This window comes from Amblyomma mixtum, chromosome 5 (genome assembly GCF_055824585.1).
Source record: "Amblyomma mixtum isolate Tamu chromosome 5, ASM5582458v1, whole genome shotgun sequence".
Lineage (NCBI taxonomy): Eukaryota > Metazoa > Arthropoda > Arachnida > Ixodida > Ixodidae > Amblyomma > Amblyomma mixtum.
In genome coordinates, this window is record NC_143016.1 from 154,809,778 (window position 1) to 154,881,866 (window position 72,089).

Below are 72,089 nucleotides of genomic sequence, written 5' to 3' on the forward strand. Positions count from 1 at the left end.
AGCAAGGCATGTATGTACAATTATATACAACTTATTTTTCACACATATTCCTTCAAGAAACACTCCACTAACAGTTCTTGGTGAAGGAAGCTTTGTGGACGGAGGAATAGAGGAAAATTCAGGAGGCACTTTAACTGTCTAAAGTGCGTAGAGGCAAAAGCGTTTGCCGCACCACTTTGCCTATGTGACACTGGTGACGTCACTACTGGATGTCGTCACACATAACTGATGACGAAGTAATGACAAATTACTAATTAATGACTAATTACTGATTAATCACTCAGCACTAATTGACTGCTAAGTAATGGCGCCTAAGCTTTGCCTTTAGGAGTGGACTATATCCTCGACTTGCTGCACCAATGCCTGGTTCTCAAAGATGAGGTCTGCGCAAGTATTTCGCGTGGTTGTCACAGCTGTGATAGTCGTTACGAGCGAGAGAAACGGGTTGTTCTCCCGCGTAAGTGGTAAGAAATTCCGGCTTGTCTTTATATCTACATAAAAGCCCCCAGCCACCCTGCCACCCTGGCAGGTGGCAGCGTTTCTGGCACAACGTTGTCAATGCCAAAGCATGTATCGCATGTCTGTCACTACCGCCACCATGTAGCTTAAAGCACGATTGAGGTGGCCACTGTTGGAAGAGGACAGTTATGCGCCTTTCCTCTGCTTCAGGTTTCCATCGGGGTGTGTGAGACAGGTACTGCGCATTTTCTTTCCTGAAAAGCCAATTTACAAATTTTACCCTCTGCTTTCCAAGCCCCCGCTCTATTGGTTTCGCAGCTTTGGGAGACAGATACTGCGCATTTCCTTGCCTAAAAAAATGCCGAAGACAGTTTGGAAATTCTAAAGTCTGCTTGGCGAAAGCTTTGTGGTCAACCCACTGCCGCTTCCCCGAATTGTTTGGCGCGGTATAGCGTCTCACTCACTCGACTGCAATGAGACGTCTGCCGAAGGAGCGGCGATGTGGCTGCCACCGCCGTCACGCGCGCGCTAGTTCTACCGCTACCATAGAGTAACATAATAGTAAAGGTAGAGAGAGGGTGCGGTAGATGGTCCTTGGTGATCACAAAATGAACAAGGGAGGGGAAAACCTCAGGTTGCTAGAGCCAACGTTTCGACAAGGGGACTTGTCTTCGTCTGGGCAAAGCGTTCATCATCGGCAGGGATTATATAGGGCCTTCGCTCCGAGGAGGAAGGCCCCGGGGGTGGGGAAGGAAAGTGGTGTGGGAGGGGATGCGTGTCAGGAAGGGGAGGGAGGTGAATCATCATTCGCTAGGCTGCAATAGTGCAACAACCTATATCCGGGGGGTGTGTAATGAACAAAAGGCTTTGAAGGGGCTGCGACGGGGGGGGGGGGGGGGGGGAGGCGCTGGGTGAACCTGCAAAACTCAGATAAAAGGATTAGTCAGCGTGGTACAGGGAAATGAGAAAAGAAAAAAAAAAGCGGACACTCGGGCCCTTTCGCGGCCGAGTTCGGCACTTCCCCGTTTCCGCCAGATGGCACTGAACGTGCAAATAAAAAAAGAAAGAGTATGGTCTTGGCTTATCTTGGCTTCCTTCTGCGGAGCGACTGATGCGCTCATTGTCACCCTGTCAGAATGCACGTAGTAGGTTCACTGCCGCTTGCCAAGCGCACGCGATGCGTGGCATAACGCCTTTGCGGCTTGTGGGTGACGTGTTCGCCGCGGCGTCCAGGCAAGCGATCAAAGCCAAACGCTTTTGACGAGCGTTGCACGTCGAAACCTGGATAATCGTTGCGTGCTCCGTAATCGTCACGCTGGTGGCCGGCTGCTCAGCTGGGCAATGTGACACCGCCTCCTCCGCGAGAGTGGAGAACGCACAAGACGCAATAAAAATAGAGCCTCCAAGATTCCTGTTATTGTCTATCATCTCTGAGGCCAGTGCGTTTCCCCGGGTCCGCTAGGTGCGCTGTGCACAAAAGTCGGCCGCTGGGGCCTACGGGAGGGTCCGCTCTTTACTTCTATATTACTCTATGCCGCTACTGTGTGACGTCACGGTAGCTATGCACAGCTACTGCCCCCCCACCGGCGCACCGGTTGCTAAAGACGGGAGGAGGTTGCGCTTTTATTTTCTGTTTTCCAAGCTTCCGCTCCATTGCTTTCTTAGCTTAAAGGGTGTCCACTGCTGGTTACAACGGATAACAGCGGTGGCGAAGCCGCTAAATGCAGAAACGGGTGCCTAAGAGCTGGGCTCTAAAATTCAGGGGTGTTCCGTGGACTCCCTGACAGCGCTACAACACGCTGCCGCTTTCCACTCCACAGGCGAGGAGCTTCCCGCTAGGGGTCCAGACGAAGAGAAAGCCCTTCGCAAGTGCTCCTGCCTCGACGCCTCATTTCAAGCGCGACATGTTGATTACTGCGGCGAGCTAACCAGACGCGGATCTGTAGGCGGTATGCGCACCTCATAAGTAACATCCAATCCTAAAACCAATTTGTCAGAGGTTCAGCAGCCCCCTTTCGGTAATGAAAGGCATGGCTCGGTCATATAGCACACGCTGCACTAATTTCACCAGGTTGATGATTAAAGAAATTGGTCTCATGCTCTAAGACAAACCGCAAGCTTTGCTTTTCTACCACTGGGACATCTCTTGAAACGCGCCAGTGATTTGGAATTCGTGCGGCTTTAATAGAGCATTTCGCAAGCGCCAATAAATCATTGGGGAATTAATCGGAAAGAACTTTAATCGTCGCAGATGTGACGCAGACAGAGTCAGGAGCCGCAGAAGGTATTCAGTCAAAAATTTGCGAGAGCTCAGAGAGACTGACGGAGCCATCGAACTGATTACCTACTCTAAGGGGGCGGGTAAGAACAGCCGTAAAACGATGCTGCAGGCCTCTTCCCTTTTCCTATAATAACTTAGGAGTGTGTCTAAGAGTCAAAACAGATGAGGAAATGTTGGTAGCCAGCTGAAACATTTCCTAGATCTCAGGAAACTAAACAAGGCTTTCTTGCTTCCTGATCGAGAACGATAGTCATAATGCTTTTCGAATATTTCTCCTTTACACGAGCGACTGTACGCCTAAAGGTGGCTGCGATACATTTGTGATCTTTCAGATTGCCGGGGCATTGATTAGGAATAAGTTTCTTCCGGGATTCCTTTCGCCACCTGTACCCCCTCGCACAGTCCGCGTTCTACCAAAGTCTCGGAGAAGGAGGAGGAGGAAAACTTTTATTCCTATTTACAGTGAGAGGTCGATGGGGCGAGCCGGAAGGGCCCGCCCCTTTCAAACACTAGGAGGGATCCCTAGTCCGGGATCCCTGTAGCTTCCGCAGCGGCCCGGGTTCTAGCTACCAATGCCTGTTGGGCATGGAGTTCGGAGCAGCCGCGCAGGGCAGCTTCCCAGTCCTCTCGAGTTGGGTGCAGGTGGGGTGGGTAGGCAGGATTGGAAGGGCATGCCCACACCATGTGGTAGGTGTCCGAAAACTCCTCCTCACAGTGTGGGCACGCGCCCGAGAAAGAAGAATTGAAGTGCTTAAGTACTGCCGGGCACAGTACAGTATTGGTATAGAGGCGGAGAAGAAAGCGCTCCTCCACCCTGGTGAGGCCTTTACAGGGAGGGGGATAGAGACCATGAAAATTGTGATAAAGAGAGGTGATCTCTTTAAAGGTGATGGCCGGATTGAAATTGAATTCCGGATCGGGCTGCGGATGAGGCGACGCCCGGTGAGTAAGCGCGCGGGCGGCAGCGTCGGCTGCCTCGTTCCCCTCAAGACCCGCATGAGCCGGAGCCCACACGATGGTACGATGGGCCGGAAACCCTGTGTATTCGCATGCGTGGAGAATTTTGAAAGCACGGTCTGGAATATACCCTTGCTCAATATTGCGGCAGGCGCCCCTGGAGTCCGTACTAATGACTCGGGACTCTGGATCTGCGGCGGCCAGTGCAATGGCGATCTCTTCCGCAAATGTAATGTTTGGGGCACGGAAAGTAAGGCCCTGAACTGTAGTGTTTTGGTGGATGACGGCCGCCGTGTACCAACCCCCATGGTGTGGGCCAGCCGCATCCACATAGAAGACACCTGGCTTATGGCCATATTGTTGAGAAAAAGCCTCCGCCCGCGCGAAACGGCGACCATCATGGGTGTCTGCAGTCATGTTCGTCGGAAGGGGTCGCACCTGGAGTGCAAAGCGCCAGGATTAAGGGATGCGGACCCGTTCTTCTGTATGTGTTGCGTAGGATATGTATAAGCGGGTCAGAAGGCGGCTCCCTGCAGGTGTTTTGCTTAGGCGCAAGTATTGATTGTTAAGATGAGCTTCTCGTAACTCCCCAAAGGTGTTGGTCATCCCCAGACAGAGGAGACGCTTGTTGGACGTCGTTATGGGGAGGTCGAGCGCTCTCTTATAAATCTTGCGGAGAACTACTTCTAAGACATTCTCATCGCATTTGCGTAGGTGGAGGTAGGGAGCCGAATATAAAATCCGGCTGGTCACGAATGCATTGGCCAGCCGCAGGGCATCTTTGCATCGTAGTCCCCCCCTTTTATTGGACACCCGGCGGAGCATCCGACCCACCTGGTCCCCCACCTTACGTAGCTTGTTTAGGGTAGTGTCTATCTTGTGCCTATGATGAATGAAAAGCCCCAGTACCCGGATCTCCTCGTGTTGAGGTATCGGTCCGCTAAGTAGGGAAAGGGCAATTTTGGTTGTGCACTTTGAGTTGGGGCGTATGTGCACAAATTCCGATTTGCTCGGGGAGCATTCAAGACCACAGCGACGAGCGTATTCGTCCACAATAGCTGCCGCTTGTTGCAGGTTGGTCTCGATGTCTCCAACCGATTGTTGTGTTGCCCAGAGGGTGATGTCCGCATACAGAGCGTGCTGCACACCGGCGACCTCTGCCAGCTGGGTAGGGAGCTTCATCATGGCCAGATTAAATAGTAATGACGAGAGGACAGCTCCCTGTGGGGTCCCTCGTGTGCCAAGTTGATATGGGCCATATTCTGTGTCTTGCAGCCGGATATAGGATTGGCGATCTGTAAGGAATTGTTTGATATAATTGAAAGTATTGCGCCCACAGTCTGTTTGCGACAAGTGGGATAGGATGATCTCGTGCGTCACGTTGTCGAAAGCCCCCCGCAGGTCAAGTGCGACGACTACTTTATCATTGCTGGGGTGCTCGACGGGGTCGAGAATCGCCTTGTGAAGTTGCAACTGGACATCTTGTGCGGACCGGTGTGGGCGGAAACCGTACATGGTGTCTGCGAAAATGTTTTGCTGTTCCAGGAAAGCCGACAATCTGTCGGGGACCATAGTCTCCATCAGCTTCCCCACACACGAAGTGAGGGAGATGAGCCGGAGGTGGTCGGTGTTAATGGCTTTACCTGGCTTGGGAATGAAAGTTACTAGTGCCGTTTTCCAATCTATGGGGAGTGGTGTGCCTCCAATCCAGATAGTGTTGAAGTAATGAGAGTTTCGTAGGCGGGATCTGGGAGGTTGGCAATAAGATTTACCGTCACCTTGTCCCGGCCTGGTGCTGTACCTCGCTTCATTTTAGCCAGGGCCGCTTTTAGGTCATGGAGCTGGAACGGTTGATCCAAATCCGCGTTCTCGGAACCTGCATACGAGTACGCCTGACCACGGGGATCCTGGTGTATACTAAAATATTTGTCCCGGAGCGCATCGGCCAGTTTGGCCGTGTCTCCAGTGAAGTTATGTATAGCCCTTTGAAGCTGTTTTTGTGTCTCAGTACGGGTTTGTGCCGGATCAATAAGGGCGCGGAAGAGGCGCCACGTACTCCGACTCGACATTTGCCGAGCTGCAGTGTTGCATCGGTGCACCCAATTGGAGTCGGCGAGTTGGGCCGCGTATTGTGCCGCCTGTTGGGTGATATCCGCGATGCGAATTTTGAGTTTCCGATTGTGTTTTTGACGACGCCAGCGGCGGACTAGGCTGTGTCGTGCCTCCCAGAGGTGGAGGAGGTGGTTATCCACCGCCGGGCTCGCCTCTGAGAGTTGAACATTTTGCTCGACTGATTTCAAGTGGGATACTAGGTGTTGGGACCACGTTGAGTATCCTTGGTCTATTATCGATTGAGGATTGGTGTAGCTGCTCCTAAATTTGGTCCAGTCGGTTAGTTTTGCATTGGCCTGTGGTCTTGTGAGTGGCTTGGTATGGATTGTAGTGGTAATTATGCAGTGGTCGCTACCGAGGGATTCCTCGGTGTTCCTCCAATCTGCATAGCGAATATTTTTCGTAAAGGTGAGGTCCGGACACGTATCGCGTGTAACGGAGTTACCTATACGAGTGGGTTGCGCGGGATCCGTGTGAAGAGTAAGGCCCAGTGTGGAAACAAGCTCCGCCAACTTGCGTCCGCGTTTCTCTTCACGTGTGTACCTCCATAAGGTGCTGGGAGCATTAAAGTCCCCAACGATTATGAGGAGATCCCGATTCGCGACCTTCAAAGCTCGGCTGAAGACATCTGCGAATGTAACATTTGGTAGCTTTGGGGGACAGTAAATGTTGAGTATGTGCAATGGGGGGTCCTGTTTGCGTAGCGGAAGGATCGTCACCATTACATAGGAGAAATTAGCGCTAAGATCCAGGTCAACCTGGGAGGCCGTGTAATTTTTATGTACGCAGAGGCAGCTCTGCGCATCCTGCTGGTACACCGTGTAACTGGCAAGGGTGGCACCATTTCCTGGCTCCAGAAGGGCCACCACAGCAGGTAATTCTGGGAAATTTGTAAGGAAAAGGCGTAGATCGGCTCGCTTTGTGCGTGCCTTGAATCCGCGACAGTTCCACTGTACAATTTGACTAGGGATCGAATTGCTTCGCGGATGCTTCCTATTTCTAGGGGCGCCCGCCATGATCAAGGGTAGAGTTGTGAGTTTGGAGAGAGGAGGCTTGAGAGCCAGTGGCTCCAAAGAGAGGAGCGTTCTCTATACTGGAGATGGCACAGGGGACCTATTCTTCTTCTCCGGCGATTCGACGCCTAGACGCTTTGAGCTGCCGGCCTGCGAAGGTTTTGAGCGGGCCAGCACGCTTGGGAGCGCGGGTGAGTTGAGCGAACTGAGCGGTTATGAGGTTTGGGATAGATGCCGCAAGGTGGCTAATTTTGTTGAGTGCCGCCGTAAGTGTGGCATTGATTTGCGTTTCGAATGCGGATATTCTGTTGTTAACTTGAGTTTCGAGCGCGCTCACTCTCGCCTCGAGTGCCGTGAGGGCATGCGCAGCCTGTCCTGAAGGGGTTGCGTCGCTTTCCATTGCCTCTGCTGCGGGTGAGGCAGAGGTGTGGTTGGGGGAATTTTGGCGGGCCTCCGCTATTGCGAGGCGCTTTTGAAAATTTGCAACCTGCTCGCGGAGAGCAGATATTTCTTTTTGTTCGACAGAGATTGGCCGTGGTTGGGATTGGGAAGGGGGAGGGAAGGGAGAAGCTGCCCTGCCCGCGCCGCTCACCTGGGAGTGTTGCTTGACAACGTTTGCCCACGTCTTGGAGCCGCCGTTCTGGGGAGGTCCGAGGGGCTTCGCTGCACCGGCTTGAGGCGGCGGTGGCGCAGCTGGAGGTTTCCCCTGGCTCCCGGTAGAGGAATTCACAGGCTGGTCCATGGCTTGGTCGGCAGCATTGGCCTTAAGCTTGTCCGGGCGACGCTTGCCACGCTTGCGTCGGTTCCGCTTCGATTTACGCCCGCGCTCGGCATGCGGGGGCTGGATAGCGCGATATTTAGCCGTACACGCAGGGCCCCCCGTGGCATGGGCCCCGCCGCACACTGAACACTTTGGGTTGCACTGGTGAGGGGCCCGCACCCCCTCAACGAGTAGAGCCTGCTGTCCGCACAGGCCACACCGATCCAGCCTCTGGCCGGGGCAGGCGTCCACGCGGTGGCCGACCACACCACAATGTCGGCAGGCAGGAATGGTTCGCTGGTAAGGCCTAACTTGTACAAGCTCTGAGTAGTAGTGCACGAAACGTGGCTTCTCTGTTCCGGCGAAAGTCAGTCTCGCTTTGTTGGATGTCCCAAATTTTCGCACTTCCATGATGGTGCCGTAGCGCCATTGGAGCCTAGTACGGAGCGAGTCCGTAGTTTCAGAGTTACGGACGGTAATGACGCCGTAGCAGACGTCCTTGCCGTCTTGGCGCAGGTGCCCCACAAGGGGGACCCTCCCGTCGGGTCCATTAAGTTCAAATTCGCCGATGATACGGTCGGCTAGCTCAGGTTTCGCAGTCTGAACAATAATGAGGTTTTGTTCTCTTACCGGTATTATGGTAAGGTCTGTTGCGGGTTGCGTGCCCAGGAGAGCCGCGAACGCCCGGCCGTAGCCGGTCTCCTGGAAAGTCTCGTACAACGAGACGCGGGTTCGGGGCTTGATGACGACGACGTAGTCGTCTGGAGCAGGCTTGGGAATAACAGGCGGTTTCCACTTCGTGAGCAGTCGGCGACTGCGGCCCGCCGCGCGCGGGGCGGGTGACTGCTGGTTTCCGGCGTGAACGCCGGCCGCGTCTACGGACGCCGGCTTTAAGGCTTGGTCTTGCGCTCGGCGCAGCACTGCGGCGTTCTACGCGGCGCTGCGAAATCTTGCCGAATCTGGGCCTCCGGTTGCCGCTGGGGTAACCGTTGCCGAAACTGGGCCTTCGGTTGCCGCTGGGTTAACCGTTGTCCAGTGCATGTTTTCGGGGTCGTAGCCTCGGCAGGAGATTTGCGTAGCAGCCATACTGGCGTCAGTGGCCAGAGGCCCCGATGTGCCGGGTACCGGTTCGGCCGTTAGGCCTAGCCGCGCCACCGGCCCGATCGGGCCATGTGTTGCCCGAAAAAGGGGTTTAACCGGGCCCACCTTGGAAAAAACTGGTGTCCAGATGTTCCCGACAGCTTTCGGTGCACGTTGGGGTTGATCTTGCTAGGGTCAGGCGGAAACTTCCGCTGCTCCGGCTGAAAATCGCCGGAGCCGACGAGCAGCACGTCTGACTCCCCGTGCGAACGCGCGCGTCTCCAAGTCTCGGAGAAGCGCCTTTACTTGTCCGCCGTACAAATTCCGATTGCCGCCGCACTCGTTCGGTCGCGGGGCACACGCGTAACGCCTTACACTCACCAGATAAATTCGGCACGGCTTTAGCTTCCGTGACGACCGGGCTTCTGAAACTTTAGTAATTGATGACGGACAAACTGAGGCCTCTGACTGAGGTCGTTAGATAAGTAATTTCCAAACTAATTGGAAAGTGATCACTATTTCTAGCACGGTCAGCAGGAGTCCAGGAGTAAACTGTTACCCCTGAGATGGCGAACATTAAATGTAATACTTACTGCGTTGGCCTACGAGAAATTTGGAGAAGCCGTGTTCCTACTGATTATGTTGCTTGCAGACACCCATTCCCATAAACAAGAACTGAACTGATCCGTTAAAAATTCCTAAGAGAAGTGAGGAGAATTCAGATCTTCGGCCAACAACACATGCGGTCTCCTGATGGTGACTAAATAATCCACAGGACGCGTCCCAGAACTCTAAATGCGTAATAAATATTACCAAATATTTTTGAATGAAATCCGGGTATGAGAAGGCCCGCAGCGTGAATTTCGCAGGGGACGTCCCTACGTCGAAAGCCTAAATTTACCATATGACAAAATTTGGATGAGGCTAACAACAGTAAGCCACCACCCCTCGATGGACGATCAAAAATGCAAATTCGGGTATTTTTCATATGAAATTTCGTTTCCTTAGATAACCACGTTTCTTGAAGTGCCATAATGTCGGATGAAACCTGATTAGAAAGACATTTTAAACCAGTGAAGGATCATACAGTCACACGGCAGTTACACAGTAACGCTCTAAGAGACCCTGTTCTTCCGAATGCGCTGCAGCAGCAACTGCCTTTTCGAAAATTTCATGTTGGTTAGGTACGGAGAATGAAAGGAACCACTAGAGGCGTACTGCCGGCGACAGAAGTCTCTGCACTGTATGCTCCTTAAATGAAGCGGATAGCTCCGTAATTATTCGCCCACTAAAGTCCACGCCTTCGAAAATAAAGGAACAGAAATTTGACCAAGCGTTCGGTCGAGCAATCGAGCAATCGGCTTCGCTTTTGTCTCCTGATCTGCACTGCACTGTCGATGAGAAAACTTGTGCAGTGCTGCAAGGCTGTGGCAGATGAAACACCATAGTCGTGTGATCATGCACACGTCCACTCAACACCGATGTACAGAAAAAGAAAGACTTAATTGCTTAACATTGATGAAGAAAATGATGTTGATGGATTTCAATGTCGCAAGGACAGCTTTGATCGAGGAGCACCATGGCATAAGGTATTTTCGTCTACTCAAGGTGGGGTCAAAGACCTATTTCGCAAGCATTTCACTCAGATAGTCGAGGAACAGACCAGGTGTTGCGACCTTCCGGCGCGACGGTCAGGGACGGGCTGACCCTACCGCCCATTAGTGTTTTGTGTGTGCCATCTCCCACTTGCCGTTTTCAGCCACATGTCCTTCTGGCCCGGGGAGCGCCTGGGGGGGCGTTTGGAGGCTCGCGCTCTGGTCTTCCGAAGTAATCAGTTATGAGCCGTGCCGGCTCACCCAAAGCGGAAGCTCTTTGTGTGAGCGCGGGCGCCGATGCCCCCTCAAAGGTGCCGCGGTTGGAAGGGGCTTTGGACAGCGTGGGGAGAGCGAGAGCCAGTTGTACTCCGGACGCCGAACGACGAGCAGCTAGCTTCGCTGACTGCTCGAGCGTTCCGGGAGATGTGTAGTTGCTTGCATTTGATTCTTGTATTTAACGTGTAAATAAATTCAACGAATTAAGTTTCAACGACTGGATCAAGTCTGATCATTTGTGATTAGGCTAACGAACAGCGGCAGCTACGCATAGTTACAACAAAAGTTCTGGTGCGAAACCCGGGAACGGATTTCTTCGATCGACCGGACCCCAACGACAACGACAAGATGGAGGTGCTGAAGAAGAAGAGGAAGGCTGTCAGAGCATCAGCGACGCGTCTCACTAAAGAAGCCGACGACATCTTGGCCGCCGAGACAGCACCCGACATCGAAAAGGTGAGCGTTCTTCTCGAGCGCTTACAATTGGTGCAACGGCAGCTCAACGATATGGACTCCGCGATCGAGCCACATATCAAAGATGACGACGCAGACGCTGAGTTTGAACAGGTCCTTGAGTATACGGACAAGATTGCCATTAGCATCTGCAGATTAAAACTCAAGACAAATCCTGAAAGCCGGAAGGGGTCAGCGACCACCTCTACGACATCCGCACATCACAAGATAAAACTTCCGAAATCGGAACTATCGAAATTCGACGGAAGAAGAAAAAATTGGCAGCCATTCTGGCAGCAGTTTGAGCCAGCTATTCATACGAATCCGGACCTCTCCCCTGTTGACCGCTTTAACTACCTAAAGTCGCTGCTTTCTGGAGAAGCTGAAGCCGCCATCGCCGGGCTTCAAGCTACAGCTGAATGCTATACCGATGCCATCGAAATCCTTAAGCAGCGATTCGGCGACCAAGCGGCCTTGATACAGGAACACATGCAGGGGCTCATCGATACCCGGGGTGTGATGTCTGCGGGAAAAGTACGTGAGTTACGGCGGATCTACGACGACGTGCAAGTGCGTATGCGAGGCTTGAGAGCATTAGGTGTTGGCGACGACAGTTACAACGCGATGCTCTATACCGTCCTGCTTCGTGCACTTCCAAGGGAGCTCGTCCTCGCCTATCACCGCGCGCACGCAGAGGACCAACATGCTCCGAGTACAACGTCAACGACAACGGCAGAAGATTGTGCCCGGTCCACGACATCCTCAGCAACAGCAACGGTCAGCCGGACACCACTCAAGTCTCTACTTCGGTTCTTCAGACTGGAGTTGGAGAGCCGCGAGAAAGCCTTCGAGCATCGACCTGACACTGCATCCGGTAAGCCAACGTCTCATTTTCACGGGCCAAAGGAAGAATCAAGAGGGAGCATTCGACCTTCCTCGGCCGCAGTTTTGCATAGCTCAGCATCAAACATCTCCTGCCCAATCTGCGGATCAAGCAATCATGGAGGGGAAGATTGCAATTCAGATCTGGATGTAAAGCAGAAGAAAGCAATTTTAACGTCCAAAGGCAGGTGCTTTCGCTGCACGAAACAAGGTCATAGACCAAAGAATTGCAGAGTGAGATTGATCTGTAAGAAATGCGCACTAAGACATGCGACCTCCATGTGCGATCCCGCCTTCATTAAGAACTCATCGAAAGGAGAGAGAGCTACCGAAAGAGCTGGAGGAGTCATCCTGCATGCTTCTAAAGCCGAGGAGAATCGCCCCAAACAAAATGTGCTAATGCCGACGGTGACCGCTTGGAACAAAGGGACTAGGGCAAAACGAATGTCTCGACTATTATTTGACAGCGGAAGCCAAAGAAGTTTCATTTCCGAAGATTGCTCGCGACAGCTCGGTTGCCGACTGCTAGGAACCGAAATACTCACTATTGGAGTTTTCGGAGGAGTACAGAAGCAGCGCACATACCGACGCGTCGAAGTGCGTCTATTCGGAAAAGGTGACCCCAAAACAGAATGTAAAATTGAGGCCTTGGAGGTACCGACTATATGCGACCAAGCCGTCCCTTGTCCCGACGAGCAGATCAGGAAGACTGCGCGAGCGCTCAATGCCACCGGGTGACGAATTTCAGCATCCCCACACTGCCCTGATCGATGTCCTGGTCGGTTCAGATCACTTCTGGGAATTTCTAACTGGCAGGATGGAGAAATTGGACGCTCGGCTAACGGCACTCGAAACAGTGTTTGGATGGGCAGTGCAGGGCAAAACTTCATTTTCCTGCCAGGAAGCGACTTGCGCTCATGCAGTCGTGTTAAGAGCGACGGTTTCGGATGAACAGGTAGAGCCTGTTTTGAACTGTTTCACTCCTGTCGAGCTTGAACAACAAACGGGAGTAAAAGCCACGAACCCCGTCTGCGGAGAAGAAAACGAACTCCTAGACTTTCATCGATTCAGCTCCGCAACTAAGGTAAACCGGGTGACAGGTTGGATTCTGTGGTTGGTAAATAACCTGCAAACAAAACAAAGGCATACGAGTCCCCTAACGGTTCTTGAATAGGAACGTGCACAACTTTATTGGCTGAAGCAGGCACATAAATCGACATTCGGTACCGAGCTGCAGCGCGTAGCCAAAGGAAACAGGACGCCGCCTGATTCAACCCTCAACGACTTCGTTTTACGGAGATGACAACGGGTTGCTACGGATACGCAATCACACCTGTTCAGCGCACAAGGACTACGACGAGCGGCACCCTGTCGTCCTACCGAAGCAGCACCGATACACTGTCTTGTTAGTGCATCAGGCTCACAAGAAGTTGTTGCATGCAGGAGTGCGGGACACGCACGTCCAACTGCGCGAAGGGTTTTGTATAGTGCGTGGCCGGCATTTGATGAAAAGTGTAGTGCGCTCCTGTGTTGTGTGCCGGCGGCTGAGTGCCACCCGCGTCGAATTGGACACGGACCAACTCCCCCCCGACAGAACTTCTCAAGCAAAGCCTTTCGAAGTCATCGGAGTGGATTTTGCGGGCCCACTCCTCGTGAAAGAGGGGTCAAGTGTAGTTAAATCCTACATTGTTCTCTTCACTTGTGCTGTGACGCGTGCTGTGCATTTAGAACTGGTGAAGGACATGAACACGAAGCCTGGGGACATTGTTTTGGTCCGCGAAAGCTTTCCTCGCCTCCTGTGGAAAAGCGGAGTCGTTGTAACGTGTGGTCCACGGACGCGACGGAAAGATAAGGTCTTGCGAAGTCTGGCTGCCGAAGGGCAAAGTGGTTAGACGGCCTGTACAGCTTTGTACCCGACTGAGCTGTCAGAAGCGTAGAATGAGTCGTTGACCCATTCGGCGGGGGAGTGTTGCGACCTTCCGGCGCGACGGTCAAGAGCGACCTTCCGGCGCGACGGTCAGGGACGGGCTGACCCTACCGCCCAATAGTGTTTTGTGTGTGCCATCTCCCACTTGCCGTTTTCAGCCACATGTCCTTCTGGCCCGGGGAGCGCCTGGGGGGGCGTTTGGAGGCTCGCGCTCTGGTCTTCCGAAGTAATCAGTTATGAGCCGTGCCGGCTCACCCAAAGCGGAAGCTCTTTGTGTGAGCGCGGGCGCCGATGCCCCCTCAAAGGTGCCGCGGTTGGAAGGGGCTTTGGACAGCGTGGGGAGAGCGAGAGCCAGTTGTACTCCGGACGCCGAACGACGAGCAGCTAGCTTCGCTGACTGCTCGAGCGTTCCGGGAGATGTGTAGTTGCTTGCATTTGATTCTTGTATTTAACATGTTAATAAATTCATCGAGTTAAGTTTCAACGACTGGATCAAGTCTGATCATTCAAGATTAGACCAACGAATAGCGGCAGCTACGCATAGTTACAACACCAGGGAAAGATGAGCCAATTTTATTACTGTTGGCTACCCGGCAGCACGGGGATCGAACCTCCCGCATGCGAGGCGGATGCACTAACCACTAGGCCGCCGATGCAGTTCTGGCTTGTCTAAGCTACGACTTATAGACAACATTTGGCAGAAGCAGCAATGTTTCTTTGTTTTCTTCTTATATTTGTTATATTTCTTCTACTCTATTTTTCTTTCGTTATTCTGTTCTTTTCTCTTCTTATTTACATTCTCCTTTCTCTAGTTGTTTGTGTTGCATTGGCTTGGCTCCTGCATTTTTTTAATTATTTTTTCTTCTTTCTCTTGGCATGACTTAACCTGTTCTTCTTCACTTCTTCCTTCTTGGGTTTTTTTTACTCGTTTTTCTCTTGTTTTTCATGCTTCGCTTAGCTTGTCTCTTGGATTGGCTTCCCTTCTCTTACGAATTTCGGCGACAACTACTGCTGCTATTATTGCTTTTGTTAGCTTCCAAAAGATGGCACAAGTCCCCACTTTGGGATCAGCCAAGAATCAGACAGGCAGAGGTTGCTAACGAGCTTCAGTTACACTACTTTCTTCCTTGCCTTTTTCTCCTTCTTCTTCCTTCTCTCTTTTGGATTCTAATTTCGGGTAGATTTTCCTTGGCTCTGACACTTCTAAATAAAAAGTAGTAAAACTGACTTCAGTTACATGTCCATAACGCCTACCACCGCGAGAAAAACAATGTTTTATGCGCCTTTAAACTTAAAGATTGTGCACCCCATGCAAAATAGAAGGCAGAAACAAAGACAGAGGCTATTGCAATGCGTATACGACGCGAATAACTGCCCAGCATGGCAATCCATGGAGCCCTTTATCAAATTCAGGTGAGTTGAGGTAATCTATTTACCATGCAGTAAAGGCGCTAGTCGGAGCCGCAACCACTCCTGTCAAAAACATTCCTAAATGAAAATATCGTAGTAATTCTCCACTTATTACATGCATTCTTAATGAATCGCCTGAAAACGATTCAGACAACTTAAAAGCACCTTTCCGAACATTCGCGAGGATTATGAACCTGTGGATAATTTGAAAGGACATGAGTCCATCAAGGATGTTGTTACGTTGAAGATTCGTTCTTTAATAAACTAGGCAACATAACGAATTGATTATTGGTACACCACATTTCACTGTACAACTTTGCACGCACACTTATCAAAGGTTCCGAGCACTTTCAGGGCGCACTGTGCGACTGTGAAATGTGTTCCGAGCTTCAACAAGACGAAATCTCTACAGGAAGTTACAGTGCAAGGTGTACTGTGGACAGCCTATTACGAAATGCATGAATGAAGAAGAAAATCTTTAAACTAGTGAATTGTTAAGAGATATTGCTATTTTTGTCGATAATAAGAACCGAACTGTAAGAAATGCGGAGGGCAACGTGGTTATCTGTGGGTTTTCTTCCGTTATTTAGGAATTGTATGAAGATGAACAGGTAGGAAATAGATTTCGTCGTCAACTGCACTTCTCTGTGTGTTGAGTTGATTCATCCTTAACCAACGAGAAGCTAGCGAGCACCTTTGTTCTAAGTCAAACCGATTTCAGTTAGGCAGTTTCCACTGCATTCTGTATGAATGAGTCTTTTAGTTTCACGGTTTTGAAGCCCACAATACTCAATTGCAAGAAGACTTATCTGATAGACAGCAGTAAGAAAAGAAGTATGCTGCTGTTTAGGAGTGGGAACCGGGGACATTCGGGGAGGCAGCACAAAAATGAAATTTTGATGTTAAAGCAGAACAAAGCATTCTCTAAACCTCCCAGAAGCATATTTTATTGTTATTATTGTGGTAAGACATAACGTAATTTATTATCTTTCCTTGCTACATTTTCATTTCTGTGCTCTATTCGATGAGAGATCGGGCACCCGGTGAGCGTCGCCTACGAGTCCGCGTGCAATTTCTGAAAGGCGAAGAAGAGAAACCATCAACTGGTAGGTTGATTTGCTAACTCCTTTAAAAGTTCGGAGTTTTTTTTTTAATTATTATTCTCGCCAAAATGTTCTTTGTTATTTCACTTCAAATATTCTTCTGTCGTTTTCCATGAATACATTTTTCAAAATTCACGTTTGGCTCCGATATTTTCTCGTAATCTTATGAAAATTTCCTTATGTATACCACTATACCTTGGCCAATCCCCCCAAATGGGTATGTGCCATTATAAAGAGGTGAAGAAGAAGAAGAAGAAGCTTCCAGACATGGCTGCCCACCAGACAGCTCCAAATGACGCACTAGGACGACCGCAAGGAGCACAGCTGTCAAGGCATCACGACGAAAGTCTCTTCTCGTCCTCATCAGAGATGTCCCCATCTGATTCCTTCCATGGTCCGCAAAGCTCGGCCAACATCCTATGGAGCCGCCGGCCAGAGGCGTTCGTCCAGTCACCGCGTGCTGCGCAGGCGGCGACGGAATCCCCAACGGTGGCACCGCGCCTGCATGTGCGCCCTCGTCCCGAAAGGCACCCGGGAATGCAGAAGCATCCTTCGCCTTCAGCGCGCCTTCCTAGTCGGAGCAAGCTTCCAGCTGCGAGAGCAGTTCCACGCCTCGAAACGAGAAAGCCATCGCATCCCTGTAGATTCGGCCGCAGCTCCCAGGTACGGCTGCCAAGTGAATCGGAAGAGATCCGCAGATATTTCAGTCATGAAAGGAGACTACGCACTCCACCGGGTAAACCGGAACTGCCAGAAAGGAAAAAAAAATTCCTTAGCTCCGAAGCTGCCAAAGGCTACCGCTACAAAGATTCCTGTGCCGGTAGCAACATCAACACTCAAGCAGAAGCGGGATATACTGCCCACTTTTCGGAGCGTTCTGTGTGATTCTGTGCTTCCACTCACAACGGCTTCCCCTGTTTCTCATCTCCCAACCCTGCCGACGGCCCGATTTTTCTGTGCTCCTGCTCACCCACTTTCATATCCACCCAACTGTTTCTACACAGTGTCTAATGAACGGCAGCCAGACTCTTTTCGAAATTTCATTGACGCTGCATCAGATTTCACCGAAGCAGAGTGGCCGTGTCTCAATCTCTGGACGCGGGAGACGCTTACTCAGCCCGCGCAAACCTGGAACGCATTTCACCGCAAAGATGCCCTGGCGCCACACAGTTACTCAGGTCGCAGGTCTCAACGACCTGTAGTACGGCAGCACGCGGTGATTAACAAAGAAGGCAAGAGACATGTCTCCTGGACAGCTGGCGGTCGCTTATCACCGCTCGGAAGAAGCGCTTTGCAGCAGCCAGCTTCGATGCCAGCTGAGGTATTTCGACACCGAGACTCACAAGGGAGCGATGCCAACGCAACGTGGGACAGTGTGTCACTCACTACCCCTGAAGCCAGTGGAAGCAGCTCCACGGCGGCTAGCAGCGAGAGCAAAGCCAGCAGCCAAGCGAACGCCTCCAGAGCTGGAATGCGCTCGGCGTTCCTGGGCGTGTGCCTGATAACCATTGCCCTGCTGTCCTTCTGGGCATTCTACGCCATCTCCAACGCCGCCTTGAGTCGCCAGCTTCATGTCCGCGGGGGTGCGCACCCAACGACAGATTTTCATGAGGACGAGAGGGCGTTCACTCTGTGGTGAAAATCCTTTCAAACCAACTCTCTAAGGGAGCACAGCGGGTCTCATCGCAGCTTCCATGCTGCTGACGTCATCGACGATTTTGCTCGCCTCTAAAATACTAACAGTGATAGATGCATTCGGATAACAAGCAAGTCCTCGGCTCTATACTGAAGTTCAGTGGGTTCACTCTCTCGCGCTGTCAGGTTTTAAATCGTAGCAAAATATACGATTGAGCCCTGGCCAATAAATTGCCGAAATAGATTTTTCTCCTTACGCCGAGTAGCCTACATTGTTCTCTGTGCACATTAGAAGCTGAGGAGAGTGGCGGGACGAGTAGCTTTGGAGTCTATTGGCCTGTAGCAAGTTCGCTTGCTTGACCGTATTCTGCATAATAGATCAGCAGTATTACTAAGTATCCGCAAGTCAGAGTTACCATTTCACTATCGCTATACCTAAAACAGAAGAAAAATGAACAAAGGACGGGTTCATTCAATAATTGTTCTCAACAAAAAAATGGCTGAGGCTTAGTTAAGGTTAAGCCTTGTCAGATGCGAAGCATATTGATGGCTAGGCTTGGTAATACATGGCTTTCCTTGGTTGAATACTTGGTCATTTTATTACAACCACTAGAAGCCTTCGTCGTGGGGGAAGACAACGGCATGGCTACAGCGGAACGCCGACTAACCCCGAGACGCGCGTTGGGTGAGCGCCTGGATTGCCACGGAAGCCGCGTCCGCCTGCCCGGTGGAGCGAGCGTTTCACCTACACCGAGTGTGAACGCGCGTTCGAAATGCGCGGGAATGCCGCTCGAGGACATTCCGGCGTCTGTGCGATGGCATCGTTCTCCCTCTCCCAGCGCGTGACGGCGATCTGTCGTGACGTCATCGTGTCACGTGGTTGGTCGCGTACAGCTCCGAGCGACGGCGCGAGGTGGGGGACCTGTTTCTCATCTGCCATGACGTCACCGTGTCACGTGGTGTGACGTCATCCTGTCAAGTGGTGTGACGTCATCGTGTCATGTGGTTGGTCGCGTACAGCTCCGAGCGACGGCGCGAGGTGGGTACCTGTTTCTCATCTGTCATGACGTCATCGTGTCACGTGGTTGGTCGCGTACAGCTCCGAGCGACGGCGCGAGGTGGGGGTCCTGTTTCTCATCTGTCATGAGGTCATCGTGTCACGTGGTGTGACGTCATCGTGTCACGTGGTTGGACGCGTACAGCCACGGTGACGGCATGGGGCATAGCTCTAGCAATATGCTTCGCATAAAATCGATTCTCTTTGTGGCTATGCTGACATGTGTTCAGCAGGAAGAGACGCATTTGTCACCGAAAAATGCGGATTCAAAAATCTTCCCGCAGGTCGATTCAAACTGGCGACCACCTTACAGAAAGGCCCAGCCATTCTGGATAATCGCATTATTTCAATGGTAACTTCTTTAAGAACGCAATGTTTTGTCGCGAAAGCTTCACTAAGGGACCTCGGGCTTCAATCGCTGGCTGCGCAAATTTAACCTTCAGGTGAGCAAGAGGTCAAGCCATGAAATAGAAATTAAATCCATATCCTTGACTAGGAGTCGAACCCGCCGCTTCGCGAACAGGTCTCTTTTAAGGGCCGCTCAGCGAGACCCCTAGCAATCTCCGATTTTTTTCTTTATTGCGTGGAAATAGTACCGAAAAGAAAAACCTCAGCATGCTTACGACACAAAACACCCGGCCACCATACATACCCCTGCATCACACCACACTTTCCAAAACACCAAAACTCTGGGAAGAAGTCACATGCATCCAGATAGGGGAGCCAGCTAGGCGGCTCTTGCAAAGCTCATATATTCCCCGCATCAAAGCGCATTGTTCAAGAAACAAAAACTTCGACGACCGGGTAGATTCGGCGTGGCGGTCCTACACGCGGCTCTTCCAGAGACTAAATTGTCGCAGCAACATAAATAGGTCCTAGGGAACAGCACAGTTTTTCTCCACAGGCAAAAAACGGATGCTGTAGCGTGTGATGTAAATGTCCTTCTAAGTTTTTCGTGGTAATATGTCCAGAAGAACACAGCATCAATGCACAGAATTAAACAACGGTCAAATGTCTCTCGTGTACTACACAGGCGGCAATTCACCGACCTTGGCGCAAGCATCTCCTTAGCATGAAGCCATGCCTTCACTGGCAGCGTAGATGTATGCAGTTTAAAGAAGAATGTTTTTGCAGCAGAAGAAATGTACATTTCCCTAACACGCTTTAAAACACTGCTGTCTAGGAACTCCAGAAAAGGTTGCCGATACAACAGTACAAGAAACATATACTCTGTAAGTGCCTGAGTCATCTGCCTTCTGGAGAGGCTATGCAGGTAGTCTAAAGCAAAGTGCAAAGTGAGGAAATTGAAGGTATGAGCAACTTCCTTAAGAAATCCCCATAAAGCACCCCCCCGCCCCCCTCGAATGTGTCCAGCAGGTGAAAACAGGAAAGGCAAATGAACACTGGGACGCCTAATAAGCACAGCTACTGAAAAAGGGTGGTGAAAAACGCGAGCTTCTGAAAAAATGCGCAACAAGCTGATGCCCGAATAATTGAACAAGGCCTATTCCACCGGACTCTAGAGAAAGAAATAGGTTATCGGGACACGTGGGTTCCCATTGGGAACACATTACGATGGTAGCCAATGTTCTGTGCATTACCTGCAGTTTCTTCCTCGCACAGTGGAGAACCAGCAGCACATAGACAAGTTTTGCAAATAAAAAAGTGTTGCAGACTTGAGCCCAAGCAAACACTGTCAATCCCTACCAAACTAAGCCTCGGTTTCTTGACTTATGGAGCTTTTCTGTGAATCCCAGTAGGCTCCACTGTTGCGAACTTGGTGAAGAGGAACTCCTGGGTAGCGGAGGGTTGCACAGACCCCGCTTATGCCTCCATGATGATTTGGCGTTGTACCCCAATGGCCCAACCAAAACCCCATGGATTTGTCTAAATTAAGAGCCGCTGTCTTCATCAACTTCCATCTGCTCAGTCCCGCGGAGACGCCTACTCACCGTCGTCTTCCACATAGCACAAATCGGTGCTTTCGCTACGATTCGAATGCAGTAAACATTCTCTGTAGTTTTTTTTATGTATGTATAGGAAGATTTCCTCATAACAATCAATATATCCGCAGATGCCTCCAAGTGACACTTGTAATGCTCTGATATTTAATGTCAAAAGCACACCCAATCTGTTTTCAAAGAAAGTCTTAAGTGCTTGAGAATGATTTTGCTACGCATTCGGAGGTTGGACCGTCCTCATCGATATGCGCATAACAGAGTTTTGCGGTGTTACACAGGTGCGTCACAATTAAAAGCGATTTCCGAGGAAGCTGTACTTGATTATAGTAGAGATTTTCCAGCATATACCGTTATAGTAGAAACGTAGCGTCAGCGAACGTAATGCAGAATGAAAAAGTTGCTTAGCGTATTGAAAATCCAACAGACTGTGGTTGATTCGCTGGATCTCGAAACGCATTACACCTCCTCCTCTCCTCCAACTCCTCTCTTGCTAAGATTTTTGAATGGTGTGAAACGTGGGACATGCAACTTAACACTGATAAGACCGTCTTTCTTCGCTTCTCTCGCAAAAAAGCTCCTCTTTCTTTTAACTACAGGCTAGGTTCATCGCCTTTGCTGGAAGAGACTAAATATAAGTATTTGGGTGTCACACTTACTAACACTTTATCATGGAATTTACATATAGATAACATCTGCTCTTCTGCACTCCGCAAACTATACTTCTTAAGACATAAGCTTAAAACTTCTCCCCCTAGCGTAAAATTACTTGCTTACAATTCACTGATTAGACCGAAACTCGAATACGCATGTGTTGTCTGGGACCCGTTTACTAAACACAATATCACCCGCCTAGAAAAGGTACAGAGAAAAGCTGTAAGGTTTATTTACTCTAAATTTTCCCCGTATGTCTCACCCTCTGAAATAATGCAGGTTAATGGTATTCAATGTCTTGCACAACGAAGAAAAAATTTACGTTTGGAATTTCTTTACTTGCTTTGGAAACAAGAATTAGCTATTAACCCTGCCCCATATCTGTCGCTTTCAACGTCGAGGTATACACGCCACCATCATCCTAATTCTCTGACGCCGTATTTTGCACGAATAGATTTATTCAAGTTTTCATTTTTTCCTCGCACAGTAACGGACTGGAATGATTCTTTATTGCCTTTCGCCACACTTTGATGTTTACTAACTTTGTTATTATTGTTTTGTTTGTCATTTTACCCACCCTGCTTGGACCTGTATAAGGTTTGCAGTATTCAATAAAGAAGAAAGAAAGAAAGACAAACGCTGTAAACAGTATTTTTGTCAATGTTAGCAGTCCTGCAAGTTTGTTGGGGACTAATCATGTCCAATGTGATCTTGTCAGCCGTTTCCCTAATTGTATTCTATTAGCGCCTGCCACCACACATGAAATAGACATATCGGCTACAATAATACAAACAACTCCGCACTGTAAGACGTTGCATGGCAAGCCATTCCACTAAAATGTATGTTTATTTAACCTATTTATTTAGTTTTCATTTATTTATACATACTGCAGTCCCTGTTTTGACTATTTCAGGGGTGGGGTTAAAAATTCATACCAAAACTACGGCAGGGTACAACACGCGCACTAAAGAAACTTAACCTAACCTCCTTGCATGTATAGGCCGAACGTTGTGACAGAGATGGTGCAGCTAATATATTGAAGCAATACGCAATGCACACGACACAAAAAAACATCGTGTAGCATCAATAGCTGTTAAAAATTAGTTAAATGCAATTCACCGCGCTATGCCGGGAATTAAGTCCCAATGTTTAATTGTCCGAGAAGAAAAACTGAAAATATTATTTCGCACGAAGTATAGTTTGACATAAAATCTATGATGACTCCTGGTTGATCGAGGAATATTGGGGGCAAGATAGACATTAGGTGTGAGATGATAAATTGAATTGACGACGCAGTGCAGGAACTTCAGTGAATCCACGAGACAACGCATGGACAGGGAGCGGTGGGGGGAGGGTGTAGATTTAAAGAGGGCAAGGCACAAGAAGGTGAAAAATGGCGATCATAGCGACGAAATATGAACCTGTTTCCTTTCTTTGGATGCTGTCGATTAGGTCAAATTTACATTGCTTATGAGGGTTCCAGACGGGAGACGCGTATTGAATAACCTGAACAATTACGGATTTGTATCTTAATTGCTTAGTTTCTTTTGAGCATTAGTTGATGTTCTCCTCAAATACGCAAGCGTGTTTAGTGCTTTAGTACAAATTGAATTAATATGCTTCACCCAGGAAATGTTAGTTGCAAAAATAACACTGAGACGTGTTCAAAAGTCCTGTCGAATGGTGAACAATTAAAGGCATAACTAAACAGTGAATAGAACGTGATCTTAGTGAAAGACATTCCATGATCCAATCCATGATCAGACGAGGACAATGACAGGACCCTGTGCCCGTGAAACATCGGACGACTTTGCTGAGAGGAGTAGAATTCTCGTTCATCTCAACGAGGTTGCACCGCCTGAGAGCAGGTTGTGGATGCTGCTTCGACTGCTAGGGGAGGGCAGCAGAAAGAAGGGCCTAGACCAGACAGCGGGGAAGGGGGCAAGCAAGCCGCCGAATCGAAGCCAGTTTCGAGTGAAGACGGGAGTTAGGGCAAAACCAAACAGAGTAGTCTAATGGACAACCTTCCCGCCACATATAAGACCATGAGAGAGGGTTACCACACGAGAGTACAGCACTCCTGCTGCACCAGTGATCGTTCTTTCTCGCCAGACTGAAGGTGGCAACATCTACGCTGAGGAATTTACGTGATGTAGAGGGGAAGGTAACCATCTTAAATGAACTTGTCTTTGTTAACTCCGCCCGTCACACAATTATGGATTCGAACTCCAAGTAATAAGCATATTTATTGGGTTCTAGTGCCTTAAGAGCCGGACCAAGTAAGGAAATAAGCTCTATGGTGTGGTAAGGGAAGAAGCTGTGACATGTTGGCGGACTGCCAGGCCCCAGCCCGCTGGGGAACGATCGGTTGAGTTTCGGGTGGTTGGTTGAGGTTTTGTTTTTCTCCCTGAGCCTTTGCCCTTGTCGTTTTGTGGGCATCAAGCACACGGTGAGGCCGTAAGCCCGGGGTATGTCTACCCAGTCTCCCGGCCAGGGGAGCTCCTCCTGGTCGGCATCCCTTTCCCCTGATGTCTTGCCCTTCGAGGCTTTTTTGCGCAGTGGCGTCGGCTGCATCCCGGTTGCGCTGGTGCCTAAGGATGGTGGCGCCATCAAGATGACCAATCCTAGAATTGTTCGGGCTGCGCTCCAGTCAGCCACTTCTCCTTATGAAGCCATCAGTGAGGTCCGCCAGTTTTGACGCGGCGGTATTCTCTGCAGGTCCTCAGACCTCGCCTGCGTCAGAGATCTCCTAGCTACCTCGTCTTTCGCATCTCTCCGGGTAAGCACTTTTATTCCGCCTCATCTGGCTTGCACGAAGGGCATTGTCCGAGGCGTCGACTCTTCGCTGTCTCCAGTTGAGACCCTTGATCTGCTGTCCGCCGCAGGTGTTGTTGCTGTGCACCGCTGTAACCGTGATGTTGGCAACATGCGAGTGCCCACTGAGTCGGTAATTGCCACCTTTGCCGGCACGTCTTGCCCCAGTGAAATAAAGGCCTGGCCTCTAATTTTTCGGGTTGACCAGTTGTCGTCTAGGCCTCTGCAGTGCTCCAACTGCTGGCGCTATGGCCATAGCGCCGGCGGTTGTAAATCCACCTTGCGCTGCTGTCACTGTGGAGAAGATCATGCTACGAGCACTTGCTCTGAGCACAACGAGAAGTGCTGCCTTTGCGGTGGCGCCCACGCTGCTAATTTTTCCAACTGCCCCTCTCGTGCGCAGGGAATTCAGATCCTGGAGGTTATAGACCGGAAACGCTGTTCGCGCCGAGAAGCTATACAGGAAATTAAGGAACGGGCCTACGGGTATGCAGGGGTGACCGCTCATCAGGGAATGACTTTAGATTCAACGCTGACTCAGGCAATTGCGTCTGCTGTGGAAGCGTCCATGACAAAAATGGTAGAGAAAATTGCAGCAAGTGTTTCGGAATGCTTCACCAACGTCCTCGCTTCCCAGCTCACTAATGCTATGCAGACCAGTTTGGCTTCTCTATCGAATGTAATTACCCCTGGCCCCAGGAACAAACTTCTGTACCCACTACTGTTCTTACCTCGGGTACTTCCAGTGACCCTGGAGTTATGTCCGATTACGAGATGATGGAGTCTGACGTGCGGGTCCTAAAGCGTAGCGGGTCCCCGATATCTCCTTCATCTACTTCTCGTTCACAATCCAAATCACAGAAGCAGCAGCTTGGCAATATGCCGAAGGACACCATTTTAGAGCAGGCAGTTGCTGCTGCTCTGCTTTCGAAACCATAGCGTCGTTGCGAGTTTTGCAGTGGAACTGTCGCTCTATTCTTACAGCTTCAACAGATTTACACTGTATTTCTTCCCAGCTTAATCCGGATATCATTATTCTTCAAGAAACGTGGCTTTCAGCCGACAAACATTTTCACTTTAAAAATTATCGTTCATTTCGTCTAGATCGCCAGTCACGAGGAGGGGGTTTGCTAACGTTAGTTTCTTCAAAACTTTGCCACAAGGCTAAGGTATCTTTTCAGCTAATGTCCCCTGACTGTGAGATTTTGGCATTAGACTTTCTTCTTCCTGGGTGCTCCCCATTTTCCTTAGTAAATGTTTATTTCCCCTATGGAGTCCAGGATACTAGACCGCTAGATTCGCTTTTCGCTAGCTGTGGAAACCCACTTCTCATGGCTGGCGATTTCAATTCACACCATGTGTCTTGGGGCTACCGCACAAATCTATGCGGGAAGCGCCTTTGGGACTGGGTTTCTGATAACAGCCTTACGTGTTCAAATTCTGGATCAGCCACTTACCTTTGCGCTCAGTCCAAATCTGTTTTAGATCTTACATTCAGCAGTCCTGGAATTGGCATAATGAATTGGTCGACTGTTGATTGCGGCTCCTCAAGTGACCATATACCTGTTCGTTTTGATATCTTATGTCGTGTAACTCCTGCGGCTCGTCCGTTGCGGACGCATGTAAATTATGACAAATTTGAGACGATGTTGCGCTCTGCCCTCGCGTCAGTTTCTAACATCGCTGAAGATCACCAGTCAACAAGTATATGTCTGGCTTTAGAGGATTGCCGGAAAAAGTCGGAGTTCCTGGTGCGGCCCTCAAATGGGAATTCCTCTAATCATTGGTGGAACGCGGACTGTACGAGGGATTACAGGCGGAGGAAGGCAGCATGGAAAAAGCTTCTTTATAACCAATGCCCAAATAACTGGAAAGATTATAAATTCATAGCAGCCACCTTTAAACGCACAGTTTCTCGTGCGAAAGAGAAATATGACTCTGAACATTTTGATTTTCTTTCAAAGTCAGGCAACCGACGGGCATTATTTGGCTTTTTACGGTCCAGGAAACAGGTCCTGCCTTCTCGTGATTTACAGACATTAGTTATGTCTCCAAAGGAAGCTATCGAGGTGGTTGAATCAATTGCCGCGGGCTTGCATAAGCGGTTCTCGTCTCTATTTCCTTTGCGCCGTATGTTGTTTGCGCACAGGACGCCACATATTTATTTCACTAAAGTCACTCTTTCGGAGCTTTCTCAAGTTGTTCAAAGATTACCAGCTTCTGCTCCCGGTCCTGATGGTGTTACTTCAAAGATGCTCAATATTCTATTTGAGGCGTCTCCGAACTCTTTGTTACACCTGGTCAACTATTCTATCAAACACGCTTGGATCCCTTCTGAATGGAAGCTGGCCAAGGTGATCCCTTTACTTAAAAACCAGGGTGGAGGCTATGAATTGGAAAATATTAGGCCTATTTCTCTAACATCAAACGCGGTAAAATTAATAGAAAGGGTGTTACTTATGCGGGTTTCTGCCTTTGTGGACCGCAGAACTATTCTCAGCCCGTGTCAACTCGGCTTCCGGCCGCGATGTTCGATATGGCATGCACATGTAGATCTTGAGAGTCGTATTCTTCTAGCTCGTCGTTAACGCCTGTATGCTGCTTTGGTTACGCTCGACGTCTCTAAAGCTTATGACAGTGTAGAGCATTCCACAGGTTACAGTCCCTCCAGTTTCCGGAATATTTAGTTGCTTGGATATCTGCGTTTCTCTATAACAGGGAATTTTTTCTGCGTCCATAATGGGGTAAAATCCGAGAGATACAAACAGACGAGAGGTGTTCCGCAGGGAGCTGTCCTTTCGCCTGTGCTGTTCAATATTCTTCTGAGCTCCATTCCTCTCCACCACCATGTTCGCACTTACGTCTATGCGGACGACATAGCATTTTTTGCGGCTGCGCCTGATATACATTCCCTCTATGATCAGTTGCAATCATATTTGAGTTCTCTTGAGCTCTGGTTGAGCAGTTTACACCTCACATTAAATGTTAACAAGTGTGCCGTTCTTGTTTTTCCTCTACAGGATCCTTTCGTGCTCTCTCTTTCATGCAAATTTCAACCAATTCCTCAAGTTCAATCCCTAAAATACCTGGGCGTCATTTATGACGACAAACTCACCTGGCGGCCTGACATTGACCATGTTGCTGTAAAAGGGACTCGTGCCGCAGGCATGTTACGGAGGTTATGTAGTCACAGGTACGGCATGCGCAGGGATACGCTCCTAATGATTTACGTATTGTATGTTAGGCCAATTTTAGAATTTGGCTCTGTGTTGTTTTCTGGCTCGGCTTCATACAAACTTCGTCCTCTCATCCTTTTGGAGAGGGAGGTGCTTCGGATGTGCCTTGGCATCCCCAAATTCGTGGCTACCAATGTGCTGTACCTTGAGGCCCGCATTCCTCCTCTGTTAACCCGATTTCACTTTCTAACTGTGCAGACTTTCCTCAAAATCTTTGGATCCCATTTTCACCGTTCGCAAAGCATTTTCTGTTGCCAGCCGACCTCCTTTTTTGGTGTCCACTGGCCTCGTTTTCATACCCCACAGGTTGTGTTCGTGCAAAGGCTGCTTGAGCCTTTAAACGTGCAGATTTACAACATCTTTCCAGCATTAAGCAGTGGGTCCTCTGTCCACATTGTTTTCGACAACCTTTCTCCTCAAAACGCGAAACTTTTACCACCCCGTATTTTAAATGGTCTATTAGAGGATCATTTAAGGTCCCTACCTACAAAAATTGCAATAGCAACCGATGCCTCTCAGTGCAACGAAAAGGCAGGGGTGGGAATTTACTGTCCGAGTTTAGACTGGTCCTTTTCGCTGCGCCTTCCGGATTTCACCCCTATTTTTCAAGCTGAGTTTCTGGCAGTAGTTCTTGCTCTGCGCAAGCTTGATCCTTCTATTTCTGCAGTGGCAGTCATTACCGATTCTTAATCTTTGTGTTCGTCCCTCGCATCGCATGTTGACTGTCCCACTTTAAGCACTTTTTTATCGCTTCTTCCTTCGCATTTGAGCCTTGTTCACTTGATATGGGTACCCGGCCACAGCAGCGTGACTGTCAATGAGATCGCGGATAACCTTGCAAAGGCTTCCCTAAGCGGCCCTGTGTTGCCCATCATCCCGGCTACAGCGTATATCACAGCATCTAGGTTCCGGCGACGAGCGTTATTAAGCGTGCAAGACACAACACTTTTAACATCGGTGGAATATCAGCATCTGAAATATTCCTGGAGCGGGAAAATTTGTCCATCTCGGCAGCTAGAAGTATCTCTGACGAGGTTGCGCTGCCGCATCCCCCCTCTAAATTTCTATCTGCACAGATCTGGTTTGGCGTTATCTCCCCTCTGTGCATTTTGCCGTGAGCCTGAATCTATCGATCATTTTTGGCTCCATTGTCGTCGTTTCACCTCTTTGAGAAGAAGACTGCTGGAGTTGCCCTTACTGCAACTTGGCCTTAGTTTGGCAGCCCACACTTGCTATCTTTTGGTGCCACCACACTTGGGTTCAGCCACAGGTCTGTTTGTGACGCTGTTCAAAATTTCTTGCTGGAATCTCATCGACTACCTTGCTAAAGCTATCAGTATTTTCTTTTTATGCTTCATTATTTTTCGAATTATTCTCTTTTCTCTCTTTCACTCTCTCTCCAATCCAAACTCCTTTATATATATTTTTTTTATGATTATTGAGACTTGATACTGCACCTTTTCCTTTCGTCAAAAACCAAGCCGAACAAAACTAGTGGGCCTCCAGCGTTTATTGGCTTTATTGACGTTGGCTTTGACAACGTTGATATAGGAAAGGCGCACAACTGGCTCCTGGGTCGCTGGACACCTCAATCTCGCTTTCATGTACGTGGCGTTGGTGTCCACTAGCAAAAACCAGCTTTCGCTTAATATCCTGTGCTTAGAAATGCTAAATCGCCAGCAACTTTTTTGCCACATCCTTCCAGTTGTAAAGAGAGATGGGCATATAGGAATGACAAGGGCGCCTGAGTGGAACTACATATGGCTCCTGGTCGGTTGTTTTTTTTTTTATCGTCCGGGGTTGAATTCCTATGCAACAGTGGGGTATCGGCCAGCACAAGGTGTTGAATACCAAAAAAGGGAGGAGGAATAGGGAGAGACGTTTTAAGTGACAATGCAGATACTTCAGCAACCGTTCGTATCCGCTGTGTTACTGGGTGTATGGGATCGGTATTGCAGAAAAAGGGGTAATGTATGAGAGATTCGAAGAGAGACGGTACGAAAAGGTTTTTAAATCTTCACCTCAGGATGCCAATCATCAGGTGGGCAAACAAATGGTCAATGAAATGTTCCCCTGCGATTGTTAAGGAAAGAGTTTTAATGTAGGTTCTTATTTTCAGTTTACTCCACGGTTTCAACAGAATGCGAAATTCGCAGCGCCATCTTTTGCTAGGGCCTTGACTAGACCCGACATAATGGTTCGGTCGAGGAAAATGAACTGATGCCCAGGGTTGGGCACATTTATGTATATAAAGCCGCCTGTGCATTCGGTGCGGGATGAATGATTTTATTACTGCTGCGCTCTCGCTATGCACTCAGCCAAGAGTTAGGAGAAAGAAGGTGTGTTTCAGCCACACGTACATTATTTTTTCTACTTGGTGTTAATGTTTTCAAGGGCCCCAATGCAATCCGAGGTATTCAGAAGTCAATCCAATGAAATCCGAGGTATGCAAAAGTGCACTTACGGGCTCATAGAAATCGCTTTCTGGCCTGATCTTTCAAAGATCGTTACTAGCTATGCTTTCAAATAACTATACAGTGCGCAACCGTTGCTATTAATGATAAAAGAGAATTGCGCATTTTTTTTTTCTTTTTGAGCTCCCTGACCGCGTAATTTTGAGTGCCCTAGCACTTAAGGCCCCGATCTGAGATTTCCCAATGTCTGCCTAACCAAAGCCTCTGGCAAGTGGCCCATCTCAGAGGGTCGGCAGGTCGTGTGCATCCTGCCAGAAGGCTTTATGGCCAACTATGTAATACACTTTCCAAGCCCCGGCACCACTAACAGATTGGCTTTGCTGGCCACTGAACTTGACCGCTGCATTATTGCAAAGCCGAACATCACTCGCGTTTAAACAGTAGACAGAAAATCGTTTCATGCATAGACCAACCGGCAGTTAATTTTGTGAGCCTTGATTCCAGGAACCTGTTTGCTTCTGCCGCCGCTTTTGTCCGGTACACCTGCGAAAGGTGGCCTTCTGAATGTGAGCTGGACAGCGCCACCTCTCACTCATCAGTTGTTGGGTTATTGATTACTGGAATACCTGGATTCTAATGGCACGCCCATACCATGTGATATAAGTTAGCCACTTCACCACATAAGGCGCAATGCAGATCGTAGAAATTTGGAAACATATAGCTGAATTTCACTGAGTTTACATAGGTATATGATAAGTATTTGATGAGTAGTAGATTTTTGTGCGGCTCGGTGTACACTTTCCTTTGCATTTAAACGCCAGTTTATTGCACTGTGCTTTTCATGTCGCCTTTATCTTTTTCTATTAATGTGCAATAAATCCAGAACACAGATTTCACACTGCCCTCTTAAACCGAGCTGAAACCCAAACCGAAATGATAACCGAAGTATGAGCACACCTTATTCGCATTTGAACTAGCTACGCTAAATCGCCAGTAAATTTTTACAGCTAGCATGCGGTGGTGTTATCAATTAGAAGTACAGAAAGGTGGGCAAGTTGGTTATTACTATCCATGGTAAAACAGCGCGGAAAAAACACGAGGACGGAACAAACACGACAACACGAGCGCTGTTTTAGCACTTCAAGAAAAGCATCAACAGATACACCGCAAACATTGCGGAAACGCACTTCATCATTTTCCTCACTTATACATCCTCTTACAAAGCGCAGCAAACACTCATGAGGAATCGAATAATATAGATCCTCGACATCAACACTGAACACATGACAGTCACCAGGATTATTGTTCTGAAGGTACTGAAGGATTATTGTTCTGAAGGCAGCGCTCGTGTTGTCGTGTTTGTTCCGTCCTCGTGTTTTTTCCGCGCTGTTTTACCATGGGTGTTATCAAGCATATAGCCTGGTCTCAGGTTCTGCGATCAGATTGTGACCTCAGGGCCCGCATGGTGCGCACTGTTGAGAGACTTACCGAAAGCACGAAGGCCTGAAGCAGGTTGTCCGGAACCAGGTTTCTGCGTTGAAAACCGGTTCGGTGTTGCGCTCGTCTATTCCGCGGCCTTACCTGAACCAGTCGAGGGGCTCGGCCGCAGCATTGCGCTCGGTGGACGACAGGCCGACCAGGTTAGCGAGAAGCAGGTCTGTCAGACCAGCGGACAGCTGCAGGAAGAGTACGAGGACCAGCAGCCTGCCCGGTCTACGGCCACCGCCGGCCGTCAACATTCGGCACGCTAGCAGCGGAAGTGTGCCTGCGCCCGAGATGCGCAAGAGCAGTTCCCCTGCGAGGAGCGACAGCGCTGATTAGAGCGGGGCGCTAGGCCTGAGCCCTCGTACGACTTATCTGGCACAGCGAGCGGGCGATGGACGCCTCGAGGAGCCGGCAGCTTGATGAGCAGTCCAGTCACGGTCGCCAGCGAAGGTGGCGAGACCAGTCGGATCAACCGCTGGCGGGTGCTGCGTCGGGAAGGCTTGTGCGTCGTAGCACACAATGTTGCGATACCGGAGGAAGCCATCTTCTCAGGCACCGCTGATGGCGATGTCCATGCGTAACATGTCCAGCACACGCCAGCTGTCTTCAATGATCATGCTTTGCTATCGAGGAGGCGTCTGCCCACTCTCTCATTTCTTCCGCGCAGTGTTCCAATGGCACAGGAAGTACACACGTCGTTTTTTTTTGTGAGTGTTCAATTCTATTCACGATTATATAATTTCATATGGTAGATTCCTCTGCTAGAATGTTAATTCACAACTTTTCTTTCTCCGTATTTTTTTTGTACAAATTCTAGCTCTGCGTCCAAAAATTTTAGATTTAAATATACTCCATTCCCTGTACATGAGTGCGGTTGTATCTGCTATGCACCCTGGCCAATCCCCCGCCGTGGGTATGTGCCATTCAGCCCAAGGACATCATCATCATCATCATTATCGAGTAGGCGTCTGCCCACTCTCTCATTTCTTCCGCGCAGTGTTCCAATTGCACAGGAAGTACACACGTCGTTTTTTTTTGTGAAAAAGGCACAGCGGTTGGCCCGAAGGCTCCTCACATGACCGGCTACTGTAAACTACTGATAAGGAAGAGGAGAACAAAGGGGGTTACCAAACTTTAAATACTCTTTTCATATAGCACGTATAGCGCCAGGCGACGCTATAAAGCGCCGGCGCTGAGATCGGCGTTACAGCGCGCGCTAGAAAAAAAAATAAAGATGGACAGCGCGTGCTCGGGGCGCACGCCCGGCACGGGCAGTTCGGAACTAGAAGCCTGCCACGCTGGTCGTCTCTCTCTGGTGCTCCGCTGCGACCCCGCTAATACCTCAACAGTGGTGACCTGGCGAACCGTGCCTTCTATCGCAGCGGCGTTCCAGCATGGCGTACTGGCAGCACCCAAGTTTCGACCCGCCGCTCCCGGCGTTCCGGCCTGCAGGCGTCGGCGGGTGGTTCGCCCAACTGGAGGCTGCGATGTACCTGAACGGCATCACCATCCAGCCGTTCAAACACGAAGTCCTTTGTGACATCCTCCCGGCCGACCTCCTGCGTCGGCTCACCTACTCTGCTTTCGGCGGCCGGCCATACGATGAGCTGCGTGCGTCCGTCTTGGCGTACTTCGGCGCCTACTACGTTCCGCCGCCGCTCTACGACGCAGCGGACCCGTTTTCGCCGCCGCCAGCCTCTGGCCCTGCACCGGCCTCGCTCGCGCCCACGCAGCCTTCATCAGAACCCGGCCCGCCTCAGCAGCCTCTCGCCGCCTCGCCGCCACTCCCGTCCAGCGTCTCCAGCCCGGCTGTCTCTCTCGACGCCACACCAGGTGGGATCCGCACGAGCTCCGCCTCGCGTCCTGCTCCCACTACTCTCCTACCCGCGTCTCTGGCTCTGCCTCCTTGCGCTTCAGCGGCCTTGTCGCCAGAGCCTCCTGCAGCCAAGGACGACTCTGCGGCAGCAGCCGTGCCGAGGCTTCCGGCATCTCCATCTACCTCGTCACTACCGCCAACAGCTCTGCAGGCCTCTTCTGTGAGGTTGAAGCCGTCGCCCGCTGATGCTAAAGAGCCCTCGACAACGACCAAGCCTGCTTGTCACACTCCCAGCCCCTCAGAAGGTCCGCAGAGCACTACTCGTCATCAGGAGCAGGATAAGAAGGCCAACCCGGTGACAGCAGTAACAGTCATGGCGGTTCCCACCAGCCCCACTTTGCCTGAAAAGGTTCCTGACCCGGTGTCAGCGCTTTCTCTCAAGCCCGACCAGTCCACTGATGTGGGCCCTTCTTGCTCCCCGCCGGTGTTTGCATCTTCAAAGCAGCTTGACACCGCTCGCTGGGCCGCCACCTCATGCCCATTCCCGGTGAGCCCATCTGTCCTTCCTATCGCGAGACGCGCCTGCAAGCCCCATCAGAGCCCTGTCGCTCACAATGCGCAACCCGCACCGCTTACCATGGCTCTCTGGGCATCTGCCAGCTTCGCAAGTGACTCTGCCTCCGCGACAGACGACACAGCCACCGAAGGTGGTGGCCTGCTTGCGGCATGGACGCGTTTGGGCGGGCCCCATCCAGCACTGCCTGTGGTCGGAGCACCAGCGCATCCCGTTCCTTTCGATGCTCATGTGCCGGACTTCTGCCCTACTTCTCCAACTAGTGCTACCAGTATCGAGTCGGCCATGGCTTTCACGCCAGATGGCAGCCGCCCGTTGCTCACTCCGCCTACGCCTGCCTTGAAGTTGTTTCGCCGCCTCGAGCACCATCTGCCACACCCTCTGGGGCAACGCACTGCAAACGCTCGCAAGACTGGCCGCCGGTGTATCTTCAGGCTATCCTCGAGCGCACTGTCAGCCGTACCAGTTGCCGTCAATACTTGTTTCCGGCCATCCCGTCGACGTTTCCTGGGTGACTTTTCATGTCGGCTGCCGCTGTCATCACCATCCCCTTTATGCATCCCTCGCCCGTTGCGCAGCAGCCAGGCTCGTCCACCTGAGCCCGCGCACTCCCCCCGACGGCTCTTCCCGGAACCTGACATGAACTTACCGGACACTCCATCTCTGGCTACTCCATCTCTGCCCCGTCGGCGCGCAAAATTCGCCGTTCCGTCTAGGCGGGGGGCCCTATAGCGCCAGGCGACGCTATAAAGCGCCGGCGCTGAGATCGGCGTTACAGCGCGCGCTAGAAAAAAAAATAAAGATGGACAGCGCGTGCTCGGGGCGCACGCCCGGCACGGGCAGTTCGGAACTAGAAGCCTGCCACGCTGGTCGTCTCTCTCTGGTGCTCCGCTGCGACCCCGCTAATACCTCAACACACTCTTCTGATTTTCGGTCACCCATCTGACAGCGGTAGAATTCTTCTTGACTTGAATTTGCCTTTTCCATTTTCTGCTAGTTTGTTATTCAGAAACGTTTTTGCGTACTTGTCAGTCGCCACCTAAGCCTTAGCCAGTCCCTAGCGCTAGGTACCCGTCTATTACCACTTCATGACACCAGTTGCAAAAATTAAAGGATTGCAATGAAGCGCGGTTAACAGCGGAAAAGCGAAAGCCTTTCCTCTCTTTCTCCTTTTTTTAATTTGTATGTTATGGGGAGTATGATCAACTATGTCGACGTTCATGGCTACCATGACGTCCGAATGACCTATGCGGGACTGGAACGCGCGACCTTCACGGAACACAAACCAACAACCTTTCTAGAACTTGAACCCACAGCCTCTTGCGCGATCGCTATCACAATCATTACTAACATCACTACTATCATCATAATCGCTACCACCGACTATCACAATGACTGTCATCATCGCTATCACCATCTATTACTATCGCTATCACCAAATCGTAATACTAATTCTCTATCCCTAACTATCATCATCACTGTCACTATCCATCTCATGCATTATTACTATCAGTAGCTATCATTATCGCTATCTCTCATTATTTTTTATTGTTTACTAATCATCTCTACTATCATTTAATATATGTTGCTTATCAACTGCTGCTTAATCAAATTTTACATTTTATTTTATTTACCGTAAACCTTAGGATTGACAGTTCGAGCGTACTCTTTTGCAGAAAACTTCCACCCACGCCACTCATGACCCAAGAAAGGCCTCGGCCTTAATAACGACAGTGAGGATAGTAGTGAGACGGGAATATACAAAACCCCTTCAGGAGAACCGGCAATGCTATCCTCGAATCAAAACCTGTTTGTTGCAAGACGCCCAGAAGCGCCTGCGTTGCCCGGAGAGTTTTCCATCTCTCCGGCCAAGCGCCCAGTACAAGGCCCTCCCAGAGTGGCCCACTCTCCAAACGCGCCAAGGGAGCGGCCAATGCGAGTCTCCCTCACCATTCAATGGTAAGATTTCACAAAACCCAGGTCCCGCCTACGAAACTCTCCTCGATTACTTCAACACTATCTGGATTGGAAGCACACCACTCCCCATAGATTGGAAAACGGCACTAGTAACTTTCATTCCCAAGCCAGGTAAAGCCATTAACACCGACAACCTCCGGCCCATCTCCCTCACTTCGTGTGTGGGGAAGCTGATGGAGACTATGGTCCGCGACAGATTGTCGGCTTTCCTGGATCAGCAAAACATTTTCGCAGACACCATGTACGGTTTCCGCCCACACCGGTCCGCACAAGATGTCCTGTTGCAACTTCACAAGGAGATTCTCGACCCCGTCGAGCACCCCAGCAATGATAAAGTAGTCGTCGCACTTGACTTGCGGGGGGCTTTCGACAATGTGACCCACGAGATCATCCTATCCCACTTGTCGCAAACAGACTGTGGGCGCAATACTTTCAATTATATCAAACAATTCCTTACAGATCGCCAATCCTATATCCTGCTGCAAGACACAGAATATGGCCCATATCAACTTGGCACACGAGGGACCCCACAGGGAGCTGTCCTCTCGCCATTACTATTTAATCTGGCCATGATGAAGCTCCCTACCCAGCTGGCAGAGGTCGCCGGTGTGCAGCACGCTCTGTATGCGGACGACATCACCCTCTGGGCAACACAACAATCGGTTGGAGATATCGAGACCAACCTGCAACAAGCGGCAGCTATTGTGGACGAATACCCTCGTCGCTGTGGTCTTGAATGCTCCCCGAGCAAATCGGAATTTGTGCACATACGCCCCAACTCAAAGTGCACAACCAAAATTGCCCTTTCCCTACTTAGCGGACCGATACCTGAACACGAGGAGATCCGGGTACTGGGGCTTTTCATTCATCATAGGCGCAAGATAGACACTACCCTAAACAAGCTACGTAAGGTGGGGGACCAGGTGGGTCGGATGCTCCGCCGGGTGTCCAATAAAAGGGGGGGACTACGATGCAAAGATGCCCTGCGGCTGGCCAATGCATTCGTGACCAGCCGGATTTTATATTCACTTCCACCTACGCAAATGCGATGAGAATGCCTTAGAAGTAGTTCTCCGCAAGATTTATAAGAGAGCGCTCGACCTCCCCATAACGACGTCCAACAAGCGTCTCCTCGGTCTGGGGATGACCAACACCTTTGGGAAGTTACGAGAAGCTCATCTTAACAATCAATACTTGCGCCTAAGCAAAACACCTGCGGGGAGCCGCCTTCTGACCCGCTTACACATATCCTACGCAACACATACAGAAGAACGGGTCCGCATCCCTGAAGCCTGGCGCTTTGCACTCCAGGTGCGACCCCTTCCGAAGAACATGACTGCAGACACCCATGATGGTCGCCGTCTCGCGCGGGCGGAGGCTATTTCTCAACAATATGGCCATAAGCCAGGTGTCTTCTATGTGGATGCGGCCGGCCCACACCATGGGGGTTGGTACACGGCGGCCGTCATCCACCAAAACACTACAGTTCAGGGCCTTACTTTCCGTGCCCCAAACATTACATTTGCGGAAGAGATAGCCATTGCACTGGCCGCCGCCGATCCAGAGTCCCGAGTCATTATTACGGACTCCAGGGGCGCCTGCCGCAATATTGAGCAAGGGTATACTCCAGACCGTGCTTTCAAAATTCTCCACGCATGCGAATACACAGGGTTTCCGACCCATCGTACCATCGTGTGGGCTCCGGCTCATGCGGGTCTTGAGGGGAACGAGGCAGCCGACGCTGCCGCCCGCGCGCTTACTCACCGGGCGTCGCCTCATCCGCTGCCTGATCCGGAATTCAATTTCAATCCGGCCATCACCTTTAAAGAGATCACCTCTCTTGATCAAAATTTTCATGGTTTCTATCCCCCTCCCTGTAAAGGCCTCACCAGGGTGGAGGAGCGCTGGCTTCTCCGCCTCTATACCAATACTGTACTGTGCCCGGCAGTACTTAAGCACTTCAATTCTTCTTTCTCGGGCGCGTGCCCACACTGTGAGGAGCAGTTTTCGGACACCTACCACATGGTGTGGGCATGCCCTTCCAATCCTGCCTACCCACCCCACCTCCACCCCACTCGAGAGGACTAGGAAGCTGCCCTGCGCGGCTGCTGCGAACTCCATGCCCAACAGGCATTGGTAGCTAGAGCCCGGGCCGCTGCGGAAGCTACAGGGATCCCGGACTAGGGATCCCTCCTAGTGTTTGTAAGGGGCGGGCCCTTCCGGCTCGCCCCATCGACCTCTCACTGTAAATAGAAATAAAAGTTTTCCTCCTCCTCCTCCTCCCCGCGCTTGTAGGAAGCAGCAAAGCCACCACCTCAGTAGCAGCTATCCGTCTTTGCATCTGCTGTGCTGAACTGTAAGAAAAACACAGGCGTCACTAAGGGGTTGCGGAACTCGCATGCGAGGCTCGCAGGCGGGACTTGAAAGCGGCCCAGAACAAAGGGCCATCGACGTGGGCTAGGGCAGTGCAGCTGATAGGGTCAAAATGGTTTGAGGGTTAAGGAGGTTTAAACTATATATATATATATATATATATATATATATACACACACACACACGCACACACTCGGGAACAACGTAGACTCGGCTCCGCCTGTATGCGATCAATCGAGATAAATCTGGTCGCGTCTTGCAACACGAAGCGATAAAGCGCCGTGCTGGTAGCTTTAAAGAATGAGCAACCGAACGCCACAAAGATTCGTGGCACCATTCACTACCTCGCTGCATGCGAATTTAAAACGAAACGAGGTATTAAGAAGGTAGTAACGTGCAGAAAACGTCACATACAAATAAGAGGACGCTGGAGGCAGCGCGAAACACGTGCCTACGGGTCTGTCTTGGCCTCCCGAACAGCTCCTCCACCTCGGGAACAGTTGCGAAAGCAGGATGTCTACCGCGCGAAGTCATTGCCGCGCAGGTAACGATTTTAACCGACCTACGTCATGTACTTAAAGGGAATAAACATTGTAAAAAAGGAGCAATTACTCATTGACATCCACCCGAGCGCAGCCATACGGCTACAAAGGAAAGCTATGCAGCTTTCCCAGAAACTTCGTAGTTAAAAATTCGTCCTGGTCCGGGGCTCACTGGAGCAGTCGCTCTACCAATTGAGCTAACCGGGACGGCAAGCTTATGGTACGGCAAAATGATCAATAGCTCGAAGTGGGAACTGTGTTGGTCAAATATTTAGGGGAATCCCCGAAGGTGGAATAGATTTAATGGGTTATTGACATCCACCCGAGCGCAGCTATACGGCTACAAAGGAAAGCTATGCAGCTTTCTCACAAATTTCGTAGTTAAAGAAAAATTCGTCCTGGTCCGGGGTTCGAATCCGGTACCACCGTTTCACGGGAGTAGTCGCTCTACCAATTGACCTAACCGGGACCTCAAGCTTATGATAGGGCGAGAGCGAATTGATCAATAACTCGAAGTGGGAACTGTGGTAGAGCATCCGCCTCGCATTCGGGAGGTGCTGGGTTCGATCCCCAGTGCCGCCGGGTACCCACCGGTTTCTTTAATGGGTACAAGGTTTCCCCTGGCCGAGTGAGATGCTCGGTCAGGGGAATGCTCGGCCTTCCAATTCTCGGCCGGTCCCCCAGTGTGTGTATGTCCAATCTTTTTTGAGGCCAACAACAACAGCAGCAGCACAAAAGGAACAACGCAAGCCTGCTCCAGTATGAAAAGGAAAGCGATGGGATGTTGTCACCCAGACTTCGCGCACTTTTAGTGGGAAGCTCCCAGACACCCTTAGAGCGTGTGGGGGTAGCGGTCTCGGACTCGAAGGAGATGCCCTCGACTCAGCGTGGCAAACTCAGCGGAGACCAGCCACCAAGTGACAAGAGGTTTTTGGGCGTTCGGTGCCCAGCTTTCGCTGGTCGCAAGCCAGAGAATGGGTCGGAGCCAGAGGTTTACAAAACAAAGTTTATACAGCAATTGAGACGATACAGAGGGTTTCACAAACACTGGTACAAACACATACCAAGTGATTAACGAAACAGTGCAACACGTGCAAAGTTAAACTCGAGAGAGAGTACAATACAATGGCAATATTGCACCTAAAGTGCACTCACACAAGAGAGAGAGGTAAACAAGCAAAACACAATTTGTTCACCGGGCACTGCGGCAGTCCGACGACCAGAGTTCCATGACGATGCCGTCCCGCAGACTGGCGACCGTTGCCTCGTTGGTCCGATGCTGGCCGAGTGGTGTTTTCCCCGGGAGTCGAACGGGCGCGCTTCGATGAAGCTTAAACGGCGGTCCGGACTGACTGATAGCTGTCAGCGTCCTTCTTTTATAGGCTCGCTCTCACGTCTGTTTGTTCTACGCGCCAAAGTAGGCACGCACATACACGCAGCATCTCCAGTGCAGTTTCCCTTTCTTTCTCTCGCCGGCCGCGCGTCCCCATTGGTCAGAGTCAGGAGTCGTTTCGCGAAGGTTCCAGCGTGTTCTAGCGTGGCGCCGTCGTGGCGGCGTCGCCGACGTCGGAGTGCAGAGGAGGGGGACATGTCTTAGCGCACGCAAGGCTTCCCCCTCTTCCCCCGGTCAGCCGGAGAAGCGACTCGGATGTTCTAGAGAGATCGGCGTGGATGACTCATCCCCTCGGCACACGCCGTGGCGGTGGAGAGAGAGGCACGCGCTCGGCGGGGCTTTCCCTCTCTCCCGTTGGGCTCGCGCCGGCGAGACGCTGTGCGCGCGGCGGTTTTTCTTTCTTTGTTTCTAAAATGCGCCGAATTTTGTGACACTGCCCCTTCCTTTAAGAATATTGTGTAACAATATTCACAAAACACAAAATTCGCGCGCACATGCATGCGCTCACAAAGTCAGTGGCGAATGCCAAAATACATACATCAATGCCTTGATGCTTTCAAATACATAAAACAGTACAATAGACAGATTGCACTCCAAAACACGCCGCAGTTCGGCGGTACAATTCGCGCGCACATGCATGCACTCACAAAGTCAATGGTGAATGCCAAAGTGCATACATCAATACAATGATGTTTCCACATGCGTAACTCTATGAAATTTTCACAATGTACATAAAAACACACCGCGATTGGGCAGTACATTAACACAAGGCTACAAACATGGAGCACGCAAATACAAGGCACACTTTCGCCTATACTTCCAAGTTCGGCCTACCCAGCGGGCTCGGAGAATTACTGTTTCCTTCAATCTTTCAGTCGCGCTTTTAATTCCCTTTCGGAAGCGGCTGCGGCTTTTCTTTCTGTCGCGAGCTCTGCTCTTTCGCCTTGTGTTGAGGCTTCTCTTCCGAGCGCGGTTTTGGCTCCGCTTCCTGCTCGTACTCCTGTCTGGTTTTGTGCCCAGACTTCGAGCCCTTCTTCCTTTCCTGCGGCTAGCGCGTCTGTTGCGAACAAAGTTTACGCCAGTTCGCTCATGACGGCTCCGCTCCTCGTGTTCTCTTTTTCGGTGCGCGCTCTTCTGTCTTCTTTTGCGCCTCCAGAATGAGTCCTTGCTGAAAGCTGAGCTTGTTCGTGTGAACTTTTTTCTCACTTTGCTGCGATGTTCCCGCAGTTCACTTGGACTCGACTCAGCTGTCTTCAGCTTAGTTCTGTCTCTGTTCATTTTCTTCCTGAATTTTCTCCAGGGCTTCTGCTTTTCGGCTTCACCTGCTTCGGTGGTGTCCGAGTCATTTCTTTTTACTTTCTTCCGAATTCTCTTTCGGGTCAAGCCCGGTTCACTGTCAATTTCGTCATCCCCGGTGTTCTCTTGCGATGAAGCCACTGGTTCAGCTCCCTTTTGTTCTTCGAGGGCTGAGCTTTCTTCTTCCAAATCCTTTTTCTTCTTTTGGAGCCTTCCTTGTGAGGGGCATTCTGAGCATGGCTCATTAGCCGTTGATGACTCATTCTCCTCACTTTCGCTCAGTGTTGCTTCCTCAGCTTTCTCTGTTACTTTCCTGAGCTTGTTAGTTTCAGTGCAGTGGTGCTCCATTCCTTGTACTGCACTGTCTCCTTCCTCCGAGGCACAAATTTCCTCGCCTTCCTCTTCGGGAAAGCCCTCCTCGCCGCTCGAGGGTTCACTCGGAACGGCTTCCGAGTCTTCACTGAGTGCGCTTTCCTCAGGTATTACTACGTCTGAGCTTTCACGCTCAGTGCCATTTAACCACTCATTCTCGTGGTCTTCCCTGCCGGACTCAGAGGTGTAGCACTCGGACTCCTCCATAGAGATCTCGACTGCTTCTTCGTCCTCAGGCGGCTGCTCTAGGGTCCCCTCGGACTGCAGCGTCAGGTCGTCCTTTACTTTAGTGCGTACTACCTCAGCAGTAGCGACACTTTCAACTTGCTGAGGAAGCGACACTCCGGTCTGTCCTTCCCTCTCTGTGATTTCAGCTGCAGGAACAGGCTGTTCCACAACCTCACTCTCACTAGTGGAGCTAGTTACAACCTCTTCCGTGGTTGTCAACAAATTAGACTCGTTAGTCTTCCATCCGGCCTCTCCGGGGTTAGGCTCCACTGGATCCCTGGCGTTCCTCAAACGCCGCATTTCAGCAAGCTGCCTCTGAAGGATTGCCATCTCTCTTTCAAAAGACCTTTCGGCTTCTTCACGTTTCCTTTGCCTCTCTTTCTCAGCGGCTTCTCTAGCGCGCTGTCTCTCTCTCTCTCTTTCTTATCGAGCCCTATCTCTTTCCTGGTCCACCCATTCTCGCAATTCGGCTCCGGTCATCCCCATCTGGAGACCGACCTCTACTAGCTCCTTTAGCTCCTTAAAGCTCATATTTGGAGACCGAACTCTACATTCAAGGCAACGAATACCTTTCCACGGTGAACCTCACTAACCGCATCGGAGCGGCACCTCACAATATCGCTCTGCTGCTACTACTCGTTTATGACCTCTTCGTAAACTCCTTCCGACTCTTTCTCGGTTCTCTGTGCTTGCAAACACCAAACGTCCTGTCGCGGACGCCAGAATATATTGTCACCCAGACTTCGCGCACTTTTAGTGGGAAGCTCCCAGACACCCTTAGAGCGTGTGGGGGTAGCGGTCTCGGACTCGAAGGAGATGCCCTCGACTCAGCGTGGCAAACTCAGCGGAGACCAGCCACCAAGTGACAAGAGGTTTTTGGGCGTTCGGTGCCCAGCTTTCGCTGGTCGCAAGCCAGAGAATGGGTCGGAGCCAGAGGTTTACAAAACAAAACAAAGTTTATACAGCAATTGAGACGATACAGAGGGTTTCACAAACACTAGTACAAACACATACAAAGTGATTGGGTTTCACAAACACTAGTGCAAACACATACAAAGTGATTAACGAAACAGTGCAACACGTGCAAAGTTAAACTCGAGAGAGAGTACAATACAATGGCAATATTGCACCTAAAGTGCACTCACACAAGAGAGAGGTAAACAAGCAAAACACAATTTGTTCACCGGGCACTGCGGCCGTCCGGCGACCAGAGTTCCATGACGATGCCGTCCCGCAGACTGGCGACCGTTGCCTCGTTGGTCCGATGCTGGCCGAGTGGTGTTTTCCCCGGGAGTCGAACGGGCGCGCTTCGATGAAGCTTAAACGGTGGTCCGGACTGACTGATAGCTGTCAGCGTCCTTCTTTTATAGGCTCGCTCTCACGTCTGTTTGTTCTACGCGCCAAAGTAGGCGCGCACATACACGCAGCATCTCCAGTGCAGTTTCCCTTTCTTTCTCTCGCCGGCCGCGCGTCCCCATTGGTCAGAGTCAGGAGTCGTTTCGCGAAGATTCCAGCGTGTTCTAGCGTGGCGCCGTCGTGGCGGCGTCGCCGACGTCGGAGTGCAGAGGAGGGGGACATGTCTTAGCGCACGCAAGGCTTCCCCCTCTTCCCCCGGTCAGCCGGAGAAGCGACTCGGATGTTCTAGAGAGATCGGCGTGGATGACTCATCCCCTCGGCACACGCCGTGGCGGTGGAGAGAGAGGCACGCGCTCGGCGGGGCTTTCCCTCTCTCCCGTTGGGCTCGCGCCGGCGAGACGCTGTGCGCGCGGCGGTTTTTCTTTCTTTGTTTCTAAAATGCGCCGAATTTTGTGACAGATGTACAAAAGAAAGAGAACAAAAAGCGTCTAAGAAGACACAAGACGAAAAACGCGGGAAAGTAAGGCGCAGAGAGCAAAGACGGAAAGCAGACACTGGAGAGCTCCAGGCAAAACATAGAACACGGCTACGTGAGGCATGCAGCATACGAAGCACGCAAAATACGCAGGTAGTTCTGGCGGAAAACTTATTTTCTTAGAAGGAGGGCCCCTATGCAGGGAGGGACCTTACTCCAGAGGTTCTATGGCTTTCGCTGTCAGCCTGCCCGGTGCAACAGCTGCCACTGGTCTTCCAGACTCCCACACACAGGTAGTGCAGTGTGTGGGACATCACACATGACTTAATTGCGCAAAAAGAGAAGCCTAGAACATCTCCTTCGTCTCCACAAGAATTAACCAGAGTTTACATATGTTCCTGGCTATCTGCTAAAAGTACAATATCGTCCGCATACATTAAACCGGGGAGCAACTGCCCTGCTACGTTTCCACCTCATCTGTACGACATAGTTTACGCAACGTTACTTTCTTGCAGCCTTCCCATATTTACCGTATAAAGCATGAACAGCAGCAGTGACAGAGGACAACCTTGCCTTATTCCTTTGCGTACCTCGACAGTTTTCGTAGTTATCCTTTCCCATGTAATTTCCAATTTTTTTATCTCTTTATTATTATCCGTTACACTATCATTGGCGCCCCTAGCGGCAGCTTCTGTTCCAATATCAAACTTTGGCCGAAGTTTCATGACATTAGCAGCAAACAGTACTGAGGAATTCCTACTAAACCATTAAGAAAGTTGTACCTTCTCACACAGCCAATTAAAGTTCTGTGCCACCTGTCAGGAACAAGAAATTTGGATCACTTGAGAACTTTATTTGTTCACGTAAACAATGGGCAACATGTGTAGTGCAACCTGCAAATACATAAAAGGAAATTGAAGAGGATAGAACTCTTTACGGAAGCATACTAAACATGGCATGCCGGCTGCAGCGGAAAGCAGGAGCCTCCTTTTAGATATCGGTCGTTAGCTACCGCCAGCACTTATATTGGGACCGACATTGCGTCTAATAGACTCCTCCGGCTCTTTTGCTTACAAGTTTTTGGTTGCTATGTTCCCCGCGTATTCGTTACTTTTGACCAAATGCCTCTCTTTACCCTCGCCACTCCACGCAGCAGTCGGCTGGCCTGAGCCAATTGGTGCCCTCCTTTTGGCGGGTGACGATGGACGAGCCGAGCACGGCGAGACCCTGCGTGCTGTTCTCGGTGGCGTTCCTCTTCGCCCTCACTGTGATGATCCTCTTCTTCCTGTTGAAGTCCAGTGAGACCGCGGCCGCCATGGAGAAGACAACCACCACCAGCACTGTCTCTCAGAGTGCGCCCTCCACCAAGCTTCCGCGCGTGCTCGACATGACACTGTTGGACATCGGTGACTTGTCTAGCCGCGAGGCTAATTCGGCGACCGCTGTGGAGACGTCTTGTGAGGAGTCGGATGGCGACGGATTTTCATCGCTGGCTCTTCAGGAATACGCTCACAAAGCGCGAACTCTAAACGCAACTAACTGAATCGGTTTGCACTTTCTTCGATGACGCGACACAGAAACGTTGAGCGCTATTTCATTAAAAATAACATATACATGATGCGTGCTTCGGTAGATCTGCCAGCGCAAGGAGCACAGCTGGTGTTGTCTAGCTTGGGCAGTGTGAAGGGTTCGCTGAAGCTATCTTTAATCCTGGCCAGGTACTCAATTCTCGTGACGGTAAGGGAGACTGCAGTAGAGGTTTGGTATAAAAAAACGCTCCCTGCTTCCTCTGCGAGCTTGGCAGCTCCTATGGCCTCCATGACGGCTGGCTAGGTTGTCCTTGAGGGTAGGCTGTCCGTGCTCACAATAGGCCTTACCGCAAACAATGGGTTGGAGCGAGCAAGGCGGATTTGGGTCCCTCGCGGATAGATTTTCTATCGAGAGAAGCTGAGGTGGCCAAGCACCCTGCTCCAGGCATTTCATCCCAGAATAGCCGAAAATCAGTCCGGGGTAAATCTTGTACCTATTAGAAAACCGGTGAGTACCCGGCGGCACTGGGGATCGAACCCAGAACCTCCCGAATGTGAGGCGTACGCTAAACCCTGCGGATAATTTCCTGTGCCAAAACAGGAGCGTCATGTAAGCATAACCTGGTTAATTCTGATAGTATGACTTTTTTACTATTATAGTTAGGCGCCTGGTAGCAATTTCAAATTTGTAGCTACCTGGTAGTAATAGCCTTGTCACTTTTGGAATATCGAGGCGGCGATTACCATGGGCACCGCAACACAACAAATTTTCGCCATCGCGTGCCCTTTTCGGGGAAAACTGGTTCTCCACGAAGCAACATCAGTTTTGTATCAAATTAAACTGAAGCAAAAATGTGACTATTCGCCGATGATTGCGTGCTATACCAAGAAATAAAAGACGCTAATGACCAGGAAAAACTTAACAATTCTCTAGGAAAAATAGCAGAGTGGTTTGACAAATGGCAGATGGTAATTTTGAAAAAAACGGTCTCTATGTCCATCAGAAGGAAAAAGTGTAAATTATGTATATTCTTTGAATGAGATCAATATCCGTAGTTTGACTGAATATTGATACCTCGGTGTAGTCATCACCTCTGACATAAACTGGACTACGCATATTAAAAGCATAGCTAGCAAAGCAATGAACAAGTTATTTTTCCTTAAAAGGGCCCTTCGTTACTCTACATCTGATACAAAACTTCTTGCTTACGTCACTTTTATCCATCCGGTCTTAGAATACGTTAACATAGCTTGATTCCCCACACTAAAAATAACGTTAAAACACTCGAAGTGGTGCAAAGGAAACCCGTCCGCTTTATCTTCAACTGCTATGGCCGCATGCATTCAGCCACAGATCTTATACGTACGGCAGGGCTTCACACACTGTCCAGCCGTGCCAAATGACACCTTCTAAAGTTTTTGTAATTACTGATTAATAACGTATAAAGATGTCTCCCACAGACATTGTTCGTACAAATACTACAAAAGGAACACGTCACAAGCATGCACTCACCCTTGAAGAATATTTCTGTCACAGTAATACTTTACGATGTCATTTTTTCCCACACGTTGTTCGAAATTTGAATCGCTTGCATCCATCAGTCACAGACCAGCGCACCATAGACAAATTTATTACCCTAGCCGAGAGCTCTGTGCTTACATTCCTCTCACCATAACCTTGTTCATAATCTTGGAATAGAGTGTTCCTCTCAATGTATTTATTGCATTCAAGTGCCATCATCAGTTTTATGACACGATTGGTTTATTTATTATTGCCATGTGTATTGCATGTTTTTCCTTTATTTTTGACTCTTTAAAAAATGTAGCACTGAACCTGTATTTGAATGTTTTGCGCTCTCCAGTAAAAATCCCAAGAAGGGATTGAGAGTATTCCGAAATAAATAAATTGTAACGACGAAGAAGTTCCTGTTCAGGCGAAGACGACGACGAACCTCTGACCGTTGTGTTGAGCGGCATCGTCATCGCTTTGTGTGTGTGTTCTCGGTGCTCGACCTCTGTGTCTACGAGGCCTGTGTCTACCGCTGGCGCCCAGTACCTCTAACCATCCCAGTACCCATCTTACATTTGGTGCAGTCGCCGGGCACAAATCTCCATCGTGGAGCTGCGTAGCCGCACTCTTCCCACGCTTGAGATGCCAGAAGACGCCCAAAATCAATCTGTGCAAACGGGCCCAGCTCTCATCTGCTCCGGCTCCCTTCGCCAGCGAGATCCGGCTATCTTAGGAAGAGCCGATGAGAATGACGTGAAAGACTGGCTCGCGTCATACGAACGGGTGAGCCTGTACAATAGATGGGACGACGATACGAAGCTGAACAACGCAATTTTTATCTAACGGGGGTCGCTAACCTCTGGTATCGGAACCATGATGGAGACATCCGAACATGGGCAGCCTTCAAAACGAAGCTTGCCGAAGTCTTTGGTCGCCCCACTGTCCGGAAACTTCGGGCTGAGCAGCGTTTACGTGAACGCTCGCAGCACGTCGGCGAAAGCTTCACCAGCTATATAGAAGAAGTCATTGACTTATGCAAACGTGTCAATGCGAACATGTCCGAAGCCGACAAAATAAAACACATCTTGAAAGGTATCGACGATGATGCCTTTCAGATGCTATTAGCCCGCGACTTGCGCACCGTTAAAGAAGTGTTAATTCACGCTCTGCCAGAGCTTCGAGGAGCTGCGCAAAAAGCGGCTATTGACTCGGCAACGCCAAGCCCAGGTTGAATCGTTTTCTGGACGGGCGCCTGCAGCTGACAACACCTCTATGCTGCAGCAAATCAAAGATTTCGTCCGTGAAGAGGTAGCTCGGCAACTTTCTCTTCTGCCTAGCCATCAACAGGCGCCGCCTTATTTGGCCCCGGCTCTACGACAGGCTATACAAGACCAGGTTACTGAGGCGCTTTCATCCTTCCATCCTCCGCCACCTGTCGCCGCGCCCTTGATTTACGCCGATGCTGCTCCTAGGTCTGTAATCAGTCCCATGCCTTGCGCCGACGTCGCCTCGAGACCTGTAGCCGGTCCCCGGACTTACGCCGACGTTCTAGTACAGCCCCCGCCGTCGTCCTATTCTACAATGTACGTGTTTGTGCAAGCGTCGGCACCTGCCCTGCGAGCAGCTCGAAGAGCAAGCAATCCATGGCGCACGAGTGACAACCGTCCTGTATGCTACACTTGCGGAGTGCCTGGCCACGTCGCGCGCTACTGCCGTCGCCATCTCCAAGCGCCAGCACCACGCGCGAAATCTTCGGGGTACTGGCCTCCAACCCGTCAATATTCTGAGCCTGTCGACCAAACGCCAAGTCGACCTTTCTCCCCTGATCGTTCAGCCCTCTCCAGCCGCCGCTCCCCTTCGCCACGGCGCACCTCGCGAACTGCTGAGTGACAGAGGCCGCGTTTTCTTATCGGAAGTTGTCAAAGCCTTGCTCCGCAAGTGCAACATCATTCACCGAACAAGCTCTACCTATCACCCGCAAACTAACGGCCTTACAGAAAGATTTAACCGTACCCTCGGCGATATGCTCTCTATATACGTCTCATCAGGCCATTCCAATTGGGATCTCGTCCTTCCGTATGTGACGTACGCCTACAACACCGCAACGCAGTCGACTACCGGCTTCTCCCCGTTCTATCTTCTTTACGGCCGTCATCCTTCTGCTCCACTCGATACCATTCTCCCATTCCAGCCTGACGCATCTGAGTGTACTCCTATTTCGCAAGCTGCACGACACGGAGAAGAGTGTCGCCAAATCACCCGTTCTCTCACAACTGAGGCCCAATACCGTCGGAAATCCCGCCACGACAGCCATCACACGTCCCCGCACTTTTCTTCTGGTAGCCTCGTGTGGCTCTGGATTCCATCCAGTACTCCAGGCCTCTCCTCGAAACTTCCTGCAAAGTTTCACGGCCCCTACCGAGTTGTGGAACGCACCTCGCCTGTTAATTACGTGGTGGAACCGCTGATGCCGTCTCCTGATCTTCGCCGGTGCGGACGCGAGACTGTTCACGTGCAGCGCCTAAAGTCGTATTATGACCCGGCCATCTCACCTACGTTGTAAGTCGCCAGGATGGCTTCTCTCCTCTCCGGGGCGCAGTTGTAACGACGAAGAAGTTCCTGTTCAGGCGAAGACGACGACGAACTTCTGACCGTTGTCTTGAGCGGCATCGTCATTGCTTTGTGTGTGTGCTCTCGGTGCTCGACCTCTGCTTCTACGAGGCCTGTGTCTCTGTGTCTGCCGCCGGCGCCCAGTACCTCTAACCATCCCAGTACCCATCTTACAAAATAAATTAATTATTTGCGTCACTCCATGACGCACCAGTCACATGACCTCCTCTCTCCTGTGTTGGCGAGCAGTGAGAGCAAACAGCGGTGAGAACCGCAGCGCGGGTGGGATAGAGGTGGTCACGTGGCACATGAGTGCTAATGGACGCCGCTTCTTGATGCACACTTTTCGAACACGATAGGCGGCGGGCGAAATTTGTAAAGCCACAGCGCCGAGAGATGGCGTTTTCAAAATTACAATAAAAAGATATGGCTATTAATCACGGCCGGCTACATATCTGCAATTCCAATCTGGTGCATAACTGTTATGGTTCGAAAAAACATTCGTTATTAGTTAACCACCTTAATGACTTACCCAATTGCGTGACGTCCAGAATCAGACTATTTGCTGACGATTGTGTGCTTTATCGATGTATAACCTGTAACACTAACGGCCAGCCACTGCAGTCTGATCTTGAAGCGATAAGCACATGATGTTCTAATTGGTTAATGCCTTTAAATCTTTCCAAAACTAAGCTCATGTCTTTCACCAACAAGCCACGTATTCCTACCGCCTACTTTCTTGATAACAATAGTGTAGAATTCACCACAAGTTACAAGTATCTTGGCATTAACCTTCAATCCGACTTATCATGGCATCATCATATTAATCTCACTCTTGCCTCCGCTAACCGTACTTTCAGACTTCTCAAACATAATTTAAAAGAGGCCGTGACACATGTAAAAAAACTAGCGTACACCACATTAATCCGTCCGAAACTCGAATACGCGTCTGCCATTTGGGATCCTCATCAGAATTATATCATCAGTAACATCGAAGCTCTGCAAAACTGTGCTGCGCGATTCATCTTTTCTGATTATTCATGTTACACCAGCGTTACCTCATTGAAGACTAAAGCCGAGTTAGATAACTTAGCACAGCGCCGAAAAATTTCCCGTCTATCCCTCTTCCACAAGCTTTATCACCATCCTTCCCTTCATGATGAATTCTTTCAGCCACCGCCAGTTATCTTTCCACGCCGCGATCATCCTTACAAAGTTAAACGCATTAACTGCCAGTCATTCCATTATGCCTATTCTTTTTTACCACGCACAACAACCGAATGGAAGGCTTTGCCATCAGAAATTGCCACAGAATCTGATCTAAATAAATTCCAACGTCTTATGCACTCATGTTTCAACAACTAAAAAGGTATTTTTTTCAGCGTTCTTTCTTCGGCCTTGTCTTCTTTTTTATTTTATATTTTTTATTTTCTACTTCAGCGCAATTTTTCCAGTGTCGTCTTTTTCTTTTTCTAGCGGTGCTGTTATTTATTCTCAAATTTTGCTGTTATGTGCATTGTTGCGACCCTTTCTGTGAATGCATATTTATGATTAATATTTCCTGATTTCAATTTTATTTTAGTGCAATATTTTTAACCTTATAAGAATGCTTTGTACTCACCCCCCCCCCCCCCCATGTAATGCCCTCAAATGAGGGCCTTTGAGGGTATTTTGAATAAATAAATAAATAAATTAATAGTTAACATGATTCGCGTGTTTTCTTTATGTCCGCCAACACTGGTATTACAACGCCGCAGGGCCGCCGCGGTGGCTCAGCGGTTATGGTGCTCGGCTGCTGGCCCGAAATACGCGGGTTCGATCCTGGCCGCGGCGGCTAGAATTTCTTTGGAGGAGAAATTCTAGAGGCCCGTGTACTGTGCGATGTCAGTGCACGCTAAAGAACCCCAGGTGGTCGAAATTTCCGGAGCCCATCACTACGGCGTCTCTCATAGCCTTAGTCGCTTTGGGACGTTAAACCCCATAAACCAAACCTAAACCAAACCAAACAACGCCGCAGGAGCAATCTCCATATCTCAAAAAGCGTACTTTGAAGAACTCCTTCGCTGTAGGCAACTTCTATATAATAAGTTCTGAACATCCAACCAGCTAGTAGAGTTAACTGAGATGCTTCTCCAAGCATAGTTCTGTAAGTGCGCAGCATTGTACTCGGCAATCTCAGATCTGGGAGCGCCCCTCAGTTATCCTGCCTTATGATTGCTGCTGTAGTTAAGTGTAAAACAAACTGTAGTCCAAGGGAAGGGAATCGTAGCAGGGGGCGGCAGAAAGTTAGTGGGCGGATGAGATTAAGAAGCTTGGGAGGATACGGTGGCCGCAGCTAGCACGGGACAGGGTTAATTGGAGAGATAAGGTTGAGGCCTTTGTCCTACAGTTGGCGTAGTCAGGCTAAAGGTAATGACGGCGATGATGGTTGCTGAAGCGCTGCTAGTGCCAAAAGGTCACTAGCGAGATAAAGTGCCCGTAGGTAAAAAAGAAAAGTAATTTTAAAGCTGCAAACAGTGTTTAGAAGTAACAGACCTAAAGTGGAGCTTTTCCACACGTGCGCATTTTGGGGGACCTCCAAAGCTTGCTATTACCGCTTCATCTGCCGTACTCGAGTATTCCCAGGTACGGAAACCATTACGCATACTCTCGTTCACAGAAAACAGTCGCTGTGGTGATTTCATGCAAAAAACGGTTGTGAATTCTTGTTATTGATCTCATTTTCGTCTACGCTGCAAGAATAACCCTTTACTTTCAAGTCACTGTAACTGTTTACTTTCAAGTTACTGTAACTGCTTACTTTCAAGTTGCTGTACCCTATATGGCAAAAAAACTCATTTGCCACATCTCAATTAGTATTCGTGGAAGCAGTTATCAGTGCGTAGTTCTCTCAACGTATACTTCCGTCCTTCTACGATTGGCGCCTTCACTTGCATAGCGTTCAAAAACATTACGTGCAGACGGGTGGTATTTGCAGTACGCTTTAGCTGAAATTTATCGACTCTGAAAAAAACTTATTGCAGCTTCCTTGAAGTGGTGCGCAATCAACAGAAAAATATGCCGCTCTCATGCGTACAATAGTACCAGAAGATTTGAATACAATTGCAAAGATTATGTTGTCCTTTAAACACACCGCTGCCAGTAACTATTTTGCCGCAGACACTCACTTGCAGGCACTTGCATGTTAATCAGAAACTTTTCGTAGACATCTTCAGCTAATACCTGAGACGAGAAGCAATTGGGCGATGCTAGTCAGTCTCATTCATAGGTGCCCTTAAGTCCTCGCTGGCGTCTGCAGTCTGCGCACAGCTTTCTGGGACAGCACATTCAGCAGGCGACTTTTGGGCGGCAGGTGGGGTTGAATCCGACGTGTGGTTGGTTCGAGCTGTCGCAGAACTCAAGTGGCGACCCTTGGTACGGACAAGATGCAATTTTTCCCCGGGTCTTGTGGCATCGCTGATTTCATCTTTGTGAGCGCGATTCTGAACAACGCGAGGAGATGTCCCCACCCTTGCTCGGCTATTAGGGTGACTGTCCAGAGATCCATGAAATGGTGATCTTTCCAGGCCAGCCAGCGCCGCTGTAGACTTTCCGCCGTCGTCGTCGTAATCCTTCTGCCTCGGGAGGAGCCTCGCTGTGGTAAGCAGGACGCCCAGAATGCAGGCGGCAATGGCCAACGACACAACCAACGCCAGCACTTGCCGGAGGAAGAAAGTGTCGGAGGCAGCGCCTGGCCTTGCAGGAGGTCCCGTCGTGTCTCCTTGGACCCCTGGACGACCAGCTGCCCTCGCTGCGGTCGCCTGAAGGTCGTCGTAGCGGAACCTCTTCCAGGGATTAAAGACCAGCGATTCTTCGGGGGTCTGCGTCACGGAGTAGTGAGCACTTGCGGGATTGTCGGGCACTTGCGTGTGAGACACCCAAGCCGGAATCATTCGATGAGATGTGCCAAGCGCGGGAGCCGAGAAACTGGACCGCGGAAACGGTGAAGGCTCACGCTTAGGGCAATGCATTCTCGTAGGCTGTGCGTCCGGTGAGCACTTCGTCTTACTCTTCTTCTAGAAAAACGTGGCACGTGCTTTCCTGAAACAGAACACGCGCTCTTATAGTCATCGTCATCATCAGCCTGACTACGCCCACTGCAGGTCAAAGGCCTCTCCCATGCCTCTCCAATTAACCCTGTCCGCCAGTTGCGGCCGCCGTTTCCCCGCAAACTTCTTAATCTCATCAGCCCACCTAACTTTCAGTTTCCAATGGCGGCCTGTCCGGAGCCACTGATTCTTAGCACCCTCCGCTTCGTCAAGGGTCTGGTCGCCGCCTTGGGCAGTTGCTCCGCAGCCGGTGGGGACTGAGGGCAAAGGGTTAATTGGGTTGTTCATAGAGAGTACTACACCAGGGTGGCCAAATCCTGCTCTGGTGAGGAAGGCCGCTGTCAGTTCTAGTCCCCGAGATCAGGCCGCACCCCAGGCCTGGTTGTACAATTCCATCGACACAGGAGATATAGTACAATGTTTTAATTCATGACATCAATAGCCGGGTTGTCCAAATAGACAAATGGATATTGATTTTGTTATACACTCACAGGACGTGAAACGCGCCCAAACCAAAATTTGTTCATTACAGTCATCGCAGCGCATGCTATCGTTTCTGACAACTGCAGCAGCCTGAAGGAAGCTTAACTTGTTAGCTCTGCTCTTTTTATTTCAGATGATATCAATCTTTCGTTTCAAGTTCCAACATTGAATGCAGCACTTTTACGGGATGCTGCGCGGAAGATGCGCTAGTAGCTGCATCAGGCTTGGCTACCCCCCTTTAGCCCATATCTGGGCAACACACACGGAGTACAGGAATCGCTGAATGCATTTGGTAATGGGCAAATGGCCTAGCGCTGCTCTCGGTCAAGTGATCAGTGTTGTTGTTGCTGTTGTTGTTAACCTTAAACTCACCCGTCGCGATTACAGCACTTCAGCCTCCTCTTCTTTCACTGCTCGATTTTTTCCGATGTCCGCCAACATCTTTTCGTCGTGTGCACCAGGAACTTCAGGTTCTGTATGGGAGACGTGTCTCGGGAAGATGTGATGGACGATGTGTTGTCACTGTTCAATGAGGATGAAAACTTGGGCGCATGCAAAATGCTTGGACACGTTGCGCTATGCCGCAAGACGGGGAGACGAAGTTTATGAGCAATTGTGAACCGGGGACCCGATTTACTGAGGTCTGTTGACAGCGAAACAGGCAGCAGGCTCAAAACGGTCCCCGCCGCCGCGGTGGCTCAGCGGTTATGGTGCTCGGCTGCTGACCCTAAAGACGCGGGTTCGATTCCGGCCGCGGCGGTTGAATTTCTTTGGAGGAGAAATTCTAGAGGCCCATGTACTGTGCGATGTAAGTGCACGTTAAAGAACCCTAGGTGGTCGAAATTTCCGGAGCCCTTCACTACGGCTTCTCTCATAGCCTTAGTCGCTTTAAGACGTTAAACCCCATCAATCAACCAACCAATCAAAACGGTCCCAGTCATCATGGCCAGGCGAAGATAACAAGTACACTGTAAAAGTGCTGCTAGCATTTTCTACATGGCTGACAGATGCACGTGAATACTGAATACCGAGAGAACGGAGTCCCCGTTCGATCTCCGACAATATACAAAAATATACAATATACAATAGTTCAGGATTATGCGGCGCGGACTACCATGCCAGAGTGCAAGGTGCTGCCTTATGAACGCTAGAGCGTGCTGCGACGAATTCCGAGATACCGAGACAGCATCTTAAATAATACTCAACTACGGCGGGGACTATCTATTACCGTAAGGCTGCTACAATCGCTCCGACACGCGTACATACGTTTTTATCTAACCCAGGCGGCCTGCCTTTGGTGCATCAATCAGCGTCAGGTATGCGGCTGCAACGGTTTCGGAATCACTTGCGACCAACCGAAGAATACACATTTAGTGTCAGCTACAAGTACGACCGACTGGACCAGGACGCTGACTTTTTGTTCCGCCATCCCGTTGATCCTTCCGATTCCCACAACCGCGATGGCGACGATGGCGTTTTTTTTCTGTATCAAACTTTTTGCACATCGGAGCCGAGCAGCGCGTGATCCATCTCTGCTCCCCATAATCGATAACTTCCACAGCGATGGAGGACAAATGGGGCAGGTGAGAGGTTTAAGTGAGGTTTAAGACACCGGAAAGCAAAACGAAGTTCAGCAGCAGAGAGAGCCAAAGGCGTCGCCTCTGGCGGCCGTGCATCATCTGCAGTGCCTAGAAATGAGGTGGCCGCATTGATAAGAAACGGTGACACATACACGCGGTCACTACATGCACACACGAATACTCGGTTTGGGCACTAATTACGGATGATGGCGCTTTAAAAGCGTTGACAAGCAGATTTTGTGACGTCTACTGCAATGAAACCAGAGGCAAAGGCATCAGCATTATCATCACGATCAGTGGTTATCCTTCATGTCTGTTGTGACCGTTCTGCACGTCCACTCGGTAGGTGGCGGTAGTGTTGAAAACGGTAGGTAGGGCTTGATGTCTTGAAAACCGAGAAGTGTCTTCAAAATTCATGGCCTTAAATCACGAAAACAGAAAAACACGGAGAGAACGCCGTATTGTTCAATCCTTCCGGGCGGTTAAAGGTGCACTAAAGAGGATTTTGAGTTTATATTTTCATTGCTGAAAATCGATCTACACGCTCCCAGCATTCTTAAAAACTTCGATTAATTATCCTGTGTGACCGATTTCTTTAGTAAGTCGGATAAAACGTCCCGGCTCTTGTTTTTTTTTAAGCGTGGAGAGTCAACCAGCATGGCTGCGATGATAAAAAAAAAACACGCGCGGGGTGCCTGCATGCCAGCAGAATTGCGGTTTGCAACTCCGCCGTTGGCGGAGTAATACGCACAGTGATCTGCGAAAATATGTGGTTTGCTGATTCCACTATGTTCAGCCGAAGTAGACGGTCGGGCGCATCACCTGTGCGGCAGCAGACGAGAAAACATAGTCCGCTTGCTTAGGCTTGTTATTTCGGTGATATGGTCTCTGAACCACAAATATGCAGCTGTTTTATCGAACTTCAACTTACGTCATATCCAAAAAGAGTAATTAATATGGCTCTGCGTTTTTCAGGGATTATAGTATTTTCATTGGTCACCGCAGGGTTATAAGGTTATGAACGAAAGCAATAGTCGACACGTAATTTTGTTTCTGTGGGCTCAATTTATTCGCGAAAACCCCCAAAAAAGGCGAAAACGAATTTTTTCAGACGCTCTTTACTGTACCTTTAATCCATGAATAAGCACCAACTTGCCCAAATCGCCGCCTTCTCTAATGTCTTCAAAACCAAACGCATTTCGCCTTTCAAGAACAGCAGAATAGCATTCCCGTGATTGGAAGCGGCAGTTTCATGCGGCCGCGCGCACACAAACGCAAGAAGGTGGCCAAACGCGTGGCTACGACAAAATAAAAGACGGCCAAGGTTGCCTTCAACATGTATATTACCTGAACGAAGCGCAAATTTTGCGACTGGCAGCATATTGACCCGTTGTAGAATGTACTTCACCAGTCCTGCGAAACCTTTTCGCGCCGGCATTGTCGCCGATGAGACAAACCCTAGGCTTTTTGCTAAAATCCCAACCGTGCTCACGTGCCAGTCGTGCCAATGTGCTGCAGGAAACCAAAAAAAAAAAAACGCCTCGCAGCTCTTGAAGTAGCGAAAAAAGAAAACAAGAACTGCAAGCTGAGATTATTGCCAACGGCTCATGACGAGCAAGAGATAAAAGCCGATTCCTGTTCTATTCCTGAATCCTTCTCCACCTACACGTTCCACCAGCACCTCATGGCTTTTGTTGTAGGTACGAATTGCGCACAAAAGACACACACAGGAAAAACACGAGGGAGACTGAAAGAGCGCATCAGCGTTCAGTTAGGAATCATCAGCAATTAGGAGAGCATCAGCGTTCAATTAGGAATAGAGAAGGAGCAAATTTATCTGCTCATTGCATTGCATGCACCGGTTGTGAGCCACTGCTAAATAATATCAGAATACTGGGCAGGAGTAATGACAAAGTTTCCCGTGAACTTCTAGAGGCATACCACATCAAGGCAAGAGGTGATAAATGTGTGAGTGACACCTCCGTTTCATTGTACAACGCGGAAAAGAATTTTTTGGAGCGTTTTTGATGGATTGTCGCACAGGGTTGATTTGCCTCCTTATCCTCTCCTTCCCCTCTTTGTAGGCACGTGTGCACACTGCCTCTAAAGCGGCACTGAATCAAATAAACACCAGTTGATAGTTTGCGCTCTTTCAGTCTCCCTCGTGTTTTTCCTGCGTGTGTCTTTTGTGCGCAATTCGTACCTACAACAGTATGCACCAAGTCGCCCAACAAGAAGTTCTTCTTAACTGCCTCATGGCTTTATGGTACCTGGCAGTAATCGTCGCGGTACTGGCCTCCTACGCTGTGCAGCGCGCCGCCATACCGCGTCGCGACAACGCTTTAGCCGTCGAGGTAATCTTCGGTGCGGAACACCGCGGAGGATCACTCCCACCCGTGTTCGCGCATCGCGGTGGAGCCCATGACGCCCCGGAGAACACCTTGGCCGCCTTCCGTGAGGCGAAGAGGAACAACGCGTCGGGCGTCGAGTTCGACCTCTCCTTCACACAGGACAGTGTCGCCGTGCTCTTCCACTACGACACCCTTGAGAGAACGACCAACGGTAAGGGTCCGCTGGCGTCAGTGACTTTCGAGTACTTGCGTCGACTAGACGCCTCCTGTAAACACCCACTGTCGGAGAGATTCAAGGGCGAGCGCGTTCCGACGCTCGAGGAAGGCGTCAAAGAGTGCCTCCAGCTCGGTCTGCAGCTTATCTTTGATGTCAAGGAGTACGATCATCGCGTCGTCACGGTCGTCGACGACATGTTCCGCCAACGACCTGTGCTCTACAAGCGCGCGCTGGTGGCCTCGTCCTACCCGCATTTCATCTACGCTCTGCGGCGCCAGAACCCGAACATTGTGATGGCACCAACTTGGCGACCGGGTTTCCTGGCATACGAGGACATGGAGAACCGGCGGCCGCGATTCCAGTCACGCATCAAACACTGGACCATGAAGACCGCTGACTGGCTTCTGGATTGGAAGCTCCACAGCGGCCTTCTGCCGCACTTGACTGGGGCCTCGGCAGTCCTCATCAGTACGAACCACCTCAGCCCGGAGTACGTGCGGGCGTGGCGCAACCACCGACTTCACGTGATTGCTTGGACGCCCAACGATCCGGCCGAGAAAGACTACCTCCGCCATGAACGTGATGATGTGCCCATCATCACGGATAGTGTGCGCCAACCATAGCGCAGCTTCCCCCACTCGTTTTGGTGACACACCATTGTGGACACCGCTCGTATCGAAAGACACGTCTAGGAGAGAAATCAGCATTTCGAATGAGTAAAACGTCGAATTTTCGATACATTGTTCCTGCATTTGTGTTTGTGTACTCTTGAGGATAAGAACGCCGTTTCACTGTAATAATAGGAGAAATAACCTAAAGGCCGGCTCTTTTGGCACTAGCATGGCATGTTTGGTGCTTGAGACAGTGGCTCCTACTGACCACACCCCCTTCCACAACAGAAAATACAATGAAACCTGTTGAGCACCCAGGCTTTGCATAGCAGGCAAGTTTAGTAACATCGAAACACTTATGTCAGTACAACAGTACTTGCGATTGCTCTAGCTGACACCCATTGTGGCACACGGCAAATACGACAACGAACGTGAGTGCCAATGACATGCTAGGTGCGATTCTTTGATAACAGGTGATACAAGTGATAACGTTATAAAAGATAGCTGGTCGATATATGTCAAACTGAGCTAATATGATCGAGCCGTGCCGCGCTTCACTTCCTTTTGAGTGAATTAGTTGTTTCCAAAGCAGTTAAAAAAAAGAAGAGGTAGCTAAACTGAACAAAGGCCCAGTTAAAAAGCTGGCGTGAGCAAGCCGCTGTGGTGTGGTGATGGTAGTGAAAACAATTAAGGGTCAATATGTACAAGGAGGTATGTTGGGGCGGAGCCTTAAGGCCCATCTCCATGCACACATCCGCGGCGCACGAGCTCAGCGCCTACGCAGCCAGCGCCGCGCCGCGACAAGTGTCGAAAAACATGCGCAACTCTGGCCTGTCGACTCCTGTCGCTGGTACTCGCGCTCAGCTATGTTCAGCGAAGAAAACGGCGCGAGGGGCCGTACCGGATGCCGAGACTTGCCATTCAACGATGTGACCAACATCTGCGCTCTCTGCGCGAATATCTGACTTGGACAGGTATTTGGCAAGCGCTAGCGGCAGCTCGCGTCTGCGCCTCGCGCATGCGCAGACCGCCTCTGGCGTACGCTGGTACGCGTAGGCGCTGCGCTCGTGTGCCTCGGATGAAGATGGGCCTTTAAGGGCCCCGGCGTTACAAACACTTGCTGGAGTCCCTAGTCAGGGACACCTTTGGCGGTTGCCGCCCGTGCGCACCGCGTTAAGGTCCTATGGGCCTGTATGTCGCGGCAGCCGCGCAGGATCGGCTACCAGTCCTCCCGGTAACAATTAGGGACGGGGAGAAGAGATGGGTTCTGCTGGCAGACCCATACTGTGTGGTAGGTGTCAGCCACCTTCCCATAGTACTGGCACTGCCCAGTGAATTGCGGATCGAAATGTTCGAGTATTGCCCGGCACAACATCGCACTGGTGAAGAGGCGCAGGAGCAGCCTCTCGTTTGCTTTTCCCAGCTCTTTGCAAGGATTGGGGTAGGTGCGATGCGAGTCTTGATATAAGGTTACAATGTCTTTGAATGTATAGGCCGGATTGGAATCGGTGTCGTGAGCCGATTCATGTTCCGAGGAAACTGCACGGTGAGAGAGCACGCGGGCGACTGCGTCAGCTGCCTCGTTTCCTGCAAGACACTGGTGTCCAGGAGCCATGGCGAGATATCGGTACACGGGTACCGTGTCCCGACTGCAATTTTGCTAGAGTCTGTCGGCTAAGGAGGTAAACCACCCTTGCTCAACGATCCGACAAGCCCCTCGTGAGTCGATGATATATTAGAGGTGTGTTCTGATGTGGCGAAAGCAATGGCTACCTCTTCAGCATGCGTGGCCTTGATGGTAAGGCCATCGACAGAGTTGCCGTTGTGACCGCCTGCAGCTGTGTAACCCCCCCCCCCCCCCGCCCCTGGAGGGGGGCCGGAGGCATTCACGTAGAATACGCCTGATTTGCTGCCATAATGGCGGGCCAAGGCTTCTGGACACGCCAGGCGCTGCTCATTGTGGTCGTCTCGTGACATGTTGGCAGGAAGAGGCCGCACTCGAAGGGCTCGTCTCCAAAGTTCAAGGATGCGACAAGGGGAAGCTTTGGGCCAGTTGGTCTGACATGTTGGAGAGGAGGAGTTGCTAGTTACCGCTCGTCCTGTCCTCTTCTCGTTCTTCAGTCCTGTCCAAGTTCACGGTTATTCCTCCTCTCCAACATCAAGGAAGCGGAATCTCTCCTCTCTGTGCTGTGTGCGTTGGATGTTTAGCCGGGCAAGAAGGCGGCGACCCGACACTGTGTGTGTGACGAGTAAATTGGTTCATCAGATGTGCTTCCGGAAGCTCCCTGAAAGTGTTCACCACCCCTAGTGTCCTGTGGCGGCCTTTGGAGGTAGAAACTGGGAGGTCGCGTACACGTTTAGTAATTTTCGGAGGATGACCTCAAGGGCATCCTGCTCGTGCTTTCGCATGTGGAGGTAGGGAGGCGAATACAGGATTGAACTGGTTACGAAGGCATTTTCCAGCCACAAGGCGTCCTTACTTCGTAACCCCCGCGTTTGTTAGACACCCAGCGGACCATGCGGCTCACTTGGTCCCCCACCCTGCGGAGCTTGGCTAGTGTCGAGTAAGGGCGCATTTGGTGATGTATGAACAGACCCAGTACTCTGATCTTTTCATGAATGGGACCGCTCTCAAGCGAGAGTGAGATTTGTGTGGTGCACCTTTGCGAGGGGCGGAGATGCACAAACTCCGATTTTGGGGGGAACACTGAAGACCACAGCGCCGGGCATAGCGGTTCATTATGCTTGCCTCTGTTTGCAGGCAGGTTTCAATGTCGCCCTGCACTGCCCAGAGGATGATGTCGTCGGCGCACAGCGCGTCCTGCACGCCTTCGACCTCGGCCAGCTGGGCCGGTAGAGGCATCATGGCGATGCTGAAAAGCAGCGGGGAGAGAACTGCACCCTGAAGTGCGCCCCACGTGCCAAGCATGAAATGTCTGTGCTCCTTGTCTTGTATTTTGATGTAGCATTGTTGGTCCGTGAGCAATTGCCTTATATATATGAAAGTATTCGGGCCACAGTGTGCTGGACTTAGGTGGGTCAGTATGACATTGTGTGTTACGTTATCGAAGCGCCTTTTAAGTCTAGGGCGAACACAACCCGGCCACTCTGGGTGCGTTCGAATGGGTCGAAAATTTCTCGGTTAAGTTGGAGCAGGACATCATATGGGCATCTGTGTGGGCGAAATCCGAACACGAAAGCGTGCCTATGTCCAAAGTACTCGGATAGCCGGTCGCGCACCATCCTGTCCATTAGTTTGTCTACACAGGAGGTGAGAGAGATCGGGCGGAGGTTATCCGTGTCGATCGGTCTGCCGGCTTTCGGAATGAAAGTCACTGTAGTGGCTTTTTTCCATTCGATGAGTAAGGGGGGTTTTCCCTGTCCAGACTGCGTTTATTAATGTAGTCGAGTGTGCACTGGTACGCCGTGTTGCGCTGGTTCCCTAGATGCTTGACGGTCACCTTGTCTCGACTCGGCACGGTACCCCTCTTCGAAATCGTGAGGATGGAAAGGCTTTGCCGGCCCCGAGTTCTTCTGGGCTGCATATCAGTAGACCGATCCTCGGGGGTTTTGGCTGTGCACAAGGAGCGGTCCCGGAGCGTCTGTGCCAGCTGCGTTGTGTTGCCTTTATAGGAATGCATTGCTCGGTGTAAATGTTTTTGTTTCGATGCGATTCTGCGTTGGATTGATGAGAGCTCGGAATAGCCTCCATGAATTACGGCTAGACATTTGTCAGGCCGCTGTATTGAAACGGTCCACCCAGTTCAAGTACACGAGTTAGGCTGCTTACCCGGCGGGTGAGATTGGCAATGCGTGTTTTAAGTTTGCGGTTGTGTTTCTGGCGACTTCAGTGGAGTGTGAGGCTGCGGCGAGCTTCCCAGAGGTGGAGGAAGTGGTCATCCACTTCAGTTACCGCCTCTGTGAGCTGGACCTGCGTTTTATGTGCGCGAAGGTGTGACATGAGTGACCGGGACCAGTTGGTGTACCCATGTTCTGTTATGGTCGTGCTGGTAGTGGCGGAAAAATTTTCTGAAGATAGTCCAATTTGAGGTGTAGACTTGTGTTGTGGGGCGCTTGAAGGGCGTGTGTAGATCGTTGTAATGAGGAGGCAGTGGTCGCTTCCGAAGGTTTCCTCGGCATTAACCCTGTTTGCGTGTCGTATGTGGCGAGTAAAGGCAAGATCTGGACATGTGTCCCGCGTCCCAGAGTTACCTACGCCTGTTGGGTAACCTGGGTAGGTCTGGAGGGCAAGGCCCAGAGTGTATGCAAGCTCCGCCAGCTTGCGTCTCGCACCTTCCCTTTACGGCGCTCGACTGCTGGCCCGAAAGACGCGGGTTCGATCCCGGCCGCGGCGGCTGAATTTCGATGAAGGCGAAATTCTAGAGGCCCGTGTACTGTGCGACGTCAGCGCACGTTAAAGAACCCCAGGTGGTCGAAATTTCCGGAGACCTTCACTACGGCGTCCCTCATAGCCTAAGTTGCTTTGGGACGTTAAACCCCAATAAACCAAACCAATAAACCAAACCTTTACGGTACCTCCACTTTTAAATGGGGGCGTTGAAGTCGCCCACAATCAGGAGGAGGTCGGCAGCCGCTGTCTTTAGCGAGCGGCTAAAGATGTGTGCGACCGTCACCACCTTTAGTTTGGGGGAGCAGTGTATTTTCAGTATGCGCAGGGCAAGATCCGAGCGGCGGATAGGTAAAATCATCACCATGACATTCGAATGGGGGAGTGTTAGGTCTTGGTCCACTTCTCTAGCCGTGTATGATTTGTGAACGTGTAGACTGGACTACGCGTTTCGATGGAAGATCACGCAGTTTGTTAATTCGGCCGTAATTCGGGCCCCACTTCTGGCTCCTAGAAGGCGACCACGGCGGGTAAAGCCTCGAATGTTTTTCGGTAGAAGCGCAGGTTCGCGTGTTTTTGACGGTTTCTGCAGCCCCTGCAATTTCATTGCGTTACCCAAAGCGATTGAGATGATTTGGGGAGGGGGTGGAGAGACTGCTGCTTAGCCTGTCCCACAATGAGTTAAATTTAGGGAGTCTGGTGGAGACTCCGCCAAAGCTCGAGTGGTTGCCCAGACCAATGAGGTCCCTGAATAATGAACTCCTCCTAGTATTGTAAGGAAAACGGCCCATTAGGGGCTGCTTCCCAGACAACCTCTGTATAACTATTGATAATAAATGCTTTTCCCCACCACCACCCGGAGCCGGCACCTGAAGTAGGTGCGGGGTTGGAGTTCTCGCTCTCCGAGTCCGTAATAACTCTGAAGTATTTTGCGAGACAGGACTTGTCTTTAAGGTTCGCAGATCGACGGGCCCTTCTGGGATCATCCTGCATGTATTCGGAGACCGTTGCAGGGACCATTGTCGAGCACTTGTCTACAACGCGGTCCATGGCAGCCTCCACTATGCGTTGCAGTTGGGAGGCGAGACGCGCCTCCATGGCGGCCATAGCTGCTGCAAAAGCGGCCGGCAGCTCCGGCTCACTCCCCATGGCGTCTAAGCTCTGGAGACTCGACGCGGCAATTGCTCGTTCCATGCCCTGAGCAGCTCAATTTGCGGGTCTCGGCGTCTACGCCGAGGGCCGCGTGAAGGGAGGAAAGTGGGGAGGGGAGAGGAAGTAACTTTCCCAACTACTCACCTGCTTATGTTGCGTTGCGGAGGCGGCAGCGCCGGAAGCGCCGTCTGTCTGAAGGGCCAGAAAGTGCCGGGCATTCTTGCTATTGGGGGGTGGCGGATGCGCCTTCTTTACTCTTTCTTGCCGGCTGATGACGTCAGGTTGTGGGAGAAGGAAATGCTGAGGTCACCGTCAAGTGAGCCGGTAGCGCGACTGCCGCGTGTCACGCTTTCATTGGCTCTGCCAGTGGAGTGATAGCCTTGGTTCCTTAATAAGGAACCAAGTAATAGCCTGGTTCCTTGCCAGGTGTATAGTGCCTAGAATATCCTATACCAGGTGCCTGCATTGTCGAGGCGCCATGTTCCCGGGACTTGTTGCCGGGCGCCTGAGGTTTTCGTAACTTTGCTGTGCAATCCCGGGAGCCCTTGGGGTGTTCCAGGCCGCAGATTACACACGACAGGTTACCTCAAGTGGAGCCGGGCGCTCTGGAACCAGATGCACAGTTTGACCACACAAGCCGCACTGTGAGGGATCCGGGGCAAGACACGTGTCCGCCCGATGTCCGATGGTACCGCACCTCACACACGCGAGCACAGTACGCTTGTATTCACGTCAGTTCCGAATTATAATGTACGAAGCGAGGCCCCACCTTCCTCATGAAAGTGAGAGCCACGACGTTCTTCTTTCCAAGCTTGCGTACTTCTCGAGCTCGCCGGCTCGTCGCTGCACTTTGTCTTTCAAGGGGGTGGTTGGCTCCTGGTTAGCCACAGAGATCACACCTCGGCATATTTCGCAGGTCAGTTTTTTAAATATCCATGCATAGGGAGGGGTTCCTTGCTGGTCTCCAGGTTAAAGTCGTGTAGTAGTTGATCCGCTGCGAGTGGGTCCTAGGTGTCTACTACTACAAGCTCCCATGCCGGGATGAGGTTGACAGTGCCTACCCCCTGGGGGTTCGGGCGTTGCATGGGTCCTGGACGCCACTGCATGCCTGCCGTAGGTTTTGTTCGGTCAGCAGTTTGGACAGGGCGGGCAAAGGACTGCGCGCTAGCGTCCTTGTGCGCTTTAGGTGGGACGGCTGCGGACGGGCCGGTAGCCATCTTGTCTCCACTTCTGTACTGGAAGCGGCGTTGTATAAACTTGAAATCAAGTTCTTGTTTTCAAGGGGCGATGAGACAGGAGAACCAGTATCTTGGACGGTCGAAATGGTGGACCATGCCACTACGGACGGGTAGCCGCGTTGCAGGGTGGGGGAAGCCATATTGGAGCGATAGGGGTGAGCGACCCGGTGATGGGGAGCGGCGCAGCCGTTAGGCTTAGCGCTAAGCCACTGCCGCGAGGCGCGGGTGAAAATCAGCTCCTAATCAGTGAAATTTAACCCCACCTGGATAAAACTGGTGTCTCCAGATGCCGGGTGACTTGCTGGATGCAGACACTTTGGTTTCGTCAGGTTTCCAGTAGATGTACCACGATCACAAGCGAAAAATCACGGAGCCGTTGCACCATGCGTCTGCTCGCGTGTATCGCCGCTTGGAGCCTCAGCTGGGCTGCGGCGGCTGCTTCGCTTCCTACTCTCTCGCTCTAGCGCGGCCCTCCTAGCACGAACCTCGTCGGACACAGCAGTTCGGGAAGTTTAAGGTTCATCCTCTACGCAGTATCGCCGGCCCCACTCTCGCTGCTGAGAGGTCCTCGTCGCCCGCCGTTCTATGGTCTGTCCACGCCGCTGATCGGCTTCACGCTCCGCGGCCAGCACAACCGGGTCTTGTCGATGGAAAGACTTGCTAGCTACAGCGCGACCAGCGCCCTTTTCCTTCATTTTGCATTGGTTTTATGCCCGGAAAAACATTTTTTCATATTTTTCTTGAAAGGACTAACAAAACGGTAACAAAAAGGCAGAGCCGCTGTGCTATCCACGCGCTGGCTTTTCTGTCTGTTATTTTGACTCCCCAGCAGCAGTAAAGGAAACCTTGGCTCAGCTCACTCTCGCCGAGCTCTTCGCTTACGAGCTGCAGCCGCTTACGCAGAGAGAAACACAATGGATCAGACCGGCTCGCAGCCGATGGTCTTCATGGTTCCCACAGCGAGCGAGGGCGGCAGCGCTGCGTTTATCTCTTCTTTCAACCTTTTTGTCGGCAGCAGCGTCCCTCCTCTTTCTCCTTCTTTCCTCCTTTCTCCCATCAACGAAACTCCGTTCGTTATCTCCTAATTCTCTCGAGGCCGGTTCCGTCGGTAGCCTTGTACGGGCTTCATCCACGCGAATGGTCGAGTAGGGCTCCGAGATTTTAAAGCGAAAGCTTTACTATTTGCACTTTCAGCCTTTGCCGTGGCGCGGCGGTGCCACCACCACCGGCGCCTAACGCCTGCGCTCTCCGCTAGGAGCGCAACAGGTGCTTTGTGACGTCACGCCGAAGAGCGCCGTCGCAAGCCGCGGCGGTGCCACCACGGCGTGGCCTCCGCGATCGAAGCGCGCTTTTGAGCAACGGCGCGCGCTGCCGCCGGAGCAGATCGCGGCGGCCACGACCACGGGCGCCTAACTCCTGCGGAGAGACGGCGTGCGAGGCAGCGCGAGCGGTCGCACGCCACGTCGGCTCTACCAATGATCGCTGTTATTTGGGGTCCTCAACTCTTTCCCGTAGAAAGCTTGGCACCATCGTCTCCGGCAACCTAAGCGGCATCCGTGGACACCACATTTGCCAAGGTGCGCTGAATTTTGTTCCATTTTCAGTGCTTTGAAGACCTCGCCCCATCTCTGCGGCGCTAAGCCTGACGGTGGCAAGGCCTGCGCCGGCAGCGTTCGGGGTTTCCTCTGGGATTCCTCGGCAATGGCGGTCCAAGGCCAAGTCACCGGATACGATCCCACCTCCATAGGGATCGTTAACATGGAAACCGTTCAACATGAAGAGCCTCTTCCCAGCGATGAGGAATACCTCCAAGACATGGTCCGCGTATGGCGCGGACGCAGGAAGACTAAGGCCTCCAGGGACGCCAACACGGACGCCGGCCAGCAACGGGTGGCGGGACGCTCTGCACATGTGCAGGGCGAGAACGCTCAACATGCAGCTGTGCAACAAGCAAAACAGCCCCAGTGGCGGCCGCAACACACGCCCCGCATCGGGAAAGACGAAATCATTGTGGTGCTTAAGCCACGAGAAACCATCGACCTGAAGGCCACCTTAGGTCCTGGACAAGCCGGCGCTGCCGTTCGCAGCATCCTCGGGGACGCCGCAAGTGTGGGGCTTGCAGTGTGGCCCGTGTGGGAGCAAAATGTGCTCGTGTGCACACTGAAATCAGTGGAAGCTGCGGAGAAGCTGCTCCGGGACGTCATGCTGCCGGTCGGAGGCCGCAGGCTGCTATTCCGGGGCCACCCTAAGCTCTCCGATGAATTCTGCAAGGGCGTCATCACCGCCTCCCCGGACGAGACATCTGAGACTGTCAAGAAAAAACTCAGTGAGGACCCCAACGTAGTATCCGTGCGCAAACTGGGCAAAACGCAGGTTGCTGTGGTCACCTTTGTGGGGACAAGGGTGCCGCGGACCGTGCTTTATAGTTGTGAGCGTCTCCCCGTCCGCTTCTATAAGAAAACGATCCCTGCCTGCCCTCGCTGTGGCACGGTGGGGCATCGGGCCGACGCCTGCCCGCGACCGCAGCCTGGACGCTGTGAACGCTGCGGGGCTCAGGTTGCTGCTGCTCCTGACGGTGGCCCAGCTGAACATCAATGCTCCCCGTGCTGCCTCATCTGCGGAGGCAGCCATCCCACCGGAGCGCCTGGCTGCGCGGGCAAGTACCGCAAGGTCGTCAAGCCGGGACGCCCACCCACCCCAAAGCAGAAGCAGACGCCGGGACCCAAAAAGGCCCAGACGCCCACGGCCGGACCCAAGCAGGCCCCGGGGCCCAAGCCCGAACCCAAGAAGGCCCAGTCCGGGCCGCCAAAATTTGTGAACTCCGGGAACCCGACGAGGCCACCGGTCCTGAAAGCCGAGGATTTTCCACCTCTGGTACCGCGCCAAAATCAGGTGAGCAGTTGGAGTGGGTTAGTCTCTGGGCCCACCCCCCCTCCCTCCCCCACCGAATCCGCCCTACAGCGGCAGGTAGAGGAGCTCAGGCGCCAAAATCAAATTCTCGCCCGTAAAATTCAAGAATTAGAAGCTAAGCAGGCCGGGCAGTCCGAGCCCATGCAGAACGCTGAGCCCGAGGATAGTGATGACGGATCCTCAGTATCATCTTGCCTAACTAGCGTCTCGCGGCAAACCGCGGACACGGTGGTCGATTCGGCCCCCGCGGACGCCGGCCGCTTCGAGGCCCTGGAGCGTAAAGCCGAGCAGTTGGAGGAGCGGGTGGCAGCGCTCCCGAACCAAATTATGATTGCTGTCCGCGAGTCCTTTCAGGATATGTTCAGTTCCGCATTTGCTGCAATGCTTCCCGACATTGCGGCCCAGGTGACTGACTCTGTCCTTAAGGCGGTGCAGCCCTGGGTCAGCTCCCAAATAAAAAATTCCCCCCGCAGCTAAAAACTCCCCGCAGCTAAAACGTAAAATAGCTCCTCGACAGGCAGCGGAAGAAAGCGGTTCCGGGCCGATAGCCGCGGCGTTGATGCAACCCGTACCTGGGGCTGCGCCGGCCCCCGAACCGAGTGGCTACCCAGCACTGTAAAATAAAACAATCAATATGGCTGGCAAACCTACTCAGAAAGCTAAAAAATTAGACCAATTCGAAATCATTCAATAGAACTGCAGGGGTTTCAGAGCCTGCAAAAAACGGTCACATCTCCAGCTCTACCTGCAGTCCCTTGGTGACAAGCCGGCGCTTCTTGCTTTGCAAGAGCCCGGCAATGATGCTAAATTCTCTGGGTATAGCTCGTTTCAGGGGGGCCCCTCGACCTGCATCCTGGTGCATAAAGCATACACCGCGATTCAGGTCGATCTTGATCTGGAGAGTGAGCAAGAATACACCATGATGAGGGTTCTGCCTCTCAGGCGCCGCGACCCGTCAATACATGTGCTTAATGTGTATTGCCCCCCGCATAAGCCGCGTGTTACTTTCAGCGAAATTTTCTATCGTGCTCTCAAGTCGGCTGACAATGAACCCCTGGTGTTCATTGGGGATTTCAACGCACCCAGTTTACATTGGGGCTATCACTTCGAGAAATCCAGGGGACGCAAGCTGGCGGAGCTCATCTCCACCCTGCGTCTTACGTTGCTCACGGATCCGTCTTGCCCCACACGTGTGGGCAACTCGGTCACCCGTGACACGTGTCCTGACTTATCTCTGGTTAGGAACACTACAAACGCCACATGGGAGAACCTGGGGGATACCCTGGGCAGCGACCACTGCCTTCTCCGCATCACGCTTTTGGCGAAGGCAGCCCGTAAAAAATGGGGCCAGGCGAAAATAACCAATTGGCACCAATTTCGAATTCAGGACGTCCCTCCGGTACTATTCTCCGACGGCTATGCGGAGTGGGCAACACAGGTCACCAACATACAGAAACAACACGCGCAAACACTTCACACCACCGACGAGATCCCCGCAGTGGACAATCACCTCCTGCATCTGTGGGAGGCGCGCCGGAGCTTAACAAAACGATGGAAGAAACACAAGACGAATCGCAAGCTTAGAGCTCGTATTGCACAACTTACGGAGCAGGCTGCGGCATATGCCGCCCAGCTCACAGACACCAATTGGATAGAACGCTGCAACTCGGCAGCGCGTCAGATGAGCTCGAAGGGGACTTGGCGTCTCTTGCGCAGCCTCATCGACCCTTCTCAAACGAAAGGGGAGACGCAAAAACAGCTCCGGCGGGCTCTGCACGGGTACCAAGGTACGACGGCGCAACTTGCGGACACTTTGTGCGACAGGTATCTCTGCCGCACAAACGACCCGGTTGGGCCCGAGTACACGTACTCCGGCAAGCCAAATCAGGATTTAGACGCCCCTTTTGAGTTGCATGACCTTAAGGCGGCCCTGGCTAAAATGCGCCGAGGTGGGGCACCGGGTCGGGATCGCATAACAGTGAAACTGTTGGCGAACCTCTCCGACTGTGCATATCTCCATTTGCTACAATACATAAATCAGATCTGGGATGGGTGTCCGCTCCCACTCGAATGGAAAACATCCCTTGTAACGTTCATCCCCAAAGCAGGTAAAGCCGTGACTACGGATAACTTGAGACCCATCTCATTAACCTCGTGTGTGGGAAAGCTCATGGAGACGATGGTTAGGGATCGCCTCTCTCCATACATGGAGGGTAAGGGCCTCTTTGCAGACACTATGTTCGGGTTCCGCCCGCACATGTCTGCACAGGATGTCCTACTCCAACTACACAGGGACATAATACGACCCACAGCCATGCAACATAACGACAAGGCCATTCTCGCCCTCGATCTTAAGGGGGCGTTTGACAATGTTAAACATGCCACCATACTCTCTAACTTGAACACCACTAACTGCGGGGCGAAGGTCTTCGCCTATGTCAGAGACTTCCTCTCTGCGCGTCAGGCACTCCTCCGGATCGAGGACGAGGAGTACGGCCCGTACTCTATGGGTACACGAGGTACACCACGGGGGGGCGGTGTTATCACCGCTCCTTTTCAACATCGCCATGATGCACCTGCCCGGCCGACTGGCTCAGGTAGATGGCATAAAACACGCACTCTACGCAGACGACATTACAATCTGGACCACCGAGGGGAGCCTTGGGGAGATAGAGGACCGCCTTCAGCAGGCCGCCACCATAGTCGAAGCATATGCTGCCGACTGTGGTCTCCAATGTGCTCCCGCCAAATCAGAGCTTCTACACGTCAGGACAAACCACAAGGACAACACGTCTCTACACATATCTCTGTCAGGCGGTCCCATCAGAGAAGTGGCGGAGCTCCGGATCCTGGGTCTGTTCATCAATAACAAACTTAGGCCGGACTCTACTATAGCGAAACTAAGGAGCATAGGTGAACAGGTAGGGCGCATGATCCGCCGTGTTTCCAACAAGCGGGGTGGTCTGCGGGGCAGGGACGAGCTACGGCTCGCCTATGCCTTCGTGAGCAGCCGGATCCTCTACGCCGTGCCGTACCTACGCACCACCAAACAACAAGACGAGCGCATTGACGCCATCATCAGGAAGGCAACAAAGCGAGCACTGGACCTTCCGGTGGCTACCTCCAACGCCAAACTGAAGGCGTTGGGAGTGGTAAACTCCTATCAAGAGTTGCGGGAGGCCCACCTCGTGAACCAATATACGCGGCTATCGCAGACGGTGCCTGGGCGCCGCCTGCTAAACCGCTTACACATCCAACACACATGCATACCAGAGGGGACGGAGAACATCCCGGTGCTGTGGCGCCACATGCTCTTGGTCGCTCCGCTCCCGCGTAACATGGACATGGCTTCACATGAAGGCAGACGACAAGCGCGGGTTCGCACGCTTGAGAGGCAATATGGTTATAAAGAGGGCGTCTATTACGTGGACATCACAGGGCCGTCGCCCGCGGGATTCTTCACGGCTGCCGTAGTCCACCGGGGAATGAATGTCGATGG

The 72,089-nt window shown here is 51.2% G+C and overlaps 2 pseudogenes; both read left to right on the forward strand.

Annotated features, from left to right (window-relative positions):
- Nucleotides 1-23,830: 23,830 nt before the first annotated feature.
- On the forward strand, nt 23,831-45,506 carry LOC149344195 (uncharacterized; annotated as a pseudogene).
- Nucleotides 45,507-58,018: 12,512 nt separating this feature from the next.
- On the forward strand, nt 58,019-58,954 carry LOC149344196 (glycerophosphodiester phosphodiesterase 1 pseudogene; annotated as a pseudogene).
- The last annotated feature ends 13,135 nt before the right edge of the window (nt 58,955-72,089 follow it).